Here is a 72,089-nt window from a genome sequence, read left to right on the forward strand (position 1 = left end):
CCTACTTCAAACAATTTTAGATAGACAGACTCAAGTCTTTCAAATAATATCAAAAATCAATTAATCATCGAAATTCTCATTCAATATCAAATAATCAAATAAACATGCAAGTATGTGATTTTAACGGGAACTCGAGAATCTCAAACTCGCTTGATTCCCTTCGAAATCAACATCAGCTCCTACCTCAATTTTCCAAATATGGAAAAGCTCAAATCCCTAGACTGCTGATTTTTGCCTCTAATATCCTCAACTGTCTTCCGATTTGCGAAAAATCTTATAATATACAAAAGTCAACTTTGGTCAACATGGTCAAACTTTGATCGATAAATTGTGCACTTTATCGCGTTCTCACCGCTGAACAAATTCGAATCTTAACTCGAAACTTGGATATCTGGATCTATCACGTCGAGACGATAAAAAAATGGGTAACGTATCGGAGGTCGCCGGAAAATGAAGAAGACGGCGGCGACGGCGTCGGTTATCCAAACGTGCTCCAAAAATTATGAAATTTTGCAGGGTTGTAGAGCTCGAAGAGACGATTTCAACCATCTAAGCCACGACCGGAACGGAGGTCTGACGCCGTAGATCGGCTATTTACAGTCCGATTCCGGCGACTTGGTTTTGCTCTGATCTACACGATTTATTCACCAAAAAAGATACAATAAGATAGGGAAATGTTCTACACATCTCATACTATCATATATCAACTCAAAAACCAAAACAAACGAGCTCAAATCGCGAAAATCTCAACGAAGAAGAATGTGAACAGTACCCGTGCAAAAGTCGTCTGTTATTCGTCGATTTTCCGGCGATCCAACCATTGGATCTTTGATTTCTTGGTACCAATAGACTTGCCTTTATCTTGGCTACAAAGTGACTGGTAGGATTTTTGATCGGAGTTCTGAAAAACGGCCGACGAAGCTAAACGTGAGGGCTGCTACAGTAAAGTCGAGAATTGGGAAAAATTGGGGCAAAAATTCATAACTCTGTTTTTTATTTACTGATGTTTCTGCGCGTGTTTTTCTATTTATAGTAATCCAGTATTTTCGGGTCTCGGGCTAATTTATTTGATACTCAAATGGTAAAATTAGTCCCCGATCTGATATTTTTCTGATACACACACCCAATATCAATTAATATAATTTCTGAAATTATTGACTTTGACCAGTCAATTGAACTCATAATTTTCCAAAATTTAAATACTAAATCCAATTTAAACTCTGACTAGTCCACTCGATCAAATATTCTTCAAAATTAAATTATCTGGAATAAATAATTATTTTTATTTCAATATCTCAATAATTATTTCAAAATTCCAAAAATATCAGATATCCAGAAATAGTCAAATTCATTGATTAACTAACACGTGTATTTTGAAAATACACTCTATAATCTCATTAGCATTAATAATTATTTAATTAACTCCATAATTATTTTAATTGCTAATTAATTCGGTAGATAATTTTTGGGGCGTTACAACTAGTGTAAGTTTTATATTTATAAAATTTTATGCTTTTTGGGAAGAGCCATGGATGACAATACTGATAAATGGCTGTAAATAAGAACCCCGGAGTACAAAGCGCGTCTTCAGCATTCACCTTGTTCGCGAATCCAGTGATACCTAATAAATCTACCAGGTCTGTCATATCTTGAGTTAATCCAAAACTTGCTGCTGCTCCACTGATTAATATGTAAGATATAATCTTCCCAGAAACCCAAAAGAAAAAAAAAATAGCTTTTAACCGAGCAGCTCGACTCGAAAATATTTATTATTCCTAGCTTTCCAGCTACCCGGTGATCAAGATCCTATCATGTGGCTTGATCAATAGTTTAATATGAAGGATTATGAACTTTAATTTTCTTCAAATAGTCGTGTTGAAGTATGCTTCTATCAGATTAAATAAGAATACAGAAGAGATCAGATCAAAGAGTACAGATCAGATGAATTCAGTTATCAGATGAGATCATGGTCAGATCGAATACTGGGATCATATCGAAGTTGATTGTCAGATGAGTCTTCGGATGAGTTTGTGCAGATCAATTGCTCGAGTACTAGGACTTGGTTAGAAGTCAGATGAATTGTCCGTAAAGCCGGAATCTTGAAGACAGATCAATGCAGATCAAAGTACGAGATCAGATCAGACTGATGTAAGATGACTTATCGGGTTGGACCATGTTGAATTTATAATTTGGCTGTAAGTTGTTTGACCTAAAGCCCAAGATGAAAGTCGGTTTAATTCTCTATATATAAGCAGATGGAAGCTACGCCAACGAACATAACAGAAAATCAAATTCTTCAAACTCTAGAATATTTGACAGAGAAGAAAAGAGAAATTTCAGAGAAGAAAACTGGGGCGCGGATTGTGACGGGAAGAATTCAAGGCTTTAAAGCTTGAATTGAGTCTTTGTCTAGCGTTAGAGTTTATCTTGGCTGTCTCTATAATAAAATCTGGTTATTGAGCTTGGATTTCTTGTTGGTGATTAATAAAGTGGTTATGTTGCTCTCCCGTGGACGTAAGCAAATTTCTTGCCAAACCACGTAAATACTTGCGTCGTTTATTTACTTTCGCGTGAGTTGGAGTTTGATCTGTGTACGTTGGGTTTTATCTGCTCGTTGGGATTGTGTTCTTGTTTTGTTATGTGTTCTCTTGTCTGGTAATTCTTGGAATATCGAATTCTTCTAGATTGATTCCTAGAAAGTGGCGTCGTCTGTGGGAAATAAGCAAAGATGGTGGGATCAATGAAGTTTGATATTGAGAAGTTTACGGGCAAGAACGATTTCTCACTCTGGAGATTTAAGATGCGGGAAATCCTGATACAACAAGGATTGGTGGAAGTTCTTAAGAAGAAAGAGGATATGTCTGATGATATCAAGAACAAGGATGAATTGCTCGAGAAAATACACAGTGCAATTATTCTCTGTCTGGGTGATAGACCTCTTTGAGAGGTGGCGAGAGAAGATTCTGCAGCGGCTGTGTGGCTTAAACTTGAGAATTTATACATGACAAAATCCCTGGCTAACCGTCTGTACATGAAACAGAGGTTGTATTCCTTCGTGATCAAGGATGAAAAGAACCTTGAAGACCAGATCGAAGAATTCACCAAGATATTGGATGACTTGGAGAATATTGAAGTAAATCTTGAAGATGAAGATCGGGCTTTGATACTTCTGAATGCACTTCCTAAAGCATATGAAAATTTTAGGGATGCTTTGCTCTATGGAAGAGAACATACGATAACTTTGAAAGAAGTTATGTTGGCTATTCAATCCAAGTAACTTCAAAGAAAGTCAAACACAAACACTGAATCACATGGAGAAGGTTTTATGGCAAGGGGCAGAAGTGATAAAAGGACATCTAGTGGGAAATACAGGCCAAAGTTCAGATCGAAGAGTCAAGGAAGATACCAGAACAAAAATTTGGGAAATATGAAGTGCTATGCATGTCAGAAGGTTGGGCATCTAAGAAGAGATTGTCCAGAAAGGAAAGGGAAGCAATAGGAAAAACCCAAATATGATGGTACTCTGGTCATTTCTTCAGATGGATATGACTCAGCAGAAGTATTGGTGGTTTGTAAAGGTGATCAAAACCACGAATGAATACTGGATTCAGGATGCTCCTTTCACATGTGTCCTATAAGATCTTGGTTTGAAAATTTGGAGGAATCAGAACAGGGCATGGTATTGTTGGGGAATAATCAGTCATGCAGGATAAAGGGATCTGGAAACATCAGAATAAGGATTCATGATGGGATTGACCGAGTACTCACTAAGGTGAGGTATGTGCCCGAGTTGAAGAGAAACTTGATATCATTGGGAACATTTGATGCTCAGGGATATTCATTCAAATCAGGAGCAGGAAGTCTCTCAGTGTCAAAAGGATCTCTAGTTGTTATGAAAGCTGTCAAAAGGAACCTCCTATATGTACTAAAAGGTGAAACGATTATTGGAAGTACATCAAGTATTCAGGAACAACAAACAGAACTAAGCTATGACATCTGAGGCTTGGACATGTAAGTGAAAAGGGATTACATGAGCTTTCTAAACAGGGTCTGTTAGGTGGAGATAAGATCGAATCACTGGAGTTGTGTGATAGTTGTTCTCTTTGGAAATCAAAAAGAGTATCGTTTGGTCAAGGAAGTCACACAACTGAGCAACCATTGGCCTACATTCATTCAGATCTATGGGGTCCTTCTCGGACAGAAACTCATGGTGGAGGCAGATACTTCATGTCTTTGATAGATGATTACTCAAGGAGAGTATGAATATTCTTCTTAAATACCAAGGATGAAGCTTATGACATGTTCAGAGATGACTGCTAGCAATTGAGAACAAGAATGATCGAAGAGTTAAACACCTGAGAACAGATAATGGGCTGGAATACTTATCAGATAAGTTTGTGAAGCTATGTAAGGAGAAAGACATTACCAGACACAGAGCAGTGGCAGGTAAACCACAGCAGAATGGCCTAGCAGAGAGAATGAACATAACTCTTCTGGAAAGGGTCAGATGTATGTTGATCAATGCTTCTCTTCCTAAGTCCTTCTGGGGAGAAGCATTATCTACTGCGTGCTATTTGGTCAATAGGTGCCCATCCAGTGCAATTGGTTTCAAGACACCAATGAAAAAGTGGAGTGGAATACCTACAGACTATTCAAACTTGAGGGTATTTGGATGTCTTGCATATGATTATCTGAAACAGGACAAGTTGGAAGTAAGGGCAGTCAAATGTATATTCATTGGGTATCCGGATGGTGTGAAGGGTTATAAGGTTAGGAACCTGGAGTTAAGAGGTCCAAAGTGCTTCAACACCAGGGATGTGAAGTTTGATGAATTCAAACTGGGATATAAAATGAATACAGATGGAAAGGATAGTAAGATCAGTGTGAATGATAAACTACCGTTTGAGGTGGAGTCTTCTGTGCCAGATAAAGAGTTAGAAGAGATGCAAGATGAGAATGTGATAGCGAGTGATCCAAAAGAGTATTTGAGTACTTATAATTTTGCAAGGGACAGAACCAGAAGGGAGATCAGAACTCCTAAGAGGTTTGGTGAAGCTGATTTGTCTTGGTATGGGCTTCCAGTAGCTGAGGAGATGGAGTATTCAGAGCCGAATAATTATGATGAAGCTATGAAAAGTAAACATAAAAACAAATGGATTGAAGCTATGAATGAAGAGATGAAATATCTTGAGAAGAATCAAACCTGGACACTAGTAGATAGACCGAAGCATCAGAAGACATTGAGATGCAAGTGGATCTATAAATAGAAGGAAGGAACTCCTGGTATGGATTAGATCAAGTATAAAGCCAGATTGGTTGCAAAAGGTTTTGGTCAAGTAGAAGGAATAGATTTTAACAAAGTCTATTATCCAGTGTTCAAACATTGTTCCATCCGGATTATGTTAGCATTGGTGAACCAGCTCGATTTGGATCTTGAGCAGATGGATGTGAAAACTGCATTTCTACACGGTGACCTGGAACAAAATATATATATGGAACAACCTAAGGGCTTCATACATCAGAAAACACATAACAAGGTCTGCTTACTTAGAAAATCATTGTATGAGATAGTCCGAGGCAGTGGAACATGAGGTTTGATAAGTTCATGATTGATATTGGTTTTGTGAGAAATCAATATGACAGATGTGTCTATCTGAAGAAGGATGAAGGGCAGGTTATCTTGTATCTACTAACTTACGTTGATGATATTTTGATTGCAAGTACAAGTAGGACAGAGATATCATCCTTGAAACAACAGCTCAACTCAGAGTTTGAGATGAAAGATCTGGGAGAAGCGAAGAGAATATTGGGCATGGACATAGTGAGAAACATGAAAAGGCAGGAGATTTATTTGAATTAGAAGAACTACTTGAAGAAGTTTGTTATGAGGTATAACATGAATCAAGAAAAATCTGTCTTGACCCCTCTGGGACAACATTTTAAGCTATCTACGAATCAGACACCTGAAAGTGAGGAAGACAAGATGAAGATGGCTGGTATTTCATATGCTAGTGGAGTGGGAAGTCTCATATATTGAATGGTGTATAGTAGGCCTGATCTGTCATACGCAATCAGTGTTGCATCAAGATTTATGGCTAATCTAGGTACATATAATTGGGAAGCTCTGTAATGGATTCTCTGATATCTCATAAACACAACTGGGCTAGGGTTGAAGTTTGAGAAACAACAATATGGAATTGATCTGGTGGTTGGATATGTGGATTCAGATTTTGCTGAAAACTTATACACAAGAAATTCATTGACTGGATATGTGTTCACCTTTTATGGCACAGCGATCACCTGAAAGTCTAATCTACAGTCAGTGGTTGTCCTTTCTATCACTGAGGCAGAATTCATAGTTGTTACTGAGGCCATAAAGGAAGGATTGTGGTTAAAAGGGATGATAGCGGAGCTTGGTGTAAAACAAGATCAAGTTGTAGTACACTGTGACAATCAAAGTGCAATACACTTGACGAAACACCAAGTCTATCATGAATGATCGAAACACATAGATGTGAAGATGCATTTAATCAAAGATGTGATTGAAAAAGGAGATGTGATCCTTGTGAAGATATCATCAGAATAAAACCCTGCAGATGTTATGACGAAGTCACTGCCGTATGCTAAGTTCAAGAAATGTTTGGACTTAGTTAATGCGGTAGTTGGAAATTAGCCAACGAGGCTAGAATGGAGAGCAGCATTCAACCTGAAAGAATTAAGCTGGAGATTGTTGAAGTATGATTCTATCAGATTGAATAAGAATAGAAAAGAGATCAAATCAAATAGTAGAGATCAGATGAATTCAGTGATCAGATGAGATCATGTTCAGATCGAATACTGGGATCAGATCGAAGTTGATGATCAGATGAGTCTTCGGATGAGTTCATGCAGATCGATTGCTTGAGTACTGGGCCTTTGTTAGAATTCAGATGAATTGTCCGTAAAGCTCTAATATTGAAGGCAAATCAATGCAGATCGAAGTATGAGAGCAGATCAGACTGATGTAAGATGACTTATTGGGTTGGACCATGTTAACTTTATAATTGGGCCGCAAGTTGTTTGACCTAAAGCCCAAAATAAAAGTCAGTGATTCTCTATGTATAATCAGATGGAAGCTACACCCATAACAGAAAATCAAATTCTTCAAACTCCAGAATATTTGATAGAGAAGAAAAGAGAGATTTCAGAGAAGAAAACTGGGGCGCAGATTGTGACGAGAAGAATTCAAGGCTTTAAAGCTTGAATTGAGTCTGTATCTAGAGTTAGAGTTTATCTTGGTTGTCTCTGTAATAAGCTCTGGTTATTGAGCTTGGATTTCTTCTGTTGGTGATTAATAAAGTGGTTGAGTTGCTCTCCCGAGTACGTAGGCAAATTTCTTGTCAAACCATGTAAATACTTGCGTCGTTTATTTGTTTTTGCGTGAGTTTGTGTTTGATCTGTGTACATTGGGTTTTATTTGCTCGTTGGGATTGTGTTCTTGTTTTGTTGTGTGTTCGTTTGTCTGGTAATTATCGGAATATCGAATTCTTATGGATTGATTCCTAACAAGTCGAATATGAACGATTGTGAAGTTTAATTTTTTTTCAAACTACAAGTTGACATTTTTTGAAAGAGTTTTTTTTTTTTTTTTTTTTTTTTTTTTTGCAACGAAAAATCATTGTGAAATATCAAAAATACAAATTTTACCCTTGTGAAAATTAAATAGGCGTCTCAACTCTTGTGTTTTTATAGAAGTTGCATGATTTACCCTTGCTAATTCGATAGGAAAAAAATTCTTCTGTGACAAACTAATGTAACATTCTATATTACACTAATCATGACTGATTGACATAATTTACATGTAATTTAATAAACTACCACATCAATAGAAACTTAACAAGTAGAATTAACTGTCAATATAATAGAGAGCGTTATATCAATTCTCATAGGTAAATTTTTCCCATTCGATAGCTGGAACATGTCCGTGCTAAGATTTTTAGACCAAATTTTGAAAAATAATACATGAAATATACAAAAATTTCATTTTATTAATTCATAAGGAAAATATAGTTATTTTGCAATTTCGAAAATGCGTACTTCACACAATGAAAATTAATTTTTGTCGTTTTTGTTTTTGTGTTGGAAGCAAAAGTCGTGTAGCAATTGGATCATCTTAATTCCGTAGTCTTTATGTAATTGATTTGTTATATAATTAATTAATGTCATTTAATTTGATAACTTGATCTTTCCAATGACAAATTGGACATTCTAATTTCTATGTTTTATCGTAAATTAAATATTCTACAAATTAATTCATATGGTCTGGTGGTTAATCACACACTAATGAAAACCCATGCATGCAAATTCGCTATATTAGGTGCATAGTAAGCTCAAATTTTAAAATACAGAGAGTTTCTATCTAATATTTTTTTCATGAGAAGGATTTTAGAAAAAACTAAGATATTACAAGGGTAATGTTTGCAATTTCTTCTAAATTCTTTCTTTAATATCATACATAAATTAAACAGAAGACAATTTAGTAAAATCACATTGACTTTGACCGTGTGTTTGGTTTTGGGGCACACGTGAAACGTAACTTATATAAAAACACAAGAGTTAGAAGCCTATTTAGTTTTCACAAGGATGAAGAGGGTATTTTCAATATTTTATTGATAATTTTTGGCAGAAAACACTTTTTTTAAAAAAATATATTAAATTATGCCGTTGACCGTTAGTATCCTGGCTATTGATCGAACTAGACTCTAACAATATTCACTTCTCTAGCTAGAGGTTGAAAGAATATCTAACAGATTTCAGACTCTAGTTAGATTCCACTTACTTTTTATTTTATTTTTTTAAAAAAAATCTCGAGATCAACTTAAGCTCAAGCCAGGTTTTGATCAAACCAGGGCAACCATATATTTTATGAAAATAATGATTTATTAATATTCGGCGTTCTCAAATCTTAAATAGCACGTACATATATTCTCATGTTTTCAATTCTTGAACATATAAAACCTTTATTCATGTATGTTTTCAGGGATATGCACGCTCAAGATTTGAAAATAATGAGAATAAATAGTCACGAGGGATATTCGATCAATAATATCTTGATTCAAAGGACAATGTATATATATAAGTAACTCGTTAATTAATTTGGCTATTGTTACCTTATCATCGTAGAAATCAACGTAAACGAATCTATCGCCGCCGAAGTGGCTTCCGCTGCTGATTTGGTAATGGTCAAACCACATACCGATAGATTGTTCAACTTGAATATATAAATAGAAATAGATATGATTTCACATTTTTAATTATTTGACAACATTTTATGATTCTATAATAACATGTAAAATTGAGTTTAGAATTTTAATTTGTTAGGTCCAATAATTTCTTTGCTGTAAAACAATCGAGGTGTGACATTTGATTAGTTGCTTCGCTATAAAGCAATAAAAGTGTGACATTTGATTAATTGTGATGTGGTTTAAAATTTTTGAGTTGTTCTATAAAGTGAAACAAAACGGTGACATTATCTTCACAAAAACTTTCTATGAGATCGTCTCACAGTTAATTTTTTTTTAAACATTTTCGACCCGACTCATGAAAAATTATTAATTTTATGTCAAAAATATTATTTTCACTCAATATATAGATCGTGTCGACTCTTTTCATGAACATAGATTTCTTAGCTGTCTCACAAGAAACCTACTAGTTATTTTTTTATTGCAATAAAAGTGATCATATTCCTTTCTTTACTTTAGACATTTTTTTCCTATAATTTTTACTTGTAAAAATTGATAAAATTGTTTTTTTTTTTCTGTATGTCTGTCTGTCTTATTCTGATTTTTGTTATCTATGTTGTTTCGGTTTCAGTACCCTATTTTTGTTTTTTTGGGACAATTTTAGTCTTTTTTTTAATTTCCAGCTGACATGAAACCTACACAATGCTGATGTAGCGTTGACATATATACATAGTTTCACATCAGCGTTCCCAATGAAAAAGAACTAAAATTTTCAAAAACAAAAAAAAAATTACAGAATTAAAATTGAAATTTAATAATTACATAGAAAACTAAAATCACAAAGTGACAAAATTACACAATTAAAATTTTAATTTTCTCGAAAACATTTATCTCCATTTCAACATTTTGGTTTGGGGAACAATACTCTTATTATGTAGCCCGTCAAAAACCGTGATTACTATTTATTTTAAAACAAAAACTCTGACGAAACCGTCTTATATATGGGTTCATTTTATGAAATCGGTCTTCGAAATTATCCAATTTATGAGAAATATTATTTTTTTGTCAAGAATATTACTTTTAATTACATATATGAATGAAATCAATTCGTCTCAGAACAAACCTAATTATCTTTTAACAACGGAAATAATACTATTATTTTTAAATTATATTAATTGAATATAGTAATACTATCTTACAATATCATACTATATTATTAAAGAATAACATCACTTAATAACATATTTAAAATTGATTTGGTGAAGTCAGAGATGAAATATATAAAATACACTTCAAAAAACCAAACAAAAAAGAAAAAGAAAGAAAAAAAAATTTTATATCTATTTTAAACTTTACGCACTCGCCCATGATTTTCTCATTTTTCGTACCTCTATTTTAATTTTAAATTTAAATCTATTAGAAATAAAAATATAAAATAAAATATAACAATAAAAAATAATAATAATAAATATTCATGTTTTAACAGCACACACATTGTGTGTGGATGCGACTAGTATATAATATACAACAACCCCATAAAGAACTAACTCGATCATTTTTAATGTTATATATATATATTAGGAAATCAAGATAGTTTTTCTTTTCAAAAAAATAAATATAATCCAGATGTAAATTAAATTTATTTTTTCTACAGATTTATTTGATACCTTGTTCAATTTTACAAAAGATTAATGAATGAATAAAATAACGTACATTTTTTTCAAATTAAAAATCAAGATAACAATTAACCGGATCACAAAATCTAGTAATACATATACCTTATCTTATTATATTATTATTAAAATCAAGATAACCGGATAACAAAATCTAGTAATACATATATCTTATCTTATTATCTTAATGTATTATTAAAGAAGAGCACCACTTAGTAATCGAATTAAATTAATTCGATGAAATTAAAGACGAAATATCTAAAATATCCTTTAAAAAAAAAAATTATCCTATTTTAAACTTCATTTTTACATTATTTTATCATTTTTGTGCTATCATTTTATTTTTCAAATTTGTTTTTTGAGAGTCAAATTTATTTGAAACAAAAATATAATACATGTATACAATAAATAATATTCATATTTTAATCAAACACGCAACGTAACTAGTTATTATATTATGATAGGATCGGTTGAAAGTATAAAGGGAGTGAATAGACTTTCAAGAAGTTTAGTATAAAATAATTGAACTTGATCGGTTTAGGGACTGAGTTCTAGGCTTATCTTAATGTCAGATGTAATTTGACAAACAAAATATATGCGAAAATATGTCAATTTACAGATTTGAAACACTGAGTAAGTATCAGTTTAGGTTAGGTGGTGATGATGAGTAAACTGAAATAACACAAGCAATTGTTTATGGATGTTCGAAGATTTCAAATACTCCTACGTCACCCCTTCTTCCACCTTGGAAGGATATCACTAGAAGACTTTGAATTTTACAAATAATTTGCAAAACCCCGATCCAGTTTAGGACTTAGACACTGCCTAAACAAGAACTCCTAGTACAACACTTCACTTTCAGTTCTAGACTGATGATAGAACAAAATGAATACAACTCAAAATCCTTAGCACAAAAGATTGATCCTTCAATGATCCGAATAACACTTCGGCGTTTTGTGCTTCGAGTTCCTTGATCAAATCTTGAGCGTGTAAAGCTTTGAGTTTTCTCGTAAATAACAGAATTTGCAGAGCGTAAGAGTTATTTTTTTTGATCGATCAAGATCTCTATTTATTCCCTTTGGATTGATAACGGTCATAAATTCAAATTGAATCTTCAGATAGGGTTTGAAATATTCCCGTTGGATTTGTCACTATCATCAACGAATTCTGGAGCCGACATTGCCCTTGGTATCGCGGCACTCTCTTCTGCAGAGTTGTTAGAGTACGGATAAACTTATCAAAAAATTGCAAGGTAGAAGACTGATGCTGGTAAACTGATGTAGACAGTTTAGCGAGTGTAAACTAATCTTTTGGCCAATTGAACGCGGTCGTTGATTATGACATAGTTTAGTTCCAAATATCAGTTTAGCGCTTCTTAGTTGCTTGATTAGTTTAGCCTTCTTTTAGACTTTGTAATATTGTAAACATCAAAACTAAAATTTTCAACATATTAGTATAGCAGAGATAATCTAATTAACTAAATTTCAATTAATTGATGAATATTGTGATAAAATTATGATTATATCCTAACTTAATTCCTAACAAAACAAAAATTATTAGAAAAATTAGTCATTTTGTATGGTCTCCTCTTTTTTTAACCATTAGAAACAGTTTTATTTACCAAAATGTTAATAGCTATCTTTGTTTTTATTTTTTTAATTTTTGTAATTTTTTTTGTAAAATTTAGATTAGATAGTTATCATTCTTTTAAATTTTGAATATCTAATTCATCATGTGAGTTCTAAAATAACATGAAAAATAGACGTAAACAAATTACGTATATGCACGTATCACGGACAATGGACGCAGTTTTACTTAACAATTAACATTTGGTTATTAATTTGATTTAATTAATTTCTTTACACTTCATATAAAGCTCAAGATATAAATAAGAATATAATAAAATTTTAAACCTAAAACTGAATATTTTAATATTTGATTACATGTATAATTAATATAATTAAAAATTAAAACCTTATTAATATAATAATGTGAGTCGTTATTAATATGGAAAGCTATAAGTTTAGAGGATTAATAAAAAAATTAATATATAAAGAAAGTCATATTCGGATATTTTTGTCAAGAGATGGAACAAAAATATACAATGGAGTGCTATGACAAATTTATAGTTATTTTATTAGACCTTTATAATATTATAAAGTAAAACTAAAACTAAGAAAATCACTGTAATTGGTAAAATTTTCATGGTTTTTTTTTAGGTAAAATTTTCATTGATTGGATTGGATATAATATAACCTACGAGTCCTTTATATATAGAACTTGAATCAATTATTTGGACAAAGATCGATCAATCAAATTCTTATAAGCACATCCACACCAAAAGATGTCTCTGCTTAAAAATAAAAATAAAAAGAAATAATTAATGTAAAAATTAAGGAACTTGATTATTTAATGAAGTATTAAGCTAGAAGATTGACCACCACTTCTTCCTCCTAATTACCCGACTACTCTTCCCTATAATAGGATCCCAAACACTCTTCAATTCCTTTGTTTTCTTCTCAAACACATGTGCTTCTGCAGCTTGGTGTTCATCCAACCACTCCATTGCAGATTTTATCCCATCTTGGATTTTTTCGGCATCCGCAGCTGGTAGTTTGAGACCGAGTTTCGTGGTCATAAAAGCAGCCCTGGTGCGATACACATATTGCTCCAGAGAATTTTTCGCCGCGAACTTGTTTCTAAGCTCTTCATCTTCTATCCTAAATCTTTCTGATTCCTTCAACATTCTTTCAATCTCCTTCTTGGACAACAAGCTCTTGACATGGCTGATTGTAATACCATTCTTGTTGCCACTTGCTCTGTCTTTAGAAGTCACTTTCAAAATACCATCAGCATCAATCTCAAAGCAGTCTGTAATTTTAGCAACACCTCTCGGAGCAGGAGTAATGCCACTCAAATGAAATTTACCCAACAGAATGTTGTCGCTAGCTCTAGGCCTTTCACCCTCGTACACACTGAAATGTACACTAGTTTGGCCGTCCTTGATAGTGGTATACCCCTTTTCTTTCTTAGTAGGAATAGTGGTATTCCTCGGGACTATCACAGACATTATATCATCATTCACATTCACACCAAGAGATAGAGGTGTGACATCCGATAATATTAGGTCTCGGATTACATGATTGCCTTGTCCAGTCAAAATCGCGGCTTGAACTGCTGCACCATAGGCTATAGCCTCATCAGGGTGAATGCTTTTGCAGAGCTCCTTACCATCGAAGAAATCCTCAAGCAATTGCTGCACCTTTGGAATTCTAGTAGATCCACCAACAAGAACCACTTCGTGTATGCTTTTCTTGTCCATCCCGGCATCCTTCAAACACTTGTCCACATGGACAATGCATTCCTCGAACAAGTCTAAGTTGAGCTCGTCAAATTTGGCACGTGTTATTGTAGAGTGAAAATCAAACCCATCACACAAACAATCAATTCCAATAGTTGTGTGTGCCGTAAAAGACAAATTCCTCTTTGCCCTCTCACAAGCTGTCCTCAACCTTCTCAATGATCGCGGGTTGTCGCTTATGTCCCTTTTGTGCTTCCTCTTGAGTTCTTCGACGAAATGGTCCACCAATCTGTTGTCAAAATCCTCTCCTCCAAGGTGTGTGTTGCCCGCGGTCGACTTAACCTCAAAGACACGCTTCACCATAGTGAGAAGTGAGACATCGAAAGTGCCACCGCCAAGGTCGAAAACAAGTACATTCTTTTTAGAAGAGCTACGTGACATTTTGTCAAGACCATAGGCAATGGCCGCTGCAGTTGGTTCAACAATGATACGCAAGACATCGAGCCCAGCAATGATTCCGGCATCCCTGGTCGCCCGCCTCTGGGAATCATTGAAGTAGGCAGGTACGGTGATAACAGCTTTCTTTACGGTAGATCCCAGAAAAGCTTCGGCAATCTCCTTCATCTTGAAGAGGACCATTGAAGAAATCTGTTCCGCAGCGAATTGTCTCTCTTGACCTTTGTAGGTGACCACAATCATTGGCTTCTTGTCATGAGAAACAACCTTGAAGGGCCAAAGCCTCAAATCTTTCTGTACCAAAGGATCGCTGAATGTCCTTCCGATTAATCTCTTTGCATCTACAAAAATATAATTTATTATATATATATACTTTGAGATTGTAAGACTAACACTTAAATTGTTGAAGAAGTGGGAATGTTAATTAATATCTCACCAAAAACAGTGTTGGTGGGGTTGACGGCCGCAAGATTTTTGGCGGCATCGCCGATGAGACGTTCGGTTTCGTTTAAAGCTACGCAAGAAGGCGTGATGCGGTTGCCCTGATCGTTTGGTATGATCTCAACACGATTCTGTTGCCATACGGCTACGCATGAATAAGTGGTGCCCAAATCGATTCCCACCGCTGCCGGAGCTTGACTTTTCCCGGACATAGTTATCCGCTGCAATGCGTGAGGATCACTAAAGTTTTAGGAAACTGAGAATTAAGATCAATCAATAGTTAAAGATTAATTTCTAGAGTTTTAGGGAAATAAGAAACGAGTTTTACGTATATAATATTTGAGTCGGGGGAAGGGTTGTTACGATTGATATCGAACTCGAGATTTCGCAGCGATATTATTGCTACAAAAAAAAATAATTAAAACTATTAAAATATTTCCTTCCGTGTTTATCAATATATTTGAATTCTAACATGATCTTATTGATCTTACCAAAAAAATTAATAAATAAATAAAAATTCACAAAAATCACTATAATATCGTCATATTTTTAATCAATTTTGTGGGATGTATCTCTTATCACGTTTATACATAAAAAAATATTACTTTTCTATCAAAGTATAATTTTTTACTTTAAATATAGATTTGATCAATTCATATCACAAATATAGATTAGTTAGATTGTATCCAAAACTCTAAAAAAAACTAATTATTACAAAATTATTTATCGCTAAAAATGTTTTATATGCATCGTTAATTGATAATTGATAATCAACAAATATCACTTCTTTGGTACAGGGAACTCATCTCACTTTTCTAGTGTGATCGCTTTCACATTCCCAACGAACGATAGGGTTTTTATTAAATATAATTTAAAAAAACATTTTAATTGCACAAATAATGCATGGTGGGGCACCAATCAAAAATACTTTAAAACGCTAACTTGAAGAGCGGACGCTGCATTATTTTAATGCAGCGTCCGTTCTTCAAAGAAGCGGACGCTGCCACAAAGGCAGCGTCCGCTGCTGACAGTAGCGGACGCTGCCTGCCTATGTGGCAGCGTCCCATATGCATGCAATGCATGCCCTAGTATATTTTATTATTATAATATCAGCGTCCGCTAAAGCCAATTACAGATGTTGATTATTCACCATCCGCCTTCCTCTCCTGCGGACGTGATTTTTAAAGACACACACAAATAATTAAATTATCGAGAACGCATAAAATCCCCACAATAATATACAACCTCCCACAATAATATACAACCTTCCGACAAACACTGAACTCACTTTTTTTTTTTACTATTGAACATCATGCTTCTGACAAGATTCCCACACAACTTTTGACCATATTAAATAGCGTGTTTAAGCCTTACAAAATTTGAAATTCAATCCTTCAATTATTCTATATAACTAGAAACAATTTGTTGAATCTCAGTGTCTCTCACTCTCTTTTACTTGAAGAAGTTCTTCACAATTTCTGAAAAATATTGTTTTCGATCTTCTTTCCCCTCTTCCTCCTTCTGTCTTTGTAATATTTTTTCCTGAAATTTCATCTTCGGAATGGATAACATTGATGTGCTTCTATATTTTGGTGGGCATGTTAGTGTTGAGAATGGATCGGTTGAATATAGTATCCCATATATTAGACCGATTCGAGTATTGAGATCAATTTCTTTGTTCGAGTTGGTTGAATATGTGCATAGAATATTGGTCATTGATCCGACGTATTTTAATCTGAAGCTGTCGACGAAATACTCATTTATGGAGAAATCAATATGGCATGAAATTCCAGTCGACCTTGTTGATGCTGACGCTCTGGAGTTTGTAATGCAATGCCCAAATATAAATGTATTGCATTTGTACGTTGAAGCAAATCAAATTGATCAGGATGAAGAATCATATATTCCACATGTTACAGAAGGCTTGAGCAATATGCAGTTTGACCGTGAAGGCGGTCCGTGGGATCAACATATCACTGGTCCTTTTGAACATGTTCCTCCATGCTGGACAAATACGGGTCTGAGTTGGGATCAAAACGTCGGTGCAACAAATTTGTATTCAAACAACCAGAATTTTGCTCAACACGATGATGTTCCTAGAATTGATGATAGAGATGTTCCTAGAAGTGCTAGTGATACTTAACCAGAGATGTCATATGGGGAGTCTGGAGAAGATGACAACGACGCTGATCATTTGAATGATGATGAACGTGTGAACCCACATGAAAATATCAATGAAGGGACGCCATCTCGTCCACCACCTCGCCAAACATTACAGAGGCAAGTCGTACCATTTATCTCCACTGATTCTAAGATGCCCTCATTTTTCAATAAATACTTTGGAGAAGAGACTCCGGATTCCATCGGTGTACCTGTCGGGGCACGAGCAAGTTATTACAATCCGGAAAGAGGAGAACTTGGTGTACACATGTTATTTAAAGATAAGAATGATCTCATTGCTTCTGTGAAAGATTATTCAGTCAGAATTTCCAGGCGTGAGTATCGTGTAGTCGATAGCACATGCATTCTGTGGAAGGTACAGTGTAGAAATGATTCTTCTACCGCCCGATGTCGTTGATGTCTTCGAGCTTCTTTCAAAGAGAAAACCGGCTACTGGAAAATAGCAAGATATGGCGGTCCTCACACGTGTATATCTACCAACGTGGGCATAGATCATCATAACCTGAATAGCGATATGGTCGCACAGACGTTGTTGGGTATTGTACGTTGTGATCCTTCGTACGAGATTAAATATATCATGGAGAGCGTGAAGGATAAATACAGATACCAAATCTCGTATACGAAGGCGTGGCGAAGTCTAAAACGCGCTGTGGAAATTGTTTATGGGACTTGGGAGAGTTCTGTGCAACTGCTTCCGAAATATACGCGTGCTCTGTGCAAATATAATCCCGGAACATTTGTTGAGTGGAAGCATCTTAGATCGAACAACGAATCAATAAAAACATTGAACTATGTTTTTTGGGCATTCAGGCCTTCTATAGATGGATTTCGCCACTGTCGGAAAATCATCAGCGTTGACGGCACACATTTGTATACAAATATAAGCACAAAATGCTGATCGCAGTCACTCTGGATGCGAACAATCAGGTGTTGCCGCTGGCATTTGCAATCGTGGATGAAGAGACGTCGGATTCCTGGAAATGGTTCTTGGAAAATATTGGTCAGTATGTTGTTTGTGGTGAAAGTGGAATATGCCTAATTTCTGATAGGCATAAGGGTATTGTTCGAGCAGCTGAGGATCTCCACTATTTTAAACCTCCGCATGGTGTGCATCGTTTTTGTTTGAGACATGTGTGCTCAAATTTTAATGCGAGATTCAAAGATGTGCATTTGAAAGATTTATGTTGGGAGGCGGGCAAACAACATCAAGTCTGTAAGTTCGACGCAACAATGGAGGCCATCAGGAATAAAAATATTTTAGCACACAGGTACTTGGCTGGAATCTCAAAGGAGAAATGGAGTATGGCTCATGATGGAGGTTGGCGTCGTGGGGTGATGACGACAAACATGTCTAAATGTTTGAACAGTGTGTTAAAGGGAGCTCGTAGACTCCCTATATCTGCGATAGTGCACTTGACTCTTTTAAGATGCGTACAATACTTCATTGAACGTGTGGCAAAGGGTCAACGCATGGTTCAGGAAAATCAGCTGTGGTCGGACTATGCATGTTGCAAATATGAAGAATGGGCAAGAAAATCAAGCGAACATCGTGTTGTTAAATATGATGTACGGACTCAAACTGCTTCAGTTGCGACCGGGGGCAGACCAAGTCGCGGCCAACATATACTAGTGGTGAGGTTATCAACGAGTGATTGTTCATGTGATAAATGGACAATTTTTGGAATCCCATGTTCTCACGCTATTTGCACTGCGAAATACCATTCGTTAGATCCGACAACCCTAGTTCAGTCATGGTACAACATATCGAACTACCTCGCGGCGTATGAAGGTAGATTTGAACCTCTTGCCGATGAACGCTATTGGGATCCTCCTACCTTTGAGCTGCATCACAACCCGGTTAGACGTGAAAGAAGAAGAGCTGGTAGGGATACAACTACTCGAGTGAGGAATGAGATGGACAGACCGATGGTCAGGGAGAGACAACGACGGGCACAATAATTGGTAAACATTATATTTAATTTATCGCTCACATTATTATGATATGTGTATTTTGGAATTTTGAAATTAATTCTCATATATTTTTTTTTCAGGAACATCAGATATGAAGATTGTTGTATCGCGTGATATTAATATTATAAAAATGTTTTTCGTTCGTGTTTTCATAATAAATGTGTACCTTGTTTTGTTTGTACAGTTTTCATGTATGAGTTTAAATAATAAATATTAAATTTATTACTACTAAATTATATGTTATTAAACGATATAAATCTTAAAGTGTAGATAAATGAGTTTAAATAAAATAATATATGTATGCATTTTATTGTATTTGTCTATTTTTTTTTTAAATAAACAATATATTATAAAAATGATATATAATTTCAAATAATAAATATTAAATTTATTACTACTAAATTATATGTTATTAAACGATATAAATCTTAAAGTGTAGATAAATGAGTTTAAATAAAATAATAGATGTATGCATTTTATTGTATTTGTATATTTGTTTTTTTTTAAATAAACAATATATTATAAAAATGATATATAATTTCAAATAATAAGTATTAAATTTATTACCAATAAATTATATGTTATTAAACAATATAAATCTTAAAGTGTAGATAAATCACATTAACAAATATATCACGATAGGTGGTTACAATTACAATTACGTAAATGACCATCTGTTCCACAACCACGTGGCCTACGTCTACGCGAACCTATACGCGGTACAAAACCTTGAGGATTATTTTGGACCACATCGTCATTGTCTTCACTGCTCTGATTTTGTTCATTTGAATAACCTGTAAAAATAACTGGTGAAACAACATTTCTTTGAGGTGCCGATGTGTTAGGAAAACCAGGTGGCTGATCGCTGATCAATTCGGTAATACTTTGGATATGGCTCTGAAATGGCGTCCGATAATCCTCGTCATCATATGCATCAGATGGCCCAGTGTTATCAAAAACACCAGATGGCCCTGCATTTTCAAAACCACCAGAAGGCCCTGCACCGTCTTGCCAACCAGATGACCCTGGAACATATACTAAAGGTGACTGTGGGAGAAATAGTGCGAACAGTTATGCGCTCATACCATTGAAAGTAGTCATCATCTGTTTGCCTAGATCTTCCATGCAATTGACCTTGGACAACATAATTCAACCTTCTGTTCCAAACATTAATTGCATTTTCATGATATTCCCTCCAGTCTGTGTTGCGATGACCTGATCTGTTGATGTTGTGGAGGTCATCGTTGTCAACTGCAGGTCTTGGAATAGGTTGACGCATTTCAAATTGCCTTAACACTCGATTCGGACGATGCATCTCCACAATTTCAAAGCATATCAAAGGACAAACGCATCGCCAAATATTATTGTCGTATGAATCCATTATTATTCTGACATCTGGATCGTTTCTGTCGTACACTATCCAATTAAACTACAAAATAAAAACTAAAAAAAATTACTTAAAATTTTCTATAAACAAGTTCATTGTTGCAGTGTTTATATATTTTTCATAGTATACCTCATCATGATTCATACGATCTAATGAGTCTCTTATAATTCGAAGAGAGTGTGTCGGTGCATGAGTATAACTAAAAACATTGTTCCACCTACAATAAAAAAAATGATTAAATATCGAGTAAATTAATCAGAGTTCATGTTATGACAATAATTTTTTTACCGAGCACCATAGGGAGAAAATGGCATAATATCATCAGCAGGATTCGGGGCCACAAAATGAGATAAGCCAGTTTGATCAGGATTAACACATTTAATCCTGCTCCATGCCCATACCTGTCATGAGTATAAAATATAATTAAATAAATATTAATTTAATCTCATTTAATCATTAAAAATTATACCTGCAAAATATATAGAGGTCCGGCTATTTTAGATTTTCCTATACGCATTGCATTGCACAACTCACGATATAGGAACGCTAAAACTGCACCTCCCCAGCTGTAAGATTTTATTCGATCAATGTTCCGGAGCAGTTGTAAAAAAATCAATCTAGCCGATCCTCCTTGATAATCTGGTAGCATTATTCCTCCGATAATCATCAATGCTACACACCGACTATATTTCACAACATCAACCTCGGAACTATTATCATCAATGTATGTGGAGGTGCAGTGTTCGTATAAAGAGGTCATCGACAAGTGACCGCCTTTGAAATGTGTCGCTAATGGCGTATATCCCAATAAATTTAAACATATGTGTTGCCATTCTCCCACTTTATGCGACGCATCTATACCAGATATAACCTCACCATGAATTGGTAAACCCCAAATAACTGAAATATCCTGCAACATGATAGTCGTCTCACCACATCTAAAATGAAATGTGTGGGTTTCACGTCGCCATCGTTCAACCAGAGCAGTGATCAAATGATGATCATAAACACGATATCCACACTGCAAAACACCGAAAAATCCCATATGATGTAAAAATGCTTTAACACGGCTATGTAACCCATTCTCCGTATATAATTTCCAAATCAAGTTGTCCGATCGTTTCGCTCGAATAATTTCATCAATATTTTCCGAACAAACTACTGATGATATATGTGATGCCTGCAAATACAATACGCTCGAATCTTGTACTGTTGTCATTCTGAAAAAAATGACAATCATTAATCAATAAGTTAACTAATTATAACAATCAATTATACTTATAATAAATACACTAAAAGATTACTAAAAATTATTTCAATCATCTTTGTAATACTATATTTTATATAAAATAAATACGTTAATAATAATAACAAATTTGTCCTTAAACTAACTTTTCTTATATTTTAAATTTTTTATTTACTTAAAAAATTACTCAAAATGCAATAGTTTTGTGTATTCATACAACTAAAATTAAATATTTTAAAAAAAATCATATTTTTTTTATCATATATAAATAAAATAAAGAATATCAAAAAAATATATTTAATTAATCTAAAAATGTGATATTATAAATATTTTATATCACATTTTAATAAGAACACAAAATATTAAATATTTTATATATAAAATCTTGTTTGACATTCCAAACTTATACTTTTACATGTATTATGAAAATTATTATGTTTATATCATTAATATTTTTATTTTACATATAATCAAAAAATAAAAATTTAACAATTCAAGTGCACATATATATTAATATTTGTTTTATATCAAATTTTACAAAATATTATAAAACTTTATATTTATGTACACTGAAATTTTGATAAATCTGTTTAAATCAAATTAAATATTAATTATATTATATAAATTTGTGTATAGTTTGATTTGGTTATATCATGATTATCTCGATTATTAATTTTAAAAACATATATTATCTTATGTCAATTCATTAAATATTCGAAAATTTGACAAATAAATAAATTAAAGTATTATGAAGATATTTTTTATTCTTATTCTTATTTTTATTTTTTAAAAAATTATTTCAATTGTATTTGTTTATTGAAAATATTCAATTAAATTTATTATTTAAAATTCAAATTTATTATCACTTTAATTATTTTCTCTTATTGGTTCTCAAATAAAGTGATTACACAATATTATATACATTATTTAATTTATACTTTTAACTAATATTACAAATTCAAGACATATATGTAAAAAATAAAAATAAATATGATATCTACCTTTTTAATATAATATATTATTATTAAAAATATATATTATTTCTTTGATAAACAAAGTATTAATTAAGTGGTATAAACTAATGTAATTAAGATGCGTAAAAATTTTTACTACATCAATATTTAACAATTCATTTAAATTTTAAATATTAATTCTATTGTATTAAAAAAATTAAAATTCTTAAAACTCATTCAATATTATGAATTAGTTGTAGGCGATTTACTAATATAAATGTTTTTCTATTTTGAACATTTTATATTAAAACTTTCTATAAATGGTTAATATTTTAGGTAACTTAATTTAGGAATTAATACTATTGACCAACTTAGTAAAAATAAGGGATATCAAATAAAGATTACAATTACAGAGCGTGAATGATTAACCAAAATATTATATAATATAAAAATATAATATAGTAACATAACCAACAAACTATAGTCAACATTTAACTTAAAAAACATGAATAATAATAATATTATTTAAAATATACACAAAACTTAATATTATTATAATAATATTAAAACGTACCTCTATGTTATTTCACGTTTAATATCAAATTTACCTGCAAAAACAATATGAACAAAAATTCATATGAATAATAACACAATTTTTGATAGAATTTATTTTGCATGCAAAATTTAAAAAGAATTAAAACGATAACATTATAAAGTTACCTGATTCAGAAAACAACGCGGAAAATATTTCAAAAAGCTTCGGTGGTTGCTCAAAAAAAAAATATTTGCTTCGGTCCTTCTTTTATAAAATAAAAAAAAGAAAGCATTTAAGGAAAGAAAGGGAAGGAAAGCTTCGGTCTCCTGCAAAATAAAAATGAGAAAGCATCTAATGCATTCAAGTTCGCAGCATACGTATTTAATAGCACAATCACAATAATTTTGCATCACGGGCCAAAACGCCCGTGATGCAAAATTACAAAGCAGACGCTGCCAAGGCAGCGTCTGCTTCTGCAAGGGACGGACACTGCCAAGGCAGCGTCAGCGGACGCTGCCAAAGCAGCGTCCGCTATCTTTTACAACGGACCCTGCATTTTAATGCAGGGTCCGCTAATGGCAGGAGCCTTTTGTAGTATTACTGCAAAAGGCCCCACAATGCATTATTTATGCAATTAAAATGTTTTTTTAAATTACATTTAATAAAAACCCCGAACGATAAGCTACACTATTACGATTATTATTACTATTACTATTATACCATTAAAAATTGAATCTAAGCTAGATTATTACTTTATTATTATTAGCGATCGAAACACACACAAGCGATGTATGTGTAAAATAATAAATAAATTCTATTTAATAAAAAAAATTAGGAAGATAAAGAATAAATAAATATATTGATTAAAACAAGTTGATAAGAGGTTCTTTCAAATTTTAAATTAATGATAATGAATTCTATCAAACAATAAAGATATTGTATAGAGTAGAGATCATTTCTTTGATAATGAATTCTATCAAACAATAATCTCCAGATGTCACATTGACAAACCAAATCAGTTAGTGCAAGTGTCTCAAGTTTTATATAGAGTAGAGATCATTTTTATGATAAGGTGACGATGTAGAAAATTATAGAAATTGAATTAATAACGTCTCAGCCACTAATCAATCTCAACTCGAAAATATTTATTATTCTAGCTCGGGGGTGATAAAAAAAGTTTGAGTAGGTCTCTGCGAGACGTTATCACGAATCTATATCCATAAAATGGGTCAACTTGATTAATAATTGAGTGGAAAATAACATTTTTGGGATAAAAAATATTTTTTAATGGATCGGGTTAGAAATGTGCATTATACAAAAAAATTGACCTACGATATGATTTGTACGAGTTTTTGTGAGTAAATTTTTGTTGATCTTAGCATACCAACATCGATACACAGTTAAAACCACATGGCCTGATCAATAGTTGATTACATGCATACAAGAAGAATCGAAGATTATGAAGATTTATTCAAAATATAAGTAAATTATGCAATTGGCCTTTAGTAACCCAGCCACCGATTGAGCTCGGCTCGAAAATATTCATTACCCCAGCTCGAGTCCAAAATATTCACTACCTGAGTAATATATTTCAAACTTGAGCTCTATTACACTTATTTAAGAATAATTTAACATAATTAATCCCTAATCAAGCTTTCAAAACTTAACAAGTAATTAAATTTATCAAATTCAACTTTACTAGCTATGCAATGTTTAGGATCAATAATCTCCAGGTGCTAGATATAAAGGTTTGGGTCATACTCCCAAAACAGGACAAAAGATAGTATATTAATTCAAAAGCCAAAATACTTGAAACTATGAACAATAACCTCAAATCTTAAGCTGAAATCAGAGAGTTGGGATATTTGAATCATTGAATGCTTCCCCCTCAATACTGCTCAATTTCATAGTAATAAGATCCCAAATACTCTGCAGCTCCTTTCTTTTGCTCTCGAATATGTCTGCATTTGCATCTTGGTATCCATCAAGCCACTGGATAGCAGATTTGATCTGGTCTTCTATCTTTTCGGCATCGATAGTTGCTGACTTCATAGCAAGTTTCTTGGATGCTATAGACATATTTTTCAAGAAGATTCTTTGCCTCGAATTTCTTCTTAAGCTCCTCTTCTTCTATCTTAAATCTCTCGGCTTCCACCAACATTCTATCAATCTCATTCTTGGACAACATGCCTTTGACATTGCTAATAGTGATGCTGTTTGTATTACCAGTTTTTCTATCTTCAGCGAGCACAGTTGAGATACCATTGGCATCAATATCAAAGAACACATTTATGCTAGGGATGCCTTTTGGAGCAGGAGGGATGCCTGACAAGACAAATTCACCCAATAGAATGTTGTCGCTTGATCTAGGTCTTTCACCTTCGTACACTGGGAATAACACACTCGTTTGATCATCGTAAAGAGTGGTAAAAATTTTTACCATCTTAGTTGGTACTGTGGTGTTCCTAGGGACTACCAAACTCATTTCATCTTCTCTGGTACTCACACCAAGAGAGAGAGGGGTAACATCCCATAAGACCAAGTCTTGAATCTTGTGATTACGCTGACCAGTCAAAATAGCTGCTTGAACTGCTGCACCGTAGGCTACGGCCTAATCTGGATGAATGCTCTTGCACAACTCCTTACCATTAAAGAAATCTTGCAGCAACTGTTGGACCTTTGGAATTCTAGTGGATCCACCAACAAGCACCAAATCATCGATACATTTCTTGTCCATCCTAGCATCTTGCAAACATTTCTCTACATGGTTAATGCATTACACAAACAAGTCCATGTTGAGCTCCTCAAATTTGGCACGTGTTATTTTATAGTCAAAATCATTTCTGTGTCATGATGAAACTCTCATCACATGACAATCATGTCACAAAGTTCTTCCTTAGCCATTGGTCTGCGAAGCCATACGCACATGCCGCAATGGTAATCATTGCATCTCTGATTAATTACATTGTCTCGACCATATGTTACTCACCTATGAATCTCGATCGATGGACTTGTCAAATCTCTTGGATACTGATCCCAGTATCAAAACTAACTCTACGAGATTCACCCATCTTGGGACATCCTCCTGTTAGTTATACATACTTGCAATCACTGTACCCACATCGAGACTAAGGCAAGCTTCCACCAAAATTCTTGACTGGGACATTCCACAGTACACCGACATATGGAAATACTTCCTAACCCGTCTTGAAACTCGACAGTCATTTGCACCTGGTATAACTCATCTCGGTGTCTCTGATGAAAACCATCATCGTTACTTACAACCTCACAAGGTTGAACCAACTGATCTTTACAGAAAACTAATCCCAACAGATTTCAACATTTTCACTAACTCATGTTCCTACTGAAACGCATCAGCCCTGACATGAATTGGAAAAGATTACGATTTCTGACGAACACGTCACTCCTGGCACTAGCGTAACCTACCTAGTTACCAAGGTCTTCAAAGAACACGCCTAACGTTAACACGCTCGGAATAATCTTCACGACACGTCACGTATCCGGCTATTGTCTATTGCTAAAACGCAATAACCTTAACAATTAGTCCGTACTGATGTGACCCATATTTAGACAAGATGCATTGTCCTTTGTACTGGATTATGAAAATTGTCCTCAATCCATTCTAGTATTCTCATGGCACAGCACATCAGAATTTAACTGAAAGAACAATGACAACAATCCTGCCAGACCGAAAACCACAATACTGTTGCCTCATTCCACGGTCAGATAATTGTTTTTCACTTGCTAAAGAACATTAGAATCCACAATACTTGCTGGATCTCCAACCCAACGGTATACTAAGACATCATCACAGGAACACTTGGCAAGATGTTCGGTTGACAGTCCTCGAAAATTTTTGATCACTAACGAAATGGAGCAACACTTGATCCCTTCCATACCCAACCTTGAGTATACTATTGCTAATACTAAACAATTTCTTGGATCAATTTCGGCTTCTTCTTAACAAGAAAACGCTTAAATGGGAAAGTACCAATTTCCTTGCTTGCTCTTAATACAGCTGATAACTAAGTTATCACTCAAACTTGACCGCACAAGTCAACTCGCAATCATCCTTGATTAGCAGCAATCCCAAAAGATCCGTCTCTGGCATTCCTAGAGATTCCAATTATACCCAAATTGCCAATTGCTATGAGACTATACCAAGTACCAATATCCTAAGCACAATGCGACAAAATACTATCCCAAGTACTTCTCGATCTAGTACATCCAAACCATCACTGATCGGACTCACTTATCGACCACGTCGCTCTGCTGTGGCTTGCAATTGGCCTGTCGGTGATAATCAATTCAGATAACCACTGATTATCAAAAGCCTACAAGGTTCGATTAATAATCTTGACTCAGTTGCCACAAGACTACTATTCCCCAAACACTTGGAATCACAAGAATCACACCTGATTCGACATACCTATTTCTAACAGAGTCCGACAACAGTTACAAGTAGTCACTAGTACCAATCCTGCACCATTCTGGACCTACTATCAACTGTCTCATTCATTCGAGATGAAAACCAGGACTTGCCAAGTCCGAAAGATTCCAGCTATTGTTGAACATGCTCATGGTAGTTATATCTCTTGCTAAGACTGTGCAACAAATCAATACTGAGGTAAACTCCCACCGATAGCCCAAATCTGGAATAATCTTCCAGATAACACTAGCATAGGTCACTCTTCCTCCTGTCTTGAACAATCCAGTAACCTGAATTAATCCTATCACAAGGAATCCCAATCGTATTTATGATTAAATCAGATGATACTTTGTGCCAACACTGGTAGAAATCCGGCTACCTACTAGATCCACTAGTCTAGCAATATCTCATAGGTCAACACGTAACTGATCAGAACACTCACCCATCAAGGACTCACTCCAAGACTGGTTCTGACAATAAAAAACCCAAATCAAATATCTCTGACAAAGATCAGACGATATCTAAGCCACTGATACCAAACTCGATATCTAATCCATACAAAGGTCATACCCCGTCGTGAGTGTTACCAAATCCCTAGATTGAGTAGCCTTCCCACCGCCACCTTCTGAAGCACAAAGGCTCCCAGGCAATACCGGCATAGGGTCGTGCCTATTCACGTCTACTCCTGGTCACAACCCACAACTCTTGGTAATACTTGACCTGGCATTCTGATGAAAAACCTATCATCACAAGGTCACAATCTAAGAAAATCAAACAGTCCAATGTTCTAAGGAAAAAAACCTAGAACAATACCCCTACATCTGAAGAATCTCCTCATCCCTGGCACAACTTAGTCCACTGACTAACTAGGTCATCCTAGGAAAACACCTAGACTAACCAATAAATGTAGTTATAATCAGATTACTCAAAACTTATGAGTTACAAAAGTTGAACACAAATCAAATATGCACTGGATCCAACCCAAGAAATTCCAAAGTTAATATACGTGTATCATTGTTTCAAGTTATATACAATTCTTATTACAATCCCATATAATACAAATTACTAGAATCCAAATACACTGGAAAATGCACAACTCAACTTGAAATGATACAACTAGTGTCTAAATCAATATTACAGATGATTTAATACTTACAACTGAAATACTGTTTACAGTAAAACACAATATTCAAATACATTTAAATCATCGTATACATCTTGATTTTGAGCACGAATTTTTTCATCTGTCCAAGCATCGATACAAGAATACTCTGACAAATGTATTTCATTCACGCTTCAAACCTAGAGATTCTCATTACTCGAGCGGGTGCATCACGGATATATGTGTAACCCCCGATGGATGAGATAATATCTCTATGATAATCTCTCCAACTACGAGTGAAGAATCTTCAGAGGTGTGTCATCATGGCCGAACGGTACAGATGCATACATAAAGTGTGTCCCAACCAATCCTCTGCCACTGCCTCCAAGATCTGGTACTCGATCCAAAGCTAGGATCCACATGATTAGAAATCTCGAAAACTCAGACACGATATTTCGCTCCTATCCACACTTGCTGGAATCCCATAAGACAAATGCGAGGACCTGGATTCTAATCATCTATCAAAGAATAACATTTAAATAAACCACAGAGAGTCCGGACAAAAGGTAAGAAATTTTATTTTATTTTTTTAAAGACATGCACGGACCCCGTGCACCCTCCGTGCTCGGGTCCGTGCATTAATCTATAGCCAATGGTTCGGAGGCCACAAAATACACGGACCCCGTGCATCCTCCGTGCATGGGTTCGTGAGAAACTAATGCACTAAAAACCCAACTCTCTGTTTTATTCACTGAGCCCGTGCACCCTCCGTGCCCGGGTCCGTGCCCAACATTTCAAAAAAAACAAGTTTCTGCCTCGAACTAAGTCCACACGGACCCATGCACGGACCTAGGCACGAGGTCCATGCATGAACAAATCCAGAACACACAAAAAAAGCGAAGATACACGGACCCTCACCCGGACCTAGGCACGGGGTCTGTGCCCTGCTATTTTTCTGAAAATTAAAGGAACAGACAGCATTTCATGCAATCCAAAAACAATTCTAATACTTAAATCTCGACATACAACATGCATAAATCCAATACATGACAGTTATAAGTTGTACAATAACCGATCTAGTAGAACATGCATCAATTCTAAGTTCTTCAATACAAAATACAATCCAAAGGAGTTCGAATACAAAGTTCGACTTCTAAACCAAGCCCTCACTTCTATCATCACAATCCCAGTCTAGTCATGCTGCTTTTGACTGGAACCTGCCCCACCTGTTTCCAAGAACACATACAAAGACAAGACAACATCCGGATAAATCCGTTGAGAATACAATTCCTAGTAATAAAAGACATAACAAGCAATATCAACTTATATATCAAAACATGATATATCAACAACCAGACATGCAATTTCACGAAGTATATAAAAAATTACGAATAACAATAACTCAATTCAAATGCAATAAAATGCAATGCATGTCATCAGGGTTCAAGATTATCTAGTCCGATAATCAAAAGGAAATTCTTCTCTAATTGGGATCCAGAGGTAAAATATCACAACAATCACACCGACTCTCCCCTCGAGGTGGATGATGTATATTTCAATCCTCTAGACTCCGGAGCAACTATAGAGAGCTGTTCGGCCATTGTAGTAATTCGCCTACCAATTCCACTCGACTATAATTTCCAGAACTTTTAATTCCAAAGGTAATCAAATTTTCCTGCTCAATATGAATGCATATGGTAATCGTAATACATTCAATCATATAATTCCATAAATTCCTTTATACAAGCAAGTATGTGATTATTTGGAACACTCGAATCAAGTCGGATTCGAGTAACTCGTCTCGTTCAAGTATAAGTTGTCTTATACCTTTTTCTTTGGTTCTAAGTAGCTTCCAATCTCGATCAAGCTACAATAACAAGAATTTCCAATCAAATGTCATACAACTCAATTCCAAGAATGAGATCAACTCAAAACCAAACCTCGATCCGTTCTTCGACGATTCGAATTCTTCCAATTCTGAAATCCACGATCTTCAACCAATCTGTACGGAGATAATACAATCCAATATCAATCAAATCAACTCAAACAAAACCCAAAACTCAATCAAACTCCCTAAAATCCAAAAATCTCAAATCGGCGGCATAACGTCTATAAAATCAACTATCCGAAATAACAGACAACAATATATCAATCTAAACAACTCAAATCAACAAATACTCATCCAATTCCATCCAATTCCATCAAATCCCAAAACACCATTTTCGAATTTATGCCTAAAAATTCATAACAAATCCGAACGACGTTTTTTTTTTCCGATCCGACTTCAAATATATGATCTATCTTAGCTCAAGAACAACATATACGAATTTAAACAAATTCTGACAACATCCCAAAATCGAAGTATACTGAATCGAAAAAAAATTTACGGTATAACGGAGCTCTCGCAGCCGTGATCGCGAATATACCTTCACATTGAATTTCTATCGGACGGATCGAGCACGAAAATAAATCTGAAAGCTTGAAGTTCACGTTTCCATCTTCAATGGAGTTAGCATGAAAGAGGAGAAGGAAAGGAGAAGAAGAATAAGCATCACACGCCTCATACAATTATTTAAGTCAAAGACTTAGTCAAATTATCAAAATTGCACTTTGGTCCCTGAAATATTCCCAAATTTGCAAATCAGTCCCTTATTGAATACCAATTAAATCCTCGAATTTACTAATCTATGATTATAAATCTTAATCTCATAAAATCTCTATTAGGCTAATTTTGGGGCTTTATAACAATTCTTTAAAAATCTTACCGATGATGATAGTCTTCGGGCATTCTAAATGCTCATCATCATTCCATTTAAAAAACCCACCATTCCTTCAAGGATAACCCAAAGTCTCAGTACTATATCCCAAGTCTCTTTACATGCGCTCTCATACCAATAAATGTAGCGACCCAACCCGGATCCACTACTAATCCGAGTTTAGAGCATAATTAAGCATGCAATTTAAATAAATTAAATTATTCGCTGCGGAAGACTTAAATAAATGCTGACCGACAGAATACAACCGGTTAAATAAATTTGATATACAACCCAATCGAATTAAATCTAATAAAACCTACAGCTAATCTTGTTTTCTTAACTGGACGCTGGATCCTTCAAGCTACTGGGCACACTACCTGCACCTGCCCCATCGAATGTGGTGTCCAAACATACATAAAAATACTGGACGTGAGCGACTATCCTTGTAACACCCGGTATTTTTAATACGTAAATTCGCATGCATAATTAGGAAATTTATTTATTTAAAATTTTAGATTTATGGGTTAAATAATTATGTGAAATTATTTGTGCATGTTTTAAGTTATTTTTAAGCATTTAACCCATAATTAGTGATTTTCACGACTTATGGAAATTAATTGTTTTGATCACGTAGACGGGACCGTAGACGGACGAGATGACAACTTTCTATCCAATTTATTTCATGAGCATTTTTAGAGCCCAAAAATATTATTTTGAGTTTTATTTCCTCAATATTTTTAGTATTTAATTTTATATAATTTTAGGAGTCCGTTTTTATTAAAAATAAGCCAAAATAATGAATTTTTAGTATTTTTAAAATTCCCTTAATTATATATTTCGAGATTTATTATTTAGTATCAGATTTAAATCTTTTAAGTGGAGTTTTAAATTATATATTTTGGTATATTAATTAAGTAAATTATGTAGTGTAATTATATTTAAAATTTTTAATCCTAAAACTACCCAACCCTACGCCCAAACTCTCCATCAGCCGCCTCACCCCCATCTCCATCATCTTCTTCGTCGATCCAATAGCCAAGGAAGACTCCATAGCCACGTTTTTAAAGGTCCAAAGCAAGTTGTCATCGCCCCGTCGTCCCGGAATCGTTCCACGCGCCTACTTCTCTTCAACCTACGGTGCAAGGCATGATTTTCCTTCTTTTTTTAAACACCATATCAGTATGTATTTTGTAGGTGAAGTGTATGCATTGAAACTTTTCTTTATTTTTCAGAAAATGGTTTGGCTTTGTTGTTTGCACCATGTTCATGTATTTCTTCCATCTATACTCACGTTTCTTCATCCATGGTGCACCCAGCTGCTGGTCGGGGGTCCCTAGGTCGAGAGAGGGTGGTCTGGACTCGTGGGGCTCAAGTGGTTTGAGCCAAACGAGCCCAGGAAGCAAGCTAGGCTCGATCGGGTGCCGAGGTTGCGCAGATTAGGGTTCAGAGGAAGGGGCGATCGGTTATGGTGTCCAGGCTGCATGGGGTTGGGGGCTGGTGCAGGTTAGGACCGCCCAAACGTGGGCCACGTCTGAGCGGTGGAGCTCTAACCAGGGGCGGCCGGAGCTGGGCGGCAGCAGCCCTAGAAGGGCTGCTGTTCGCGACGGGCAGCGTGAGAAAGGGGGGGGGGGTTCGGGTTTTAGGGTTAGGGTGATCCGGGTCGGGTTGTTGGGTCTGGGTCGGGTCTGGAAAGTCATGGGTTATGTTAGTTGGGTCCGGGTCCGGGTTAAGTTAGTCGGGCTCGGGTATTTTATTTTTAAGTTAATTATTAAGTTAAAGTGTTTTAATTGGGCTAATAAGATTAATTAAATTAATAGGCTACATTTAAGTTTATTAATGTGCTTGAATAATTATTTTAAGTTTGTCCACTAATTTTTATGGGCTTTTGAGTCCATGGTAATTATTGGGCCAGTCTTTGGGTTTTTGGGCCCATTGGGCCAGATTAATTATTTAATGGGCTTAAGAAAATTAATTGGGTTTAGAATAATTAACTGGGCTTACATATAATTATTTGGGCTAAAAGTTTAAGTTATTGGGCTTAAGTATGTTAATGGGTCAGTCTCAGTGTTAATGAATCAGAATTTAAGAAAAATGGGCTTGAGTGTTAGGGCCAGCAGTTCAGCACAAACCATGAGAAATTGCATGTGTCTTGAATATATATTTAATTATTTTTATGCATGGAAGTTATTTTTAATATTTATATATTAGTATGAAATTAAATTAAATATATATGAAGGACACATATTTTTTATTTAAGTACATGCATTCATGAAATAATTTTATGGCATGATTTAATGTTTAAGGTTGAGCAAAGAAAATAATTTTTATGTTGGAAGTTGAAGTAGTGTGACAATTCAAGGGGGACTTGTTCCCATATGTGAACTATTGAAGGGCAGTTTACTGCCAATTTAAGAGGTGATTCGTCACCGCCACGTACGTTGGTTTTCACGCTGATCAGTATTTAATGTATGATTTAAGGTTACACTATGGATACAACCATGCGATGTTAGAAAATACTTTGCTCAACAATGTTTATGTATTATGTATGATTATGATATTTAAGTTAATTTAAGTTATGTTATGTCATGATATTTTTAAGCATGCTCATTCATGTATATGTTATGTATTAGTATTAAAGTGATTTAAATTATTTTAAACCCTTGTTATGTTAGCATGTTGGGCTTCTAGGCTCACTACACTGGTATGGTGCAGGTGAGTACGTAGAGGAGGATGTGGTATCCGTCGGCGGCGAGGACATATGAGCGGACATGCAGTGACCCCGTGATCGTGATAGTCGTCTGAGTCTTTATGCATGTTTTGAATATTTAGCATGTTATACATTTGTTTATTTATTTTCAGTGGTTGACAGTATGGGATATTTTATTTAAATATTTTCAGTGCATGCAAATTTTATTTATTTTTGCTTATGTCAGTATTTTATTAAATGTTTGACTCAGATATTTAATTTATTAAAGGTTGCATTTTTATTTAGTTTATTTATTTTTAAATCTATTTATTCTGTGCATATATGTATGGGCATGTATGTACATATCTTTACTTAGTAATTATAAAAAAAAAAATTTACGCATATTTATTTATATTAGAGAGTTAGGGTCGTTTCAGTTGGTATCAAAGCACGGTCCTTGGAGGGGTCATTACTGATATGTGAGCTCACAAATCCACGCTACCGATCTGTAAGTTTTAAGTGTTTATATCATGATTTACTTTTAAGAATTTAAGTTAGCATTAATGTTAAAACACTTAGTTATGCATGGCGATTTATGTAAAGAAATATGTGGTGGTGCAGAATGCCTCCCAGACCGATGAACAGACGTGGGGAATCTACACCTACACCTCCACCTCCGCAGAACCCACTTGCAGCATTGAAGCAGGCCAATGCTACTTTGATGGCAGGGGTTACTGCTCTGTTAGAGCAGCAGACTTCACGTCCTAGAATGTCCCATGAGGAGGACGTAGCTGAGCGGTTCCAGAAGAAGGGGCCAAAGGAGTTCACTGGTACCACCGATCCATTGGTGGCTGAGGGGTGGATTCGTTCTTTGGAGTCCATCTTTGCATACATGGGGATTACTGACACCGACAGGGTGAACTGTGCGACGTATATGATGAGGGGAGATGCAGCTCTTTGGTGGGAGGGTGCTGCCAGGGGAGTACATCTTCCTACATTGACTTGGGTGGAGTTTAGGCGTATCTTCTACGCCAAATATTTCATGGAGGATGTGCACAGTCGCATGATCCGAGAGTTTATGAGTCTCCGACAGGGGGACAGGTCAGTGGTTGAGTATGTGAGCCAGTTCGAGAGGGGCAGTCATTTTGTGCCTTTGATTTCAGACAGTCCACCGGAGAAGATGAGGTAGTTTGTGGAGGGACTGAGGGCGGATATCAAGCATGACGTACATATGATGGACGTCGCTACATATGAGGCGGCAGTTAGTAGAGCACTGAGGTCAGAGGAGGATAGGAGAGAGATACAGCGAGAGCAGCAGGGGAAGAGACAGATTCAGTCTGGGTATCAGCGACCATCTTCGCAGCCTCCTATGAAGAAGCAGTTTACTGGGCCGTCTAAGGGCCCGAATCAGCCGCAGAGGCCACAACAGTCGAGGGGCGGGGCCCCTAATACTGGAGGTTTTCCTACTTGCCCGAAGTGTCAGAAGATGCATTCGGGACCTTGTATTTTGGGAGCAGGAGTTTGTTTCCACTGTAGAGAGCCGGGGCACCAGATAGTTAGTTGCCCGAGGAAGAAGAACACTGCTGGTAGAGTGTTCGTTATGCAAGTAGAGGAGGCAGACCCAGACACCTCCTTGATCACCGGTATATCTTACCCTTAGTATTTTATAATTTCTTCCTTTGGTTAAGAATTTCGATTTTTCTTTGTGAAATAATTTGTATTTGGAATTTTTCTATCTGCATGTTAGAATAAGAAGCATGTTTTACTTGTGACTAGAATTAAGGGTTATTAGTGACTTATCTTTGGGGGGAAAGTTTAGTAGTGATATGAAATTGTTGGGATTCTTCTGCGTGCAGGGAGAATTTTAGTTGGAGGCAACTCCATGTTTGCGTTGCTAGATTCAGGGGCTACGCATTCGTTTATCTCCCTGGAGTTTATCAGACGGATAGGCATCACACCCGAGATTGTTGACAGTGGTTATGATGTCACTATGCCGTCAGGACAGATTATTTCTACCTCTAGTGTAATTCGAGAACTGGAGTTGGAGGAGCTTCAGGGGCACTCTATTCGCGCAGATGTGGTGGTTTTACCGTTGAGTTGATTTGATTTGATATTGGGTATGGACTGGTTGACAGTCAATGGAGCTTCGATTGATTTTCGTCGGAGGACAGTGTCAGTGAAACCGCCGGGAGGAGACCCGTTTACTTTTCATGCATCTCAGAGCAGTGATATTCCTCAAGTGATATCTCTTATTCAGGCAAGAAAGTTGTTGAAACGGGGTTGCCAAGGTTTTCTAGCAAGTATTTTCACGGCCTCAGAATCACCTAGCAGATCATTATCAGAGATAGAGGTGGTTTGTGACTTTCCGGACGTCTACCCGGAGGATGTTGCAGGAATTCCACCAGTGAGAGATGTGGAGTTCAGCATCGACTTAGTGCCAGACACCGTGCCTATCTCTAAGGCACCATACAGACTTGCTCCTATCGAGATGAAAGAGTTGAAGGAGCAGATACAGGAATTATTAGAGAAAGGCTTTGTTCGTCCTAGCTTTTCTCCATGGGGAGCTCCAGTGTTATTTGTGAAGAAGAAGGATGGCAGTATGAGACTGTGTATCGATTATCGAGAGCTCAACAGGGTCACAGTGAAGAATAAGTACCCACTACCGAGGATATAGGACTTATTTGATCAGTTGCAGGGAGCTTCAGTGTTCTTCAAGATCGAACTGCGATCTGGTTACCATCAGCTGCGAGTTAGAGAGACAGATGTGTTCAAGACTGCTCGGACACGTTATGGGAATTACGAGTTCTTAGTGATGCCATTTGGGATGACTAATGCTCCAGCGGTTTTCATGGATCTCATGAACCGGGTATTTCAGCCGTATCTTGATCAGTTCATCATAGTCTTCATTGATGATATCTTGATCTACTCTAGGAGCGTTGAGGAGCATAGGCAGCATCTACAGACAGCCTTGCAGACTTTGAGGGAGCATCGTTTGTATGCCAAGTTCAGCAAGTGCGAGTTTTGGCTCGAGCAGGTGGCATTTCTTGGCCACGTTATTTCAAGAGATGGGATTGCAGTGGATCAGTCGAAAGTTGAGGCAGTGCAGAAATGGGGCATTCCGAGGAATGCTTCGGAGATTCGCTGTTTCTTGGGTTTGGCAGGATATTATAGGAAGTTCATCAAGGGGTTTTCCTCTATTGCAGTACCCTTGAGTTCCTTAACCAAGAAGAACGCGAAGTTTATTTGGAGTTCAGACTGTCAGAGGAGCTTCGATCAGCTGAAGGAAGCACTCACTACCGCACCGGTTTTAGCGATGACAGTACCACACGAGGAGTTAGTGGTGTACACCGACGCATCTAAGCTAGGTTTAGGCGCAGTACTTATGCAGTGTGGTAAGGTTATTGCTTATGCGTCGAGGCAGTTGAAGAGTCATGAGCAAAACTACCCGACACATGACTTGGAGTTAGCGGCAGTGGTCTTCGCTTTGAAAATCTGGAGGCACTATCTGTATGGAGAGAAGTGCAAGATTTTCACGGATCACAAGAGCCTCAAGTACTTCTTCACTCAGAAGGAGTTGAACATGAGGCAACGGAGATGGTTGGAGTTGGTGAAGGATTATGACTGTGACATTAGCTACCATCCAGGTAAAGCTAATGTAGTGGCCGATGCTTTGAGTCGGAAGTCGTCAGTGGTATCGTGTTTGTCAGTGCAGTTACCACTGCAGAGTGAGATTCAGAGGTTTGACTTGGAGATTTACTCTAGTGGTCATGCACCGAGCTTGTCAGTATTGACGGTGCAGCCGATTCTATGGGATCGGATCAGATAGGGACAACCTACTGATGAGGAGTTGCAGCGTTGGAGACAGAGAGATGAGGCTAAGGGTGGTTTTCTGTATACAGTTGTGGATGACATTGTTTAGTACCGTGGTAGGATGTGGGTACCAAACATCGATCAGTTGAGAGCTGAGATTCTAGCAGAGGCTCACACATCTTCGTACTCCATTCACCCCGGAAGTACGAAGATGTACCGAGATTTGCAGCTATTATATTGGTGGCCTGGGATGAAGAGAGACATCGGGAGAGTTGTGGCAGAGTGCTTGACTTGTCAGCAGGTCAAGGCCGAGCATCAGCGTCCAGCAGGACTTCTTAGACCTCTTCCTATTCCGGAATGGAAATGGAAGAATATTACGATGGACTTTGTAGTTGGCTTACCGAGGATTGCCAGAGGATGCACAGCTATTTGGGTGATCGTGGATAGACTCACCAAGTCAGCTCATTTCTTACCGGTGAGGACTACTTACTCGTTGACACAGTATGCAGAGCTTTACATCAAGGAGATTGTTAGACTGCATGGCATACCAGTGTCGATAGTATCAGACAGAGATCCCAGATTTATGTCTGCGTTTTGGAGGAGTTTGCACACTGCATTGGGGACTAGACTTTTGTTCAGTACAGCATTCCATCCCCAGACAGATGCTCAGTCTGAGAGAGTGATCCAGGTTCTCGAGGATCTACTGAGAGCTTGTGTCATCGATTTCAGGGCTCGTGGGAGACTAGACTGCCATTAGTGGAGTTTACCGATAACAACAGTTTTCAGTCTTCTATAGGTATGGCTCCTTATGCAGCATTGTACGGGAGGAGGTGCAGATCTCCTGTGCATTGGGATGAGGTCGGTGAGAGGATTTTACTTGGACCTGAGATTGTGCAGCAGACAGCTGATATTGTGACACAGATTCGGGATCGCATAAGGACTGCTCAGAGTCGTCAGAAGAGTTATGCAGATACTCGACGACGAGATTTGGAGTTCGCTGTAGGTGATCACGTATTCCTGAAGGTGTCACCTATGAAGGGAGTAGTGCGATTTGGCCGGAGAGGCAAGCTTAATCCGAGATATATAGGGCCATTCGAGATCTTGGAGAGAGTTGGCACGTTGACCTACCGTTTAGCTCTACCACCAGGGCTAGCGGCAGTGCACAATGTATTCCATGTATCCATGCTTCGGAGATACATCTCGAACCCGTCACATGTGTTGGATTTTGAGCCTCTTCAGTTGACCCCGGAGTTAGCATTTGAGGAGAGGCCTATACGGATCTTGGCTAGGGAGGAGCGCAGATTGAGGACGCGGGTCATACCGATGGTCAGAGTCCAGTGGCTGAATCACTCGGAGGAGGAAGCTACTTGGGAGACCGAGGCAGATATGAGGACTCGCTACCCGGAGTTGTTCGGGTAAGTACTTTAATTTCGAGGACGAAATCCAATTTAAGGGGGGGAGAATTGTAACACCCGGTATTTTTAATACATAAATTCGCATGCATAATTAGGAAATTTATTTATTTAAAATTTTAGATTTATGGGTTAAATAATTATGTGAAATTATTTATGCATGTTTTAAGTTATTTTTAAGCATTTAACCCATAATTAGAGATTTTCACGACTTATGGAAATTAATTGTTTTGATCGCGTAGACGGGACCGTGGATGGACGAGATGACAAATTTCTATCCAATTTATTTCATGAACATTTTTAGAGCCCAAAAATATTATTTTGAGTTTTATTTTCTCAATATTTTTAGTATTTAATTTTATGTAATTTTAGGAGTCCGTTTTTATTCAAAATAAGCCAAAATATTGACTTTTTAGTATTTTTAAAATTCCCTTAATTATATATTTCGAGATTTATGATTTAGTATCAGATTTAAATCTTTTAAGTGGAGTTTTAAATTATATATTTTGGTATATTAATTAAGTAAATTATGTAGTGTAATTATATTTAAAATTTTTAATCCTAAAACTACCCAACCCTACGCCCAAACTCTCCATCAGCCGCCTCACCCCCATCTCCATCATCTTCTTCGTCGATCCAACAGCCAAGGAAGACTCCATTTTGAAGGTCCAAAGCAAGTTGTCATCGCCCCGTCGTCCTGAAATCGTTCCACGCGCCTACTTCTCTTCAACCTACGGTGCAAGGCATGATTTTCCTTCTTTTTTTAAACACCATATCAGTATGTATTATGTAGGTGAAGTGTATGCATCGAAACTTTTCTTTATTTTTCAGAAAATGGTTTGGCTTTTTTGTTTGCACCATGTTCATGTATTTCTTCCATCTATACTCACGTTTCTTCAACCATGGTGCACCCAGCTGCTGGTCGGGGGTCCCTAGGTCGAGAGAGGGTGGTCTGGACTCGTGGGGCTCAAGTGGTTCGAGCTAAATGAGCCCAGGAAGCAAGCTAGGCTCGATCGGGTGCCGAGGTTGCGCAGATTAGGGTTCAGAGGAAGGGACGATCGGTTATGGTGTCCAGGCTGCATGGGGTTGGGGGCTGGTGCAGGTTAGGACCGCCCAGACGTGAGCCACGTCTGAGCGGTGGAGCTCCGGCCAGGGGCGGCCGGAGCTGGGCGGCAGCAGCCCTAGAAGGGCTGCTGCTCGCGGCGGGCAGTGTGGGAAAGGGGGGGTTCGGGTTTTAGGGTTGGGGTGATCCGGGTCGGGTTGTTGGGTCTGGGTCGGGTCTGGAAAGTCATGGGTTATGTTAGTTGGGTCCAGGTCTGGGTTAAGTTAGTCGGGCTCGGGTATTTTATTTTTAAGTTAATTATTAAGTTAAAGTGTTTTAATTGGGCTAATTATATTAATTAAATTAATAGGCTACATTTAAATTTTTAAATGGGCTTGAATAATTATTTTAAGTTAGTCCACTAATTTTTATGGGCTTTTGAGTCCATGAAAATTATTGGGCTAGTATTTGGGTGGGCCAGATTAATTATTTAATGGGCTTAAGAAAATTAATTGGGCTTAGAATAATTATTTGGGCTTACATATAATTATTTGGGCTAAAAGTTTAAGTTATTGGGTTTAAGTATGTTAATGGGTCAGTCTCAGTGTTAATGGGCCAGAATTTAAGAAAAATGGGCTTTAGTGTTAGGGTTAGCAGTTCAGCACAAACCATGAGAAATTGCATATGTCCTGAATATATATTTAATTATTTTTATGCATGGAAGTTATTTTTAATATTTATATATTAGTATGAAATTAAATTAAATATATATGAAGGACACATATTTTTTATTTAAGTACATGCATTCATGAAATAATTTTATGGCATGATTTAATGTTTAAGGTTGAGCAAAAGAAAATAATTTTTATGTTGGAATTTAAAGTAGTGTGACAATTCAAGGGGAACTTGTCCCCATATGTGAACTATTGAAGGGTAGTTTACTGCCAATTTAAGAGGTGATTCGTCACCGCCACGTACGTTGGTTTTCACGCTGATCAGTATTTAATGTATGATTTAAGGTTACACTATGGATACAACCATGCGATGTTAGAAAATACTTTGCTCAACAATGTTTATGTATTATGTATGATTATGATATTTAAGTTAATTTAAGTTATGTTATGTCATGATATTTTTAAGCATGCTCATTCATGTATATGTTATGTATTAGTATTAAAGTGATTTAAATTATTTTAAACCCTTGTTATGTTAGCATGTTGGGCTTCTAGGCTCACTACACTGGTATGGTGCAGGTGAGTACGTAGAGGAGGATGTGGTACCCATCGGCGGCGAGGACATATGAGCGGACATGCAGTGACCCCGTGATCGTGATAGTCGTCTGAGTCTTTATGCATGTTTTGAATATTTTAGCATGTTATACATTTGTTTATTTATTTTCAGTGGTTGACAGTATGGGATATTTTATTTAAATATTTTCAGTGCATGCAAATTTTATTTATTTTTGCTTATGTTATTATTTTATTAAATGTTTGACTCATATATTTAATTTATTAAAGGTTGCATTTTTATTTAGTTTATTTATTTTTAAATCTATTTATTCTGTGCATATATGTATGGGCATGTATGTACATATCTTTACTTAGTAAGTATAAAAAAAAAAAATTCCACATATTTATTTATATTAGAGAGTTAGGGTCGTTTCAATCTTCAATACGGAAGCAATGATATATAAAATATATGCAGCACATAAATGACTTTAAAATAGATTAAAACAGTCTACTCAAGGCGCCATAAATATACAACGCCGTGCTGGATAGCTAGTTCACGGGGTCGCTCGTATATTCACCTACCATTATATTCACCCATGCATCATTATTTAAGCTCTAAAAGCCTTAACTAAGCTATTGCATACTCCTAAATATTTTTAGGAAGCAAAAGCTATACCTTCGTCCGTCATCAGCCCGCTGATGGCGATAGTCCCAAAAATTAGGCACAGCTCCGCTACTAGCCCCGTAGCGCCTAGCCACATCTGGATTGCCAATATGACGCCTAAAAATTCCCTAAAAGGCTAAAAGACTACAAGAGGAAGAAGAGAGAAGATGAAATGGTTCATCTCACAAATGAGCTTGACACCCCTATTTATAGAAGTTCCAATCGCACGATCGGAGCTTTCGATCCGATCGGAGCGTCCGATCCCATGTTTCCAATCCTTCTCAGCCAACATATGTCAAACCCTGGCTGTTCACCGACAGTCCGATTGGAGCTTTTGTTCATGATCGGAGCTTCCGATCTGCTCTGACGTCATGGCTTACGTTTTATTCCAATAGCTAGCTCGGGGACCTGATCGGAGCCTCCGATATGACTTCGGAGCTTTCGATCTCAGCAGAGCTTCCGAACCTGGTTTGAAGCTTCCATTCCCCTCGAAGTCCAAAGCTCTTACCGGACCATTTTCGATCGTTCTGGATCCATTTCCGAGTTCCTTAGAATCGTTAGGAAATCCCTTAATCATGTTATACTTAATCTAATCATGACCACTTGATTAGTTACCAATTAATTGTAAATTCAGGATATGGGTTACTACATGAGCCTTTTAATCTTCTTGCATGTTTGGTTTTCAACCAATACTTTCCAGTTTCTGAAATTTTGCAAGGCTTCATTCTTGTGTTTCATTGTATATACTCATACCCTCCTAGAATAATCATCTATGAAAGCTATGAAATATCTAGAGCCTCCATGTGTCTAAGTCTTTGCAGGCCCCATGCATCTGAATGTATGTAATCCAAAGTTTTTTTTGTTCTTTGCTTATCTTTCTTGAACTTGACGCTAGTTTGTTTTCCTAAGATACAATGCTCACAGAAATCCATATTTCTTATTTGGTCTTTGCCAAAAGCTCCTTTTTATTTAACTCAAGCATTCCCCTTTCACTGATATGTCCCAATCTGGAATGCCACAATCTTGTTTTATCAGGCTTGGCCTCTACAGTAAAGAAAATTTTCTCAGCACATGATTTTCATTCTCGCACAAATAGGCCATTATGCCTCAGTCACTTCATCACAACCATCACACCATTGCTGACAGTAAGGACTTCATTTTTGGTTTTGAACTCTTAGCCTAATTGATCGAGAACTCTATGTGATATCAAGTTCCTTTTCAATCCTAGCAAAAACCTCACTTCAGATAAGGTTTTAATGGTACTATTATTGAGTTTGAGCTTGATAGATCCAATGCCTTCAATATGACAGGCTACATTGTTTCCCATAATACCTTTTCCACCATCGATTCTTGTGAAATGACTAAACCATTCTCTGTATGGACTCACATGGAAAGAACACCCTGAGTCCAAGATCCAATCCCTCTCAGATTTCTCAGTGGTAACCAGCAATATATCTGCACTCTTATAACCATCCTCTACCACAGCTGCATCTCCTAATCCTGATTCTTTTTCACCTTGTTTCTTATTTCTTTCTGGACAATTTCTCTTTAAATGTCCCTCCTTATGGAATAAGAACATCGTTTTTTTTTGAAGGCCTTGATTTTGAGTTGGAATTAATTCTAGGCTTCAATTTCATCTTTTCAGATCTTCAAATAACAAAGAGTCCTTTACTTTGATCATTACTGTTGGTCCCAAACTTCGTATCCCGGGAGAGATATTAGTAACAACAAATCTTGGTCTTTATCTTCAATTTTAATATCTATATTCTCAAGATCCAAGATAATTTTATTGAAGTCATCAATGTGATCTTCAATCAACTTGCCACTTGGCATCTTGAATGTGTACAAATTCTGTTTGACAAAGAGCATGTTCGCCAAAGATTTAGTCATATAAAGATGCTCAAGCTTCATCCAAATCGTAGCTGCTGATGCCTCCTTCGATATCTCATGCAACACCTTATCTCCAAGACTCAAGATCAGTGCACTTAGAGCCTTTGCAAGAATATCTTTCTTGTCGATTCCTTTGACTTTATTAGGCATCTTCTCTTCTCCCAGGAGTGCATCTTCGACTCCATTTGAACCAGCAATGACCTTATATTCAACCTCCATAGACCAAAGTCATTTTTGCCCGTGAACTTCTCAATGTAAAACTGTGTGGTGTCACCTTTAAACAGGATCTGATGTCATTTTGTTAGATGTATTCAATACAATATTGATGATCAAACGCAGACGTCGACGTAATCTCACCAAGAATTGCACAACATGCAACGAAACAAAGAACAAGGAATAGAAAAAAGAGAACAAAACGATATATTGTGGTTCGGATCAATGCTCCTACATGCACTTTTGCCCAAGGCTCAAATGTTTTCTTCAAGATATCGAAATCAGAGTTGTTTACAAAATCAATTTCTATGATCTATCTTCGCAATACAATGCACATATCAAGAATCAATGAGAGATACAATCATTCAACTAATATAATCTTTTGCAACTCAAGAGTAGGAGAGAATGATCGTATATGTGCTGGGATCCATCTGCGCGCATCTTCTGTTCTTCTTATATGCATAACGATATCCATGCTTCCAAAGTCGGCTATTTGTTAGGTTAGTTAGTAGAGCTTCAATCCTCCACGGTTGTACCCTTGATAATCTTATGCACTTCAAGCCATCCATGCAGCCCATTCCTCTAGTGAATAGTCAATCCAACTCATAAATAATAAAATAGAAGGAAGGGTTTTCAGATTTTTGCATGGCTGACCGACGATTTCGGTTGGGAAATTCTAGCAAGTGTAGTAGGTCAAGTTATAATATAATTGGATTGAGTACAAGTCGATATCACAGAGACTATTGTTTAATTACTAAGATATAAATTATTTAATTTCATCTAGGCAAATCAAAATGAGGGATTTTTATGAATTAATCAACTAAATGAAATAAACTAAATTATTTTAAAAAATTTTTTAATTAAATTTAAAAACAGAGTAAATTCAAGAAGAATTCAAATTTCAAAAAAATGACCAGGAACACACAACGGTACCAGACATCAATTATTGTCACGTATTGGATTTAATCAAGCAAGAATTATTCACATTCACGATGAAATTCTCTAAAATAATTATTAATATATTTTTAGAATTAAATATCCTATTTTTATTTAACAGTCCAATAATTTTTAATTGAATTGAATTAAACAAAAATGCATTCGCAACTATGGAATTTAAGCTTTTGCCTAAAATTGCACATTGAAACCGAATAATATTTTTAGGCAGTTTAACCATGTGTTGATTAATATTTTTGAAGCAAATTTCAATCTCTTCTTTTTAAGTCCATATCGAACAACAAACATGCGATTAATTGGCCAGATTAAAAGCAAGAAATCTGTGTAAATATTAATCAATAAATATATCATAAATAAAAAATCAATCAATCTAAACATGAACAAACATCGATAGTCTGGCTCTATCATGGCCCCGATCAAAGAACAACTACTCCATAACATCAAAATCAAACAAAATTCTAATGTTTGAATTCAACATAAATAAATTAGGAGAAGAAGAATAAAGAAATTCTCAACGATGGTGCGCGGGTCTTGCTTGTGTTCTTCATTTCTTCTCTTCCAAGCTCTCTAGCCGTCTTCTGAAAATATGGCAAAAGTTCTTTCAAAGTCGGGCCCTCTTTTCTTTTATACTTCCCCTCCAAAAAGCCCTATTTTTCTCTCCAAATAAATGTTAAATATTTCCTCCAATAAAAAGAATCTCTGTAAGGCCCGAGAATATTAAAGGATTAATTACGGAAGTAGAAATTTAAATTTCGGGTCAAAAATATTTAATTTGAGAATTTACGGATACTGAGATTTAAATTCCGGGATTCTTAAATTAAAAGATTAAAATATTCGTATTGAATATTTACGGGATTTGAGATTTAAATTCCTAATTTAAGAAAATATTAATTTGAGTATTTTTGGAGTTTATATTTAAATTCCAATAGAAATGTAAGTCCAGGATTATTTAATTTTAATCCGAGAATATTTAATTTGGGAATATTTAGAGTTTAGAATTAAATTCTAATGTTCTTAAATTATTTAGGATTGAAATTGAATTAAAAAGATTGGTCGAGAGCTAATTTGCAAATAGCACAGGGACTGATTTGCAATTAAGCCAAAGTTCAGGGACTAAACTGCAAATAGGCCAATATATATCTAAATTTCACTTCTATTCTTAGCATTTGCACGTGAAATGAGCAGTAGCATAGAGTAGAAGCTGAAAAACTCACCCAACGCCATTTTTGAATCTTTCTAATCTTCGGTTTTCGTCATCCGTTCCGTAGAATTCAAGATTGAACATATATTTGCGATCACCGCTCCGAGAGCTACGTTTTGACGTAAGTTTTCTTGAGTTCTCTCATGTTTTGATTTTGTAGTGGATGATGGAATTCTATTATTATTGGATTTATATGTGCTTAAGCTAGCATAGATTACATATCTAAGACGGATCGGAAAAAAGAACGGCGTTTGGAATTATTATGAATTTCTGAAGCAATTATAAAAATTCCAATTTTTGGGGGATGTATATTTAGAGATTATGCTATTAAATTGGCGATAATATCATGGTTAGATCATAGTATGATTGATTTTAATGCTTTTGGAATTATCGAATTCGCACCATTACACCGTCGGTTTATATTTGATGAAATTCATAAAATTGTAAAGGATGATTTCGAAATCTTTATGAGGGAATGAAGATGATATGATTCATAGAATTTTGAATTAATGTTTGTGAATCAAGTTTAGAGTTGTTAAGATTTACGATTTCGAAATCGGATGCCGTCGGTTGAATTTTGGTTCTTTGATCAAGTTTTGAAGTTGTTAAGCATTGAATAGGATTGGAAGATGATTGTGAATTGTATAATACTTCCTTTCAAACTTGAGATGAAGATCATAGATCTTGATTCGAAGTATTCAAGGCAATAAGAATATGAATCGGAGAATTCGAGTCGAATGAAGTTTGAAGCAAACAAGATCTTTGACTAGCAAGGTGAATGCTCAAGAGTTGGAATGAACAGATTTTGCCAAGTTTGAGCAAATCCTTGCGAGGTTCAAGTACTTCAGATTTAATACTGAAAGGTATGAATTTACATTAAATATGATGGGAAGAACAACTCAAGATCGTTTATGATTATTGAGTTTCCTAAAATCACATACTTAAATGTTTATGTGTTCTTATGTGATTGAATTGTTATTGTTGCTTTGAATGATTATGTGATTACATGTTCAAGATGTTTTACAGATTTGTATTATTTAATGCATCAAGATTATGTTGCATTCATCTTGAACCCAACTTGAAAAGCATAGAGGGCTGATTGGCCTAGATTGCGAAATGACATTTGGAGGGCTATTGTGACGCGCGGGGCTGAAGAGGCAGGGAGTGATCGCCGGTACCAAGAGGTTGCACGGACAATGAGTGGCTCCTGGTAGGCTTCTAGGCGGAAGGAAATATGAATGAACCGATCCCGTGCCGGAATGAGAGGGATTCTGAGACTTTGTAGGTATGGGACTACATGGTTGAGGAGGGCTTAAAAAATTTCATATGTACTATTCATATTAAGAAGGTGTATCTTTTTTTTGGAAGCTCATCACATAAGAACTCCAAAGTTAAGCGTGCTTGACTTGGGGCAATTATAGGATGGGTGACCCCCTGGGAAGTTTTTCAGGGTGCGTGTGAGTGAGGACATAAGCACACTGAAAACACCCGTCTTGATACAGTGGGGTGTTACAGCTATAGATGAGTGACATGGATTGTAGATTCGCTTACAGATCCATAAAACTCACTATAGTTGCACCAAAGTCAGGGGAAGTAAGATTCTTGACGCCACCTTGATTGGGTGAGTCGGTGGTTGGTTCTAGATTTTATTCCCCAGGACCCCAAGAGCTAAGATTCGTTGTTATCAGACTTGATAGCTTATTCCTTGAAACTTGCATTGCATTTATGCATTAACCTATAGATTTCTGTGGTTTAGAATATGCAGTTATAAATGCTTGCATGTTGTTATATGTCATTCTAGATATGAATGTATTGATATGCTTGTTATGATATTGTTGTAGATAACAACTATGCTTTAAGAATTTAAGAATTGAATGTGCTTCTATGATTTACATGTTGTTACATGTTTTGATGATTTTAGATTATTATGGCATATAGATTTCATATGCTTAAATGATGTATATGCATGTTGTTCATACTGAGATTTATTCTCACCGGAGTTATCCAGCTGTTGCTTTGTTTGTATGTGTGCATTGCATCAGGTTGGGGCATGAGCAAGTCAGATGTGGCTTGGATAGCACGAGATTGAAAGATTAGAAGTGGTGACTCGGGTTTTAAGCAGAAGACATGTATTATGACTTGAAAAACAAGTTAGATCAAGAATAAGAACTTTTGTAAATATGTTTGCCGAGTACTAGTTTATATTTGACATTATTTATCCTAGATAAGGAGAGTAATGTTTGTATGAATGCTTTTGATGTTGTAGTTTTTAAAAATAAATTTCGTTCTTGATTTATTTATTTGCATTAATGATGTTTAATGTATGTTTTTTCCTTAAAAATAGATTAGCAACCCGAGGTCCCCAGAATAGGTGGTATCAGAGCATAAAGTCTTGGAATAAGAAAGATGTTGAGCGGGGTAGATTGAGTCGCATGAATTTTTTGTCTTGCATGATTATGCTTTACTTGATTTGTAGAATTGTATGCGAATATGATTAATGTTTGAACACTGCTTGCTTTACCGATAAGAGAATTACATGCTTTTATGCTGATATGCATGCATGATTAATTGAATTTATCTGACTAAGTGAATTCGTTGCAAGCATGTATTATTTGAAAAGCATGAGAATTAGCAAGCATGTGTTATATTCAGAAGCATGAGATTATATGTATGTTATACTGAATTGTATTTTATAATCTCTGCATTATATATTGCTTTTTTTTTTTTATAGAAGAAAACATATTTTACAGATAGAATGAGAACCCCAGATAGAACAGAGCTGTGTTATGGTAAGTTTTGAACCGATATATACAAGGATTTTACTGAGGATGATGTTAGATGAACAACTCCAGAGGTATTAAGCACCAACTCAGAAAGATACAAAATATGCTATGTCTAGAAAGGGGTTGAGTTGAAAAGCTGGATTAGTTGTTCAAGTGAAGAATATTCAGATGAACATATAACCAGCCTGATTTTTATTCAACTCCTTGTCTTAGCACGAAGTTGGTGAATTGTACAGAAAATCTTGTTGAAGAACAGAGGTACTGAAATGGTTTGGCAGGTAAGTAAACATAATTGTTTCTTTTTGTATGTGATAAAGAAGATAGAAAAGCAAAATTTGCAGAACAGAAGCATAACAACCTGAATGAGTTGATTGAAGTCAGTGACAGAATAAAAAAACCACGAACCGGTTGTATGAGGCAGAGTGGAATTTTATTCATGCCTCTGTAATTGAGAAAACTATTATCATCACCTCCACTACATATTCCATAGCGGTATAGCTATGAAGCAAGAGATAGTGACAACAACATCAAAGATTGATTCAACCTAAAAGCCAACAGATGAAGAAATATAAGAATAGCTCCCCCTAGCTGAAACAGATCAATAGGAAATTCGAATGGCAGATGATCTCATAGGAAATAAGCAATTACAGAAGATTATGCTCAAGTTGTATCAGATAATAATATTGTACGTAAGTGAGTTAATTCTAGTTAACCTTCTTATATCTTAATTGCATAGCATACATTCATAGATCAGTGCTTTGTTATGCTACAATCTTTATCTGTTGAGCCTTTATTAATTGTATTTGCTGAGATTTTGCCTTTGAGTAGATGGAATGCATTTGAGAGATTAGACATAAAAGATAACATACAGATTTGAGGAAATAAGATTGAATTTGATAATATGAGACTTGGGTATTAAGCTAGCATGCATTATAGATATTAATGCTATAGCTGAGTACCAGTTAACTGTTGATTGTTTCCCGTGCAGTGAGTAAGTTAGATCAGCAATAGAAATGATTAGAGATTTATGATATGAGTTTCCGAAAATAAGATTTATTTTATTTTGGTACTGATTTTATCAAGATTAAAGTAGAAGAATGTCAGAAGAATTCTAGTAGATGTACTAGACCAGTATAGAACTAACCTAGAATTGACAGATATGTCAGTGGTTAGAATGTACAGAAATAGTCAGATGAAATATTCCGACCTTTCTACGAAATGAAAGAAGTTCTATATAGAGAGTGGTGTCTAGTACGAAGATCTTGTGACAACTCGTATAGAAAAGCACTACTTGAACTGAAGAACTTCAGAAACAGCTAGAAGATTGATGAATGAAGAATTATCCTAGTATCGAATTGGTTATTAATTCTATGACAATGAATTAAGTCGAAAAGATGATATTCGACTATTGTCAATTGGGAATTAATTGATAAACTCATATCAAATGAGAATAAGAAAAATCAGTTACAGTTGAGCTTTCTCTTCAATTTTGTTGAAGATATTACATGATAAAAATCATGATTCTTGAATCTCTTGATATCGATTCTAAGGTTTTTGCTATTCGACCTCGATCGATCTTGATTGACTCTTATTTATTTGCTAGAGTCTGATTTGATTCATTTTTTTTAGTTTATGATGCAAGTGAGTTGGTATCACTTAGCAGATTTTGTCATCCAGAATATGTAATTTTGGATGATATTGATTTGAGCACATTTCTTTGAGTCAAGATTCGAGAATTGCTGATCATTTAATGTATATATTCAGTACACTTTGAAGTTTTTGGCTCGTAATTGATAGAAATTTAGATACAGAGTACCAAGAATATTTATGGATTGATTGCATGATTTCATTCAGTAAGAAATAGAAAGAAGAAATTAGATGAATGCTTGATCGATTGAGTACAGATCTGTGTTTTTGTATTTGGGTTTCTAGATAGATACTCAAACAATCAGAATTGTTGCAATCCAACTAAGCTAGATTAGTTTTGAAAGTTTAAAGCAACATTGATATGAGATCAAGCAATGGAAATTATATTGAGAATGCTAGATTCAGATATGAGACAAGAAATCAGATCAGAGTTGATGGATTATGAAGTAAATAAGTAGTTTGCTTATTTCAGATATTTTAGAAATGGAATATCAGATTTTGAAAGAGGCATACTACAACAGATTTCATATTCATCCAGTTATTTTAAATTGTATGAATTACTTGGAAAGGAGTATTGGTGAAAGAAAATGAAAGCAGATACGACAGAATTGAAATTACCAATACTATATTTCCAGTACAAGAAGCAGAAAAGAAGAGACCAAGTGGTATATGTAACATATTAGTTACTTAAGAGCCGAAATAAGATCAACTTTTTGAAAGATTTTAGTTCGAAACTACTCAAACTGTCATGGTTTTGCGATTTAGATTGTGGAAGATTTCGACATATTCAAGAATATGCTGTATTAGATGCGATACAGATATTGATGAGATAACTGTTAAGAAATGAGTAATGCATGTTATGAGATTACAAGAATTATTGCAATCTATTGTCGAGATAGAGACTTTAGATTTATTTTCTACCTTGTGGCACTGATTATCAGATGTTCTGAGTGTGTGGTTTTATGAGATTTCATTATACCATCCTTTGATTAGTGGACTATCAGATGTGATTATCCAGATTTCCGAGGATATACTCAGAACTGTAGTACTAGATTCGGTACTAGCTGATTGATTTTCTGTCACATGATTATTGTAATTCATGTGACAGTTATATAATAGATATAGAGACATTGTTTTGATGATAAGATGATAAGAAAAGCAGAATTGTCTTTATATGAAGACAGTATTTCAGAAGTATCAGCTATTCGATCAGAGGTGATTCGAGAAAAAACAGAGAATATGAAGATTGATCCGAATAGAGCAAGAATAAAGCAGAATAGATGGAGGTAGCAGAGGAGTAAAATATACAGATTTTGATGTGTGAACAGAATGATCAGCAAGAAAAATTTGTTTCAGAGCATTATCCATTTCAAAAAGAGATTTCAGAAGTGAATCAATAATTGATTCTTGTGAGTATTAATCTAGCTTATTGATTAATATTTAATCTAGAATTTTCAGACAAATGAGATGTGATCTTTGTATTTAAGTTGAACAACATCAGCTAAACTCTTTCCTGTGACTTCAATTAGATAAAGCTGAAGTCGATAAGATTTTGAGCTAAGAAGAATAAACAATGCAGATTTTGATTTAGAGAAAAGAGCAGCTCAACTATAAGTTGACTCAATGATTACAGAACAATGAATTATCTATGATTGAAGAAGCGATCAGATAGACGAATAAGAGAAGATATCAGTACAAATATCTAAAGCTCACATAATTGAAGTAAGTATTACTTCAGTCAGCTATACAACTTACGAGATTAAGTAGTAAGATTGAATACGATTTCGAGGACGAAATCATTCCTTAGAGGGGAGGAATTGTAAGACCCGAAAATATTAAAGGATTAATTAAGGAAGTAGAGATTTAAATTTCGGGTAAAAAATATTTAATTTGAGAATTTACGGATATTAAAATTTAATTTTCGGGATTCTTAAATTAAAAGATTAAAATATTCGTACTGAATATTTACGGGATTTGAGATTTAAATTCCGAATTTGAGAAAATGTTAATTTTAGTATTTTTGGAGTTTAGATTTAAATTCCAATAGAAATTTAAGGCAGGGATTATTTAATTTTAATCAGAGAATATTTAATTTGGGGATATTTAGAGTTTAGAATTAAATTATAATGTTCTTAAATTATTTAAGATTGAAATTGAATTAAAAATATTGGCCGAGAGCTAATTTGCAAATAACGCAGGGACTAATTTGCAATTAAGCCAAAGTTCAGGGACTAAACTATAAATAGGCAAATATATATCTAAATTTCACTTCTATTCTTAGAATTTGCACGTGCAATGAGCAGTAGCATAGAGGAGAAGCTGAAAAACTCACCCAACGCCATTTTTGAAGCTTTCAAATCTTCGGTTTTCATCATCTGTTCGGTAGAATTCAAGATTGAACATATATTTGCGATCACCGCTCCGAGAGCTAAGTTTTGACGTATGTTTTCTTGAGTTCTCTCATGTTTTGATTTCGGAGTGGATGATGGAATTCTATTATTATTGAATATATATGTGCTTGAGCTAGCATAGATTACATATCCAAGACGGATCGGAAAAAGAACGGCGTTTGGAATTATTATGAATTTCTGAAGCAATTATAGAAATTCTGATTTTTGGGGGATGTATATTGACCGCTTAATTCGGTATAAACTAGCAAGTGCACTAGGTCAAGTAATAATAAAGTGGACTGAGAGTCCAAGTATCGATCCCACAGGGACTGTTGTCAATTCTCAAGAATTAATTATTTAGCTTAATCTAGACAGAATAATAAAACGAGCACTAAAAATTAAATAAAAATTTAATTACTAAAATAAAATAAGAATTAAAATAGAAGTAGAATAAATTCAATTAAATAGAGACAACCAAGACACACGCAGGTACCCAACAAATCATGCAAACAAGTGGCAAATCCAGGATCCAGATTTAATCTTAAATTACGGCAAATTATCCTATCTTGTTTAGCAGTCTATTTCTAGAACATGTTAAACCTATTCAAGTTATGACGGATTAATTTTCATAATTCTAATCAAACATGAATGCATTCAATATTTGTGATAATTCAGTTTTCACCTAAAACTGCATACTGAAATCGAATACTATTTCTAGTTGGTTTAACCATATGTCAATTATTGGAGTGATCGAAATCAATTCCTCCTCTGTCGACTTGGATTCAATTAACAAGCAAGTAAATAGTTGATTAGGTTATTCACAAGACAGAATTTAAATCCAACAATCAATAATATTAACAAAAATCCAAAAATCTTAAATAAACATCCAAATACTCAACATAAAACTGTCTGGCCCAATCTCGCGGTCTTGGTTGAAGAAAAAATAATCAATAAACGAAAATAATATTCAACAAAAGTTTATTAATCTAAAGAAGAAAGGAAGAAAAACTCGAATGAAGCGTTCTTCAATCTCCAAGCCTCCTAGCCGCCGTCTCTCTTATGCGATTTCAACCCCTTTAATCACGTTCTGAACTCTCCTATTTATATGTCTTTGAAAGCCCAAGAAATAAAGCCCGAAAATTTGAAAGTTTTAATTCCAGAAAATTCTATTTTTTCTGATTCTGCGACATGAACGGACCCTGGATAAGGGTCCGTGTCTAGGTCCGTGCCTTAAACTGAAAACGCCGAATTTTTTACGAAGCTGCACGGACCCGTATCCGGACCCTTGCACGGGGTCTGTTCATACATCCTTTGTTGGAACACGCGTTCTCTGATCAAACGAATGTGATACCCGGAGCAGCGAAAGTTTAAAAATTTTATTTTTCGATATGGAACGATTCCATATCGTGGGTATCAAATCCAAACGATTAAAATCTTGCAAGTAAAAATATAAATTCACAATTAAATATTTTTACCTCTTCAAGCTAAGGCTTGATTATGGACTCCAACAGAATTTAATCTGCTCTTCTTGTAAATCCCGGGAACCGATGACTTGCTCGATCAATATCTGGAATTAGGTCCATGAATAGAAAACAGAAATTCTCTGATTGATTGCACTAGAAATCAATCAGATGTTTATCGTAGAGAATAAACAGATTTGATCTGTTAATTCAGAAAGTGACTTTTCAGAAAAATCACAGACCGAATTTTCTCAAAAAAAGAGAATAGAGAATTCGAAATTCCCTTAGAATATTATAAGTGTTTTTTCGAAAATTTCAAGGATGGAATGCATGCAATTTTCGAACACTACACCTATATTTATAGATAATTTCTAGACTAGATTAAGTTATAATTATATTAGGACTCTAACTCCTTAGGGCCCATAATCCATAACTTAAGAACAACAAGCCAAGCCTGTTATTATAAAAATTAATATAAAATTCATCATGATTCCGATTGATAAACTGATTTCACCAATGTGCACATAAACCATTTCTGCATCTTTTGAAGTCAAGATAATTTTTCTGAATCCGAATTCAGTGATTTCCAAAAATGCCCATCCATATGTCATTTTAGGAAATTCCACTCCCTTTAGTTAAGAAGTCCAACTTCTCTTCCATTAAATTTAACTCTTTAAATTTAACTATCTCAACGGAGTTTAGTAATCCATTACTTGTGTGACCCTCAATGGTTCAGGGATACAGCTAGCCGTGGGCTCGCAACTCCTTGTGACTCGGAATAACAATTTCCGACTTACCCATCGAATCATGGTAAGAGCGCCTAGCAACATCGCCCCATGATTCCCTAGGTATCACTGATAGTGCCTGCAAGAACCAGTATATTTTGGTTAGCGTACAGTATGGTCCCTTCATCCAAATATCCCGATCGAATCAACAACCATTGGTACATCGAGAGTCGTTCGAGATTCGATAACTATGCAACGCATCTTGAAGATCAAATAGTGACATCGCATGTGCTACTAGGAAACCAAGTAACCTAAATCACATCGAGTACTCTGGCTAGAGATTTGCCACACTAATATCTCCTCAGATCGCATAGGATATCCACACTCGCAAGCGTGTGGTGAATCCTTGACAACAAAGCATCGACTCCTATATGTGTCGTTATTGTACCCAATCCCGACACCTGATGACCCCATAGAGTCGGTAAACGAGTCAAAGTATAGTACTAGCATATAGAGTCTCAATGATGTTTCAAGTAGTAAGGAATAATGGTGTACAACCAAAACCGCAGACTTATCCACTCAAATAATAATAACCACTTGGAAAGTTCGAATAAGGTAGTTCGATCATTCATCATATGAATATCCATTTGCATGCTTTGAACATTTCCATGTCCACTACCAATGAAACGTGGTAATGGCATCACAAATGCTAGTCTCAATCTCGAGCGATCCTTATCCTTATTAGCGGACGGCTCAATTGACTAGGAACTGTTTAGAATATACAATGACTATAAGATGTGTTTCATAATAGTGATCTCTCTTTATTCACTATCTCATCTTACTTACACTATAGTATATTCAAGGTCTTTATCAAAATAACAATAGTATATCACAATATAACAATATGAAGAAAGATAAAGAAAATGCCATTAATTAATGTAAATTATTTTAAACAAATATTGTTTATACATAAAGTCATAAAAGCCCTTAGCCACAAGTTGGCTAACCGGGCACCCACTCTTTCATCCTTGCCTGCGCATAGTTTTTTTGAAAAATTCATATATTTAGTTCTAGCCGTCGGATCAAGCTGAAATTTGGAAAGAACCTTTAAAACATTTGGAACGTCATGTTGAACGGTGGAGATTGAATTTGGAGCTATATAAAATTAAAAATTAATTTTTGACCAAGGCTGCTCCGTAATTCACTCTTCAACAATTCATTTTCCTACAAAATTAACCCGAGGAGTGAAATACACACACATAAACTAAAACAAATAAAACACATAAAAAATAATATGAATGCATACAAAATAGATATAAAAATATCACAAACTAATGCATACAAAATGCACTCATCAACACCCCATACTTAACTCTTGCTCACCCTCGAGCAAGATATGCAAAAACAATATGCAAACAATGACATAAGTAAGAATGAATCATGAACAACATAGCCTCCGATAAGTTCCAACTTCAATCAACTAAAAACCACAATAACTTCTGATTGTCCACAATACACTATCAGTTTAACGTAAACGTGTGTGTGTGTCATGTCATTCCAGCTTCATGCAACTTCAAAAGAATATGTCCTAAGAATGCTTAGCGACCTATGACAATTCAATGCAAGTATCACAATCCAGTACTCCATCATCTCAACAATCTCAAACAAAAATATGTACTTTCTTGAGATTAATTACGTACCTCCGGATTTTTCACCCGGTATTTTTAATAAACCCCAATAATTAGCCGCAAACTTAGCTATAACTAAGATAGGATTTGAATTTCAATCCCCTCGTCTATGGCCCGGATGGAGCCACAATCCCATTTAGCCCGCAAACTTAGCTATGGAAGAATGATTAGGATTTCAATCATTTTCCAAGCCCGGATGGAATTGTTATTTTAAAATTTCAAATTTTCAACCCCATGGAATCCGCATACTTAGTCAAGAACAAGATATTAGGATTTCAATCTCTGCTCGTAACCCGGATGGAGTTAACTTAATTTTCAACAAAAGTTTTTTCAAAAACTTTATAGGTACGCCTAAGATCATACATGCAATGTCTAACAACTATCAAGAATTCAAAGCACTATCATGAACAACAAACACCTATTGCCGTGAAATGATCAAGCAAACACGAACTTCATCAATTAAATTGCTACACTACACTAGTCTAACATGCGTACTTAAAAAGATTCACGATTCAACCTACAGTTTCTCATGTTCAATCAAAAGCAACATTTTTTAAAAAAATTTTTTTCAACTATATCATCATCGGCTATTATGACTCATCCTACTCATGCAACACAAAACAAAAAAAAACTACAAAAATGAACGAGATGTAAACAAACACAAAACATTACTAATGCAACACAAACACAACAAACAAAAAAATAAACTAGTCGATCCCACCATACTTATCCAAAACATTTCCCTCAATGCTTCAGAACCATGAACAGAATGCGAAACAAACACACAATGAAAACAAAAATAGCACTTCCCTGGTTTCTTATTCGTCCTTTTCATCTTCCTTTGTAAAAGTCCAACATCAACTTCTGGTGGCGGGGCAATATACTGCACATATAAAGGCGACAGGTAATGCATAGGATTAGCAAAAGATAATAAAAATAAAACAAAAACAAAAACAAACAAAATAATAATAATGAAAAGAGAACACTGGGTTGCCTCCCAGTCAGCGCTAAGTTTATAGTCTACAGCCCGACTATGTAGAATCAACCATCAAAGAGCGGTTGCCGCCCATAGTAAGAATCATACGACTCTATGTATGAGTCTTGATTTCCTTCGTCCTCAAGCTTGGCGTGATATATACTTTGTAAGCTCGTCGGTCCAACAACACTTGGTCTGAAATTTTTCTTTTGGAAGGAGACTCCGAATCTAGGCTGAAGCTTATAGATGATGGAATATGCTAGAGGTGGCGACAATGGAAAGAATGAATCTTCTAATGGTGTGCATGAAAATATCATTGACGAGGACAAATCTTTCGCCTTGTATATTTCTTCCTCCTCCACTGTAACTTTCGGCTCTTTGTCACATTCAAATTTCTCAAACAAAATTTCTTCTTGATCTGGCTCAATTACGGTCGCAGGATCACACTCCCATGCAAATTGATCAACACAAATCGCTTCATTCTCTTGATTGATATCAGGAACTGACTGCACCAGAAGCTTCATTTGTTCATCCAAGAAACTCAAAGAATTGATGTGAGTTTCTGAAAATTTTTGGTTGATCTCTGACTGTCTATTAACAATGTCCTGCAACTGATTCAGAAATTGTTTAGAATACTCTCCATTCTCCACGTTATGCTCACGTGGTTGATTTGAAAATTTTGGGTAGTGGGGTGTTGGAGGATATTGGTGACTCCAACCCTGCAGTGAAGAATTCCAATGCCAATGGTAGTCGAAATCTGCCATATCATTTAACAAGTGCATCACATTGTCGTAATCTCTCTGAAATAGGTGACTGCCAGTTGACAAAGCTCCATAATCCACCCAACTTCTTGTTGGCTCATCCAAACCACCATAGAAAATCTGAATTAGGGTGTAGTTCGAAAAATTATGGTATCAAAATCTGCCAAATAATTGAATCTCCTCCAAGCAACATAGAATGGCTCCGAGTATTGCTGTCCAAAACTTATGAATACCCATCGATTATCCATCTCCAAGCACCTCACAAGTAAGAAAAATTAATATTAATAATTAAAAATAAAACAAATGCAAGAAAAAAAATGTCTAGTCTCAAACAAATAATCTATCCTAATATTAACTGAACAGTCCCCGACAACGGCGCCAAAAACTTGACCGCTTAATTCGGTATCAACTAGCAAGTGCACTAGGTCAAGTAATAGTAAAGTGGACTGAGAGTCCAAGTATCGATCCCACAGGGACTGTTGTCAATTCTCAAGAATTAATTATTTAGCTTAATATAGACATAATAATAAAACGAGCACTAAAAATTAAATAAAAATTTAATTACTAAAATAAAATAAGAATTAAAATATAAGAAAAATAAATTCAATTAAATAGAGACAACCAAGACAAAAGCAGGTACCCAACAAATCATGCAAACAAGTGGCAAATCCAGGATCCAGATTTAATCTTAAATCACGGCGAATTATCCTATCTTGTTTAGCAGTCTATTTCTAGAACATGTTAAACCTATACAAGTTATGACGGATTAATTTTCATAATTCTAATCAAACATGAATGCATTCAATATTTGTGATAATTCAGTTTTCACCTAAAGCCGCATACTAAAACCGAATACTATTTCTAGTCGGTTTAACCATATGTCAATTATTGGAGTGATCGAAATCAATTCCTCTTCTGTCGACTTGGAATCAATTAACAAGCAAGTAAATAGTTGATCAGGTCATTCACAAGACAGAATTTAAATCCAACAATCAATAATATTAACAAAAATCCAAAAATCCTAAATAAATATCCAAATATTCAACATAAAACTGTCTGGCCCAATCTCGCGGTCTTGGTTGAAGAAAAACTAATCAATAAATGAAAATAATATTCAACAAAAGTTTATTAATCTAAAGAAAAAAGGAAGAAAAACTCGAATGAAGCGTTCTTAAATCTCTAAGCCTCCTAGCCGCCGTCTCTCTTATGCGATTTCAACCCCTTTAATCACGTTCTGAACTCTCCTATTTATATGTCTTTGAAAGACCAAGAAATAAAGCCCGGAAAGTTGAAAGTTTTAATTCCAGAAAATTCTATTTTTTCTGATTCTGCAACATGAACGGACCCTGGATACGGGTCCGTGTCTAGGTCCGTGCATTAAACTGAAAACGCCAAATTTTTTACGAAGCTGTACAGACCCGTATCCGGACCCTTGCACGGGGTTCGTTCATACATCCTTGCCTGCGCGCAGTTTTTTTTGAAAAATTCATATCTTCAGTTCTAGCCGTCGGATCGAGCTGAAATTTGGACAGCACCTTCAAAACATTTGGAACTTCATGTTGAACTATGGAGATTGGATTTGGAGCTCTATAAAATTAAAAATTAATTTTTGACCAAGGCTGCTCCGTAATTCACTCTTCAACAATTTATTTTCCTACAAAATTAACCCGAGGAGTGAAATACACACACATAAACTAAAACACATAAAAAATAATATGAATGCACACAAAATAGATATAAAAATATCACAAACTAATGCATACAAAATGCACTCATCATATATTTAGATATTATGCTATTAAATTGGTGATGATATCATGGTTAGATCATAGTATGATTGATTTTAATGCTTTTGGAATTACCGAATTCGCACCGTTACGCCGTCGGTTTATATTTGATGAAATTAATAAAATTGTAAAGGCTGATTTCGAAATCTTTATGAGGGAATGAAGATGATATGATTCATAGAATGTTGAATTAATGTTCATGAATCAAGTTTAGAGTTGTTAAGATTTACGGTTTCGAAATCGGTATGCCGCCGGTTGAATTTTGGTTCTTTGATCAAGTTTTGAAGTTGTTAATCATTGAATAGGATTGGAAGATGATTGTGAATTGTATAATACTTCCTTTCAGACTTGAGATGAAGATCATAGATCTAGAGTCGAAGTATTCAAGGCGATAAGAATATGAATCGAAGAATTCGAGTCGAATTAAGTTTGAAGCAAACAAGATCTTTGACTAGAAGGTGAATGCGCAAGAGTTGGAATAAACAGATTTAGCCAAGTTTCAGCAAAGCCTTGCGAGGTTCAAGCACTTCAGATTTAATATTGAAAGGTATGAATTTACATTAAATATGATGGGAAGAAAAACTCAAGATCGTTTATGATTATTGAGTTTCCTAAAATCACATACTTAAATGTTTATGCGTTCTTATGTGATTGAATTGTTATTGTTTCTTTGAATGATTATGTGATTACATGTTCAAGATGTTTTACAGATTTGTATTATTTAATGCATCAAGATTATGTTGCATTCATCTTGAACCCTACCTTGAACAGTATAGAGGGCTGATTGTCCTAGATTGTGAAATGATGTTTGGAGGGCTATAGATGAGTGACATGGATTGTAGATTCGCTTACAGAGCCAGAAAACTCACTATAGTTGCACCAAAGTCAGGGGAAGTAAGATTCTTGATGCCACCTCGATTGGGTGAGTCGGTAGTTGGTTCTAGATTTTATTCCTCGGGATCCCAAGAGCTAAGATTTATTGTTATCAGAATTGATAGTATATTCCTTGAACATGCATTGCATTTATGCATTAACCTAGAGATTTTTGTGGTTTAGAATATGAAGTTATAAATGCTAGCAAGTTGTTATATGCCATTCTAGATATGAATGTGTTGATATGCTTGTTATGATATTGATGTAGATAACAACTATGCTTTAAGAATTTAAGAATTGAATGTGCTTCTATGATTTACATGTTGTTACATGTTTTGATGATTTAAGACTATTATGGCATATAGATTTCATATGCTTAAATGATGTATATGCATGTTGTTCATACTGAAATTTATTCTCACCGGAGTTATCCGGCTGTTGCTTTGTTTGTATATGTGCATTGCATCAGGTTGGGGCATGAGCAAGTCAGATGTGGCTTGGATAGCACAAGATTGAAAGATTAGAAGTGGTGACTCGGGTTTTAAGCAGAAGACATGTATTATGACTTGGAAAACAAGTTAGATCAAGAACAAGAACTTTTGTAAATATGTTTGCCGAGTACTAGTTTATATTTTACATTATTTATCCTAGATAATGAGAGTAATGTTTGTATGCATTCTTTTGATGTTGTAGTTTTTTAAAAAATAATTTGTTCTTGATTTATTTATTTGCATTAATGATGTTTAATGTATGTTTTTCCCTAAGAATAGATTAGCAACCCGAGGTCCCCACAATCTCGAAATTTCCAAATTCTGGCAATATATTTTTTTTCCAATTTTGCTACATGCACGGACCCTGTGCCACCTACGGACACACATCCGTGCATTTTCACGATTTCTTCTCGACAAATGGCATGGACCCTGGACATATGTCCGGACATGCCTCCGGATGTCTTCTACCTCATGATTCTTAACAAGACTTATGCACGGAGGTTCTTCCAAAGTATGAACGGGGTCGTGCATTAAACTGGGGCTTAATCTTTCTTTCTCACAAAATGCGCGGACCCTCTTCCAGAAGGTGAACATGGTTCGTGCATTAAACTTCAAATTTTCCTTCTTCATTCTCGTCGATTCCCGGCCAAGCTCCAACGTGGCATCGTAATGTTTGACTTTTTCTTCAATCTTAAAGTCTTCTCAATTTTCAGTCAAATCTACAAACACATGAAAGTATGATGATTTATGCGCAAAACTAGGAATAAAAACGCCAGATAAGCATGAATACCACAAAATAGAGTGCCAAAGAAGCTATAGGATTCGTGCTTATCAAACCCCCTAAACTTAGCCTTTGTTCGTCCTCGAACAAATCAGAAGAAAAATTAGAGATGAAAAATATCAATGATTTACAATACAGAGTGGCACAATAGAAACCTTTCAATCTACCAAATCTCGTCACACCCAGTGAAAAGCTCATACATCGAAAATCAGAAGCCTCGCTTTCGTTGCAATTCAAAACTCGAACACTACCCAGAAAAGATCAACATAATGAGACATGCGTAGTGTGAGTGTCAGAACTTATACTCCTAAAAAGTTATTCGGTTCAAGGATCCCTCATGTTTATTCATCATTTTTTTTTCCTTTTTATTGCCCCATATGCTTGTTTTTATATCCCTCTCTACTAAATGTGGAACGATTATGACTCGGTTAATAGGTCTTTTAAGCTTATAACGTTAGGCCACGACTCACATCTACAAAAAAAGATAGGAAATCAAAAGTGAGAGACATCGAACAAATTTGTCATTTAGCATAATTAAATATCTCCAATTCCCATCGATTACTGAATTTCATAACATTCTTTTCATTCAGCAATACAACCCCTTTTTCTCTCTTTTCCTCCTTTTTTTCAATACCCTTTGATATTTTTTTTTCCAACTCAAACCCTTCATTCATTCAAAAATAATTCACCAACTCCTTCAAATATTTTTCTGTGAATAACTTGGAGTTTATGTAAATTTAAAAACGCTAAAAGGTTTGTTTATCTCAAAATTCAGGTAGAAAAAATAGTGTATAGGCTAAAAATCAGGTAGTCAATGTAGGACAGAAGAAACGACGAATGATGTCTAATTGTGTGCCATTGGCACACACCATTCAATTTTTAATCAAGCTCAATGGGGTTACTAGGGACAATAGTGATGCATCAGGTAGGCTCAAAAGACTCAAACGGTCCAAAAATTGCCTAAATAATCCCCAAGTCACAATCGTTAAAATTTTCGCTTCGAGGACTAATCAGACAAGTTCTAGGGATAACTGATTCAATTTTTATCTTTTTTTTAATCTAGGAAAATCAAAATGAGGGATTTTTATGAATTAATCAACTAAATGAAATAAACTAAATTATTTTAAATCAGAAATTTTAATTAAAATTAAAAAAAGAGTAAATTCAAGAAGAATTCAAATTTCAGGAAAATGACCAGGAACACACAACGGTACCAGAAATCAATTATTGCCACATATTGGATTTAATCAAGCAAGAATTATTCACATTCACAATGAAATTCCCTAAAATAATTATTAATCTATTTCTAGAATTAACAATCCTATTTTTATTTAACAGTCAAATTATTTCTAATTGAATTGAATTAAACAAAAACTCATTCGCAACTATGAAATTTCAGCTTTTTTCTAAAATCGCACATTGAAACCGAATACTAATTTTAGTCCGTTATCCATGTGTTGATTAATATTTTTGAAGATAATTTCAATCTCTTCTTTTTAAAGTCCAGATCAAACAACAAACATGCGATTAATTGGCCAGATTAAAAGCAAGAAATCTGTGTAAATATTAATAAATAAATATATCATAAATAAATAATCAATCAATCCAAACATCAACAAAAATCGATAGTCTGGCCCTATCGTAGACCCGATCAAAGAACGACTAGTCCATAATATCAAAATCAAACAAAATTCTAATGTTTGAATTCATCATAAATAAATTAGAAGAAGAAGAAGAATAAAGAAATTCTGAGCGATGGTGCGCGGCTCTTGCTTGTGTTCTTCGTTTCTTCTCTTCCAAGATCTCTAGCCGTCTTCCGAAAATCTGGCAAAAGTCCTTTGAAAGTCGGGCCCTCTTTTCTTTTATACTTCCCCTCCAAAAAGCCCTATTTTTGTCTTCAAATAAATGTTCAATATTTCCTCCAATAAAAAGAATCTCAAAATTTTCAAATTCTGGCAATATTTTTTTTTCCAATTCCGCGACATGCAGGGACCCTGTGCCACCTCCGAACACCCATCCGTGCATTTTCACGATTTTTGCTCAACAAATGGCATGGACCCTGGACATAGGTCCGAACATGCCTCCGGATGTCTTCTGCCTCACGATTCTTAACAAGACTTATGCACGAAGGTTCTTCGAAAGTATGAACGGGGTCCGTGCATTAAACTGGGGCTGAATCTTTCTTTCTCACAAAATGCACGGACCCTCTTCCAGAAGGTGAACGTGGTTCGTGCATTAAACTTCAAATTTTCCTTCTTCATTCTCCTCGATTCCCGGCCAAGCTCCAACGTGGCATCACAATGTTTGATTTTTTCTTCAATGTTCAAGCCTTCTCAAGTTTCTGTCAAACATACAAACACATAAAAGTATGACGATTTATGCGCAAAACTAGGATTAAAAATGCCAGATAAGCATGAGTACGATAAAATAGAGTGCCAAATAAGTTATAGGATTTGTGCTTATCAATGGCCCTGTGCATTAGAAAACGTAAGAAAACGATAACGACAATCATAAACTGTTGGATCGAGTTCAAATTTGGTATGAACATTTATGATACCCATTTTGGTCCTTCTTGTTTGTCATTTTTCCTAATATATTTCCTCTTCTTTTCGGGCTACCAAAATTATCCTTATTATTTCGTAATTATTCTCAATTTTATATTTGTCTTCATATTTTAGTTAAAAAATAATAGAGATCCGGTATGTCTCTCCCTTAAAGCTTCTGAAATGGGTTAATACATATTTTGGTCTCTCTTGTTTGTCGTTATTCCCAAAATAGTCTCTATTTAGTTCGGGCCACCAAAATGATTCCAAATGTTTCGTAATTATTCTAAATTTGGCGTCTCTTTTAGTATACCAAGTAAAATCTAACTGAGATCCAGCATATCTCCCTTTAAATCTTCTGAAACAGTATCTGAAAATAGTTGTCACCAAATTGAGAACCCTCAAACAGATGCACCAAATCGCGTGAACAACAAAGTCTAAAGATACTATTTCGAAATATAGCAACGATTCATCTAAGCTAAGTCACATGTTATTCACATTAATTTTTCCATTTTATTATCGAAACATTGCACCATTGTGTAGCATAGTAATCCATTTTTTTTATTTTTGTGTTATTATTAAATTATACAATCTATATCTCCGCATAATATTTTTAACTCCTTTGTATGCAAGCCAATTATTTCTTAATTGATGTTTGAATTGTCAATAGGGGAAGGCAGAGAGAAAGAAGCCTAGTGTTCTGTTACAGACTTTGTCAATTCCTGAATGGAAATGAGATCATATTTCTATGGACTTTGTGACGAAGTTGCCACGATCATCCCGAGGTTGTGATGCAATTTGGGTGATCATTGATAGGTTGATGAAATCAGTATGTTTTATTCCATACCGAATGACATATCGACATGATCAGATGACAAATTTATATGTCAGAGAAGTGGTAAGTTTGCATAGAGTGCCAAAGTCTATTGTATCTGATAGAGATCCTAGATTCACGTCTCATTTTTGGCACAGTTTGCAACAAGCTCTAGGTACTCGTTTGCACTTGAGAACTTCTTATCATCCTTTAAATTACGGACAATCAGAACGAACGATTCAAACTCTTGAAGATATGCTGAGAGCTGTAGTACTTGATCTGAGTACAAACTGGCAAGATTCGTTACCACTCGTGGAGTTCTCGTATAACAACAGTTATCAAATTAGTATTGAGATGTCTCCGTTCGAAACTTTGTATGGTAGGAAGTGCAGATCACCGTTGTACTGGGATGATGTGACAAAAGTACCGGATATTGGTCCTGATATGATTAGAGAGATGACTGAAAAAGTTAAACTCATTCAGAACTGAATGAAAACAGCTCAAGATAGATAGGCAAAGTATGCGAACGTGAGTCATCGACCTTTGAGTTTTGAACAGGGAGATAGAGTATTTTTTAAGATTTCACCTTTCAGGGGTACTATTCGATTTGGAAAGCGAGGGAAATTGTCTCCACATTTTATTGGACCGTATAAGATTCTAGAAAAGATAAGCGATCTAGCTTATCGATTGCATTGCCTCCAGCTTTATCTGGTATTCATGATGTTTTCCATATATCGATGCTGAGGAAGCATCAGCCTAATTTATCTCATATTATCCAAGTCGATGAAGCAGGACTGGATGAAACTCTTAGCTATTTCGAGATGCCGATTCAGATTCTCGATCGAAAGGAAAAACAACTCCGAACCAAAACCATTCCATTGGTGAAGATTCAATGGAGTCGACATGGATTTGAAGAAGCGACATGGGAAACTGAAGACGACATGCGCGCGACAGAAATTTCCCTATCTATTCCATTGATGTGAGTTCTTATTCAGTTTTTCTTTTATTTTTTTATCTTATGTGTCTATACAGATTGCTTATGAATTCGAGGATGAACTCATGTCTTAGAGGGGGAGAAGTTTAAGGCCCGAGATTATTTGATTTAATCCGAGATTCTTTAATTTTAATCCGGATATATTTAATTTGAGAATATATGGAGTTTAGATTTAAATTCTAATATTTTAAAATTATTTAGGATTGAAATTGAAGTAAAAAGAGGGCCAATGTCTGTTTTGTGAGTTTTGAAGTTTCTAGGGACTTAGGTGCAAAAAGTATTGTTATTAGTGGAGTACACGTGTGGATAGGATATATTCAAACTTATGAATGTGTGTATTGATCAGAATTTTGGACAAAAGAATCGAGAAAATCAGATTTCCGACTTTATTCGTCATCTTCAATCCTTCGTATCTTTTGATCCGATTGCCCGATTTCAATTTTGAATATAGTTCTGGAATCCTTTCGATGAGAGCTTTCATTTGATGTAAGTATTATGATATTTTTGGCATGTTCGAAAGTTCAGAAATGAAAGGAATCAGAATTCTTTTCTTTATTCATGTTCTTGAGCTTTTATACCATGTATGTTCGAAACCGGATCGAAGAACGAACGTCGTTTGTATTTGATATGATGTTCAGCATGTATGTTGAGATTTATAACTGCTGAAGTGATGGTTTATGATTTTAATATGCTGCTATATGTGGTGTATGATTGTTGGATCGAAGTCGGTATAGTTTCTGTTATCGAATTTTTGTCGTTATGCCGTTGGTTATGATTTGAAGCTGTTTTGATATTGTGTGATTGAGCTGAAGTATTCCTTGAGTTGTTGCTGATATATTGAGCTTATGATCACCTTGTTTCAGCTTTCTAAGAGATTTCGAACTCGAGAAGTTCGATTTCGAACCGAAGAAGAAATTAAGCTAGGTTTGAAGTGTTCTTTGAAGATTGAATGATGATGTTTGTATAGAGTTTATATATGTGTTCTTGTTGTTATGTTTCAGATTTGAAGCTTCTACAATCCGAGAAGAAACGAGAAGGTATAAAACAACATCGAGTTCTAGATGAAATTATGTATGTTAGTGGTGTCAAACATGTTAGAAAGATTATGGTTTGGAAGACACGTATGATACTTATAGTAGTTTCGTTCTTGTAATGCCTTTCGTATTATCCGGTTGATGTAAGAAATACATGGCATGATGTTTGAGATTTAGTACTTGTATATATGTATTTCCAGACTTGTTTTAGCTTGTTCAGAGTTGGTTTAGCATGTTTGGAATCGGTTTTGACAGCAACAGAAATATGCAGGTTTTTGAGCAGGGATGCTCGCTCGATCGGTAATGATTGACCGATCAAGCAAGGTACAATATTTTGCAAACAGAGAATTATATTTTTCTGCTCGCTCGATCGATAGAGATTGACCGATCGAACGAGGCCATTTTCGCTCAAATCCGAGAATTGTTAAGTTCTGCTCACTCGATCGGTTAACGTTGACGGATCTAGCGAGATGCATATTTTTTAAAAAAAAAATTTTTAGTTGCTTGAATGATTTGATTAAATTTTTTACGCTTCTAATTTTTTCCCTAAGAAGATATTAGCATCCCGAGGCCCCACAATATCCCTATAATTCTAAGGTTAATTATTTTAATTACATGAATGAATTATTTGTTAGCCGATGACCAGTGATATAATTGAATATGGAAATCCCCTGAATCGGAGTTTGGTAAATATTGAATTTCACATTTAATTAATCGTTCATCTCATTTATTTAATTCTCGTTTATTTTCATTTTTATTGCATACCAAAAATTCCCCTTTTTTGTTCATTCACTTGAAAGAAATAAATACATGTTCCCTGTGGATTCGACATTGCTCGCCATTACACTCATTTTACTAAGGAGTTAAGTTTGTTGGCTCGACGACAATCCATCAAATTTTAGCGTCGTTGTTGGGGAGTGGTGTTAATAATTATTTCTTTTGATTTCTGCTGTTTGTTTGTTTTTTTTTCCCCTCTTTTTATGTCTCGTTCTTCTTGTATAGGAAAACTAGAATACATTCCGGAAATCGAGAAGACGGCTAGGTAGGGATGCAAACGAATAGAACTTGTTCATGAGCTTTTCGAGTTGGCTCGATAAATATTTGATTTGTATTCGAACTTATCAAACTCGAGCCGAATTCGAACATGCTCAAACTTTTTTTTTGAGCCGAGCTCAAGCAAAAATTACTATGTTCGATAGTTCGCGAATATTTTGTGAGTTTTAATATAGAATATAATTATATAATAAATATATACACATTTCAAACATTTTCGAAAAATTTGAGATTTTTGAACTATAATATCCGAGCAATAGTTCACGAATAGGTTTGAATATTTCGAGCCGAACTCGAACTCGAACTTCATTTCGAGCCGGGCTTGAGCCAAAATATTTGAAATTATCGAACTTAGAATCAAGATCAAACTCGAATATACTTATATCGAGCCGAATTCGAACCATAAAATTTTACCATTATTCGGCTCGATTCGGTTTGTTTGCACCCCTAATCCATCTCCTGGTTTGAACGTTGCATCAAATTCAAGTGAGTCTGAGAGGGAATTTGTAGTAACCTGCACCGTGATCACCTACTAATCAGAAACTTAAGCATGCAATTAAATATTAAATAATCTTAATCAGAGTAAATGCGGAACTTTAAAATAAACCAATACCAGATAAGAAAAATCTAGTGGTCAACCCTGCCCTCCAGCCTTGGTCACCATCTAACCACCTTGTCCTCAAGGGAACTACCTGCATCTGCCCCATTGATTGGGGTATCCAGACAACAGAAAAAATAACCGGAAGTGAGCCTAACACGCTCAGTACGAGAGTATGAATATACATTATTATATGTGAATGAATGAAAATGAACTGGGTACCATGTCAAGAAACTTGCTCATAAACCGGGCACAGGGTATATGCACGATGCGCCGTCGCCTCAGGAGGTGGCTCATATACCCAGTGGATATTGGTGACTTGATACTAGTACGAGTGTCCAACCATAACGGTGACCTGACACAAGACTTGCATATCCAACCATCCACAAACTCGTAGGCTGAGCGCCCTACTATAGGATACCTCTAAGGTAAAAGCTCAATATGCTCATGTATGCATCATACAATCATGACATGTTGTATATAAAGGCATATAAATCATGCAATCACATAATACATGCATACTCAATATAGATTTCTCGAATAATACTTTCGTACCTTACTAAGGCAGATCCTAGAAGCTCCCATCTATGTCCAATCCAACCATGGAGCACTAGAATGCATAAATACCATGCATTAACTAACATTCCAGACATCACCTAACATGCTCTAAAAGCCTTAACTAGACTATAGCATACTCCCTATTTCCTATAAGGAGTCAGAACCATACCTTTGTCCGTTGTCAGCACGCTGATGTCGAATGCCTCAGAGCCTAGGCATAGCCTAACTATGACCCCTGGACACCTTGCCAGAGCTCCGCCGCCTGGCCACCACTGTGGACACCTTGACAGAGCTCCGTCGTCTGGCCACTACTATGGACACTGTCCGTTATATAAAAATATACTATTTCCAACTCCAACTCTTAAAAAAAGAGTCCCGAAGCCTTTAAAATAAAGCCATTAAGGAAGAGGAGAGGAAATTTGGCAATTCAAAATGAGCCATCCTTGGCCCTATTTATATACATCGATCGGACGGTCCAATCTATGCATGGTTTCCACGTAGCCTGCATGCATCTTCGGACGATCCGAACCCTCTTCGGGTCGTCCGATCTCATTCATCCGAAACACTTGTCAAATCTTCCTTGCCACTTGTCCTGGTGACACAACGGACGGTCCGATACTCCATTTCGGATTGTCCGATCCAGCTATGTGATGCCAGCAATGACGTCATCTACTACCAGAGATTTGGACACCTATCCCTGGGTGAGTTTGGACCGTCCAATCCCTTAATCGGATTGTCCGATCTCACCCTACCTCTGAACCCAAACTGAGCCTCCGAACTATCTTGGTTCGGACCCTCCGAACCCAGTTCGGATCCTCCGAACTGCCCGAGCCCAATAAACCCATTAACCATTTTTCGAGAATTCTGGACCCAATTCCTTGGTCCTTTTGATCATAATAAAATCCCTTAATCATGTTTTATTAAATCTAAATATGATTAGCAACTTAATCTTGTAAAATGGAATCAGACCACTACATTATCCCCCAACTTAAGATATTTTGTCCTCGAAAAATCTTAAGTATTTAATTCAGTTAACACTGAATAAACATATTTTATTCAAACTGAACATTTTACAAGATATAACTGAAATACAACACTTTTCAAAACACTTCTGGATATTTTGTACGCATACAGCTCTCAAGTTCCCAAGTGAATTCTTCAGTGTCTTGATACTGCCATTGAACTAGAACAAGAGAAATGATCTTGTTGCGTAATACCTTATCCTAATGACCAGAGATATGCAAAGGTCAATCCACACAAGTCAAATCCATATCCATTCTCTCTTTGCATAGTTGCTGCAACTCATCTATCATATATCATCTTAACTGTGATACATAGAACACATTGTGGATACTATCC

The 72,089-nt window shown here is 35.5% G+C and overlaps 3 protein-coding genes across 3 annotated transcripts; 1 reads left to right on the top strand and 2 right to left on the bottom strand.

The window, feature by feature from the left end:
* Nucleotides 1-13,303: 13,303 nt before the first annotated feature.
* LOC140867101 (heat shock cognate 70 kDa protein-like) lies at nt 13,304-15,304 on the bottom strand. The gene is made up of 2 exons (XM_073272180.1): nt 15,088-15,304; nt 13,304-14,992 (listed from the first exon to the last, which is right to left on the bottom strand). The coding sequence occupies exons 1-2, from the start codon at nt 15,302-15,304 to the stop codon at nt 13,320-13,322; spliced, it is 1,890 nt and encodes a 629-aa protein (XP_073128281.1). The 3' UTR covers nt 13,304-13,319.
* Nucleotides 15,305-18,164: 2,860 nt separating this feature from the next.
* Nucleotides 18,165-19,232, top strand: LOC140862904 (uncharacterized). The gene has a single exon (XM_073265934.1). The coding sequence runs from the start codon at nt 18,165-18,167 to the stop codon at nt 19,230-19,232; it is 1,068 nt and encodes a 355-aa protein (XP_073122035.1).
* A 6,117-nt stretch (nt 19,233-25,349) lies between these two features.
* Nucleotides 25,350-44,095, bottom strand: LOC140862905 (heat shock cognate 70 kDa protein-like). The gene is made up of 3 exons (XM_073265935.1): nt 43,849-44,095; nt 26,070-26,125; nt 25,350-25,976 (listed from the first exon to the last, which is right to left on the bottom strand). The coding sequence occupies exons 1-3, from the start codon at nt 44,093-44,095 to the stop codon at nt 25,350-25,352; spliced, it is 930 nt and encodes a 309-aa protein (XP_073122036.1).
* Between the last annotated feature and the right edge of the window lie 27,994 nt (nt 44,096-72,089).

Source organism: Henckelia pumila, chromosome 4 (genome assembly GCF_033568475.1).
Source record: "Henckelia pumila isolate YLH828 chromosome 4, ASM3356847v2, whole genome shotgun sequence".
Classification (NCBI taxonomy): Eukaryota; Viridiplantae; Streptophyta; class Magnoliopsida; order Lamiales; family Gesneriaceae; genus Henckelia; species Henckelia pumila.

What these genes read in the sequence shown, in the direction of transcription:
- LOC140867101 (XM_073272180.1), bottom strand. Translation starts at nt 15,304, where the DNA reads ATGTCCGGGAAAAGTCAAGCTCCGGCAGCGGTGGGAATCGATTTGGGC. An exon ending in CCCCACCAACACTGTTTTTG is followed by an intron (nt 14,993 to 15,087) that starts GTGAGATATTAA and finishes ATATTTTTGTAG; the next exon opens with ATGCAAAGAGATTAATCGGA.
- LOC140862904 (XM_073265934.1), top strand. Translation starts at nt 18,165, where the DNA reads ATGCTGATCGCAGTCACTCTGGATGCGAACAATCAGGTGTTGCCGCTG.
- LOC140862905 (XM_073265935.1), bottom strand. Translation starts at nt 44,095, where the DNA reads ATGTTCTTATTCCATAAGGAGGGACATTTAAAGAGAAATTGTCCAGAA. An exon ending in AAGAATCGATGGTGGAAAAG is followed by an intron (nt 26,126 to 43,848) that starts GTATTATGGGAA and finishes TTAACCATGTAG; the next exon opens with AGAAATGTTTGCAAGATGCT. An exon ending in GTATCGATGATTTGGTGCTT is followed by an intron (nt 25,977 to 26,069) that starts GTTGGTGGATCC and finishes CATCCAGATTAG; the next exon opens with GCCGTAGCCTACGGTGCAGC.